The sequence below is a fragment of the Onychostruthus taczanowskii genome, unplaced genomic scaffold (genome assembly GCF_017590055.1).
Source record: "Onychostruthus taczanowskii isolate IOZ18803 unplaced genomic scaffold, ASM1759005v1 scaffold20, whole genome shotgun sequence".
NCBI classification, from domain to species: domain Eukaryota; kingdom Metazoa; phylum Chordata; class Aves; order Passeriformes; family Passeridae; genus Onychostruthus; species Onychostruthus taczanowskii.
Window position 1 is genome coordinate 5231258 of NW_024499240.1, and position 72089 is coordinate 5303346.

At 39.9% G+C, this 72089-nt stretch overlaps 1 protein-coding gene across 2 annotated transcripts; it reads right to left on the bottom strand.

Moving 5' to 3' along the window:
* Positions 1–18561: 18561 nt before the first annotated feature.
* SP3 (Sp3 transcription factor) lies at positions 18562–57887 on the bottom strand. Of its 2 annotated transcripts, XM_041403279.1 has the most exons (8): positions 51929–57887; positions 51531–51655; positions 51238–51354; positions 41224–41314; positions 39949–41118; positions 28302–28494; positions 22497–22693; positions 18562–20331 (listed from the first exon to the last, which is right to left on the bottom strand). In XM_041403279.1, the coding sequence occupies exons 1-8, from the start codon at positions 51933–51935 to the stop codon at positions 20015–20017; spliced, it is 2217 nt and encodes a 738-aa protein (XP_041259213.1). In that variant the 5' UTR covers positions 51936–57887; the 3' UTR covers positions 18562–20014. The 2 variants fall into 2 exon arrangements, with proteins under 2 accessions (XP_041259213.1, XP_041259212.1); XM_041403278.1 differs by having other exon boundaries at positions 39949–41314.
* Between the last annotated feature and the right edge of the window lie 14202 nt (positions 57888–72089).

A 72089-nucleotide genomic window follows, 5' to 3' on the forward strand; every position in this document is an offset into this window, starting at 1 on the left:
TATAGAAGTAGCAGCTTTTGAAGGTTTAAAGAGGCTCTCTTGTATGAATAAAATCCCATGGATTGGCATCAATCTGCAAGTATTTTCTATAATTCTGAAGATTTTTATCTTTTTTTCAAATAAATGAAAAATGTCAAAAAATACCAAACAAATAACCCAAAACCCAAACCAACCAAACAAAAACCAAAGAAAGAAAAAAAGAAGCCTTTTCAAGAAAATAAAATTAAAAAAAAAAAAAAAAAAAAACAAAACCAGAACAAATACTCAATATCAGATGTTCTGAGGTTTTTTTCCTTTTAATTTTCCTTTATTCTTTCACGGACAAAATCCTTTGCCGATGTTGAGCAAAAGTTAGGAAAGGTTTGAATTTTTTAAGGGTTCTTTTTATGATGAGTTCACTATGAACAGTAAAAAACATCATCCTACCCTTAGAGCTATCTTTTCCTCAACATTGTGCAAGATGTAGTAAATATTTACATCCTTATGCTTCACTCTACTCCCCTGTATAATGATATGCTGCCATACCTACACTGTCTTTATCTAACGTCTGATTCATTAATGATTGTAAGGAACACTGAGAAGCTCACTTAAAAGCATAATATCAGAAACAGCTTTTTCAAGGAGCATCATAAATGAAGTGTCATTATAATAAAATCCAACTTTTCTATAAGAAAGGGTACAATTACATTCATATGTATTTCCTACACACTAGAAAGAATTCTATTTAAAGTTTCTAATCAACAAAAAATGCACTGATATCCAGTGCATTTAAGTACAAAAGGGATCATTCAGTAATGATTCTATTTTTAACATCTTATATTTGTGAACTGTAAGCCAAGTACAAGAAAAGGCTTAAGCTGATCCTCACCAGACACCAGGCCACTAAGGGTTACAATCTGCATCTCTGCTTTGTTCCTGCTCTCCTATGCCAAGGTGCAACAGAGAGGCCTAGCTCCAGGTGATTCCATGTGCCATATGTGCTGCATTTCCTGCACACACTAGGAGTTGGGAACAGTACTTCCAGGTTTACAGCTAGTCTGTTTTTCTTGCTTTTTGCCATTTTAAGCCTGCTGTCTCCTGTTATTTATACATTTTATTTAATGTGTGCTTTTTCTTTTTTTTCCCCAAATACCAAGGACAACCAAAAACATACAACAGACAGGCACAGCAGGGAAAATGGAAGTATGCACTCAAAGACACGCAGCCAAATTCAGCCCTTTGGAGAATCTGCTCACAGAAGCATGAAATTTTCACAGATGTCTGAGTAGCGCAAGGATAGCATGACTGACATGTTCTGCTGTCTTTGCTATCCAGAATATTTTTGTGGATGGCTCTAGATGTGGGAGGAGCTTCCTTTTCACAGCATTTGAAAATACAAATCCACATAGCCATTTCCAAAAGAGGAAGACATACTAAAATTGCTGACCCACATGCCAAGCTTTAGCCTCTCTGAGTGCTCCTACTGGCTTTGAAGGAGCCATTCATATGGAAAGTTACATTATTTAGCATGGGCTCAGTCGTATGGCCAGATTTTAGGACACATGCCAGCTTTACTGAGGCACCTCAAATTGATTAACAGCCCTGCCGTGGAGGGGCAACAATGAACACGGGAGGCAGAGACACCGTGGGTCATGCTGCAGCTGTGCTCCAGAGAGCTCCAACAGCAGTGATGCTGGCATGGCAAGAAAGAGAACAGGGAGGCAAGACCATTCAGACAACAGTCTTGAGGCTATTATTGCAGCTGCCATGCAGCACATCTCTACTAGGAGAATACCCTAATGCAAAGGGTAGTTCCTCATGGATCATAGACTCCTCATGGAGCAAGCAAACCTCACCCAGGTTTGCAGAGGCAGTAAGATGGCAATCACTGGCATTTGGAGTGATGATGGTTTAAACACTGCCAGGAACAATAGAACAATAAGATATATACAAAGCTACAGATTAATCAGTTCTCAGATTAATGTGGAAATTAAGAGTCTACAAAAGCAACAAGCAGTAGCAAACTTTTTTTCATTTGTTACAAGCACTATGATCCAGATTTTGCCCTCTCCAAACATTTCTGTCTCTTTAAAAAAAAAAAAAACCTAAACACAATACTTTAAAATAAATTCCATGCATAAGTCTATTTTTAGCAACCGAGTCTACAAAAAGAGGGCTCAAGGTCAACAGTGTTAATCCAAAAAACACTATTTGCAACAAAACAATATACTTAACATCACAATCTTATTTGTATGTTCTGATCAGAAAGACTGTTTTCTGACAACATTCATATGATTAAGTAACAGTGAATATTTCATTAAATACAAGGGCTGAGTCTCATCCCACAAGAATTGATGGGAAATTTGCTAGCTGATATTTGAAAACAATCACACTATTTATATCTAACATATATAACATGCTACATTTGGGATGTGAAGAGGGTTAGTGTGTTTATTATTGTTTTGTATTCTTTTTTTCCCCACAGGAAAAAGATCTGGCAGCATACATCTGTTTCACAGTAAAAATGAGGTATTAATATTATCCAGTAGTTCAGCTGTTTCCCAGCATTTGGGCAAACTTTGGTGAAGAGAGCAGACTCCCTGTTTTCATACTTGTTAATCTGTCAGTTTTCTCTTCAGGAATTTACGTGAGAATATGTTTGTTTTCATGCAAGTTAAAGTCTGGTGGGTTTTTTTAAAACAGTTTACCAAAGTAATAACTGGCTGTAAAGCTACACCCTGCACTATGAGTGCTGAGTGTCTGCTTAGTAAAGAAAATATGGTAAACCAATATCATAATTGCACAAAATGGAATCCAGACACAATTCCAGACGATTGCATTGAATGCTGAACACTGGGGAACTTTCAAATAGTGTAACAAAAACTCACAGCAACACTAGAAAAAATATAAACTTATAAATAAACTAAAAAACAATTGCTTTATGTGCTGAACTTGGTTGCCTCCAAAAGATGAGAAAGAGCGTTCTTGTTATAGAAACCTACACTGAAGTAGAAAATACTCTTTCTGAAATGCCAGATGAAACCCAGAAAATTAATGTTTTCTATTTCTCCTGGGAGACTTTTTAAATTATTAAGGTAGAAACCCAGTAGGAAGCGTTTTAACACGTCAGTTTTATCAATTTTGGAATCTGCCTTTGGAATGAAATTGCTGTCCTTGGCTGCCTTGATTTCAGAGATTCATGACTCTCCTTTTTGCCAGGTACCAGTCATTCTTTCAGTGTACCAGCACAGGTCAAAAGATGAAGACATGCTTACATTCACTACTCCCACACTTGCAGTTCAGAATAGGGTAAGGGAATGCAACATTTGTACTGCCAGGGAGCTGGAAAAGGGCCTTTATATAAATGAAATGCAAGTCTTCAAGTTATGGCCTAGGGGAGACTTAAATAGTGCTGACACCTTTCAGCTGCCCTCCGCGTGTATTCTCAAAGCAAGGACTGAAGTCCCAGCGTGCTGTCCCAGCAGCCAGGCTCAGTGCTGGCCCTGCAGCTCCCTGCCTGAGAACACCGCTGTTTCAAGATCCTAGTCAAGAGCTGGAAGTGACTGACACAGCAACAGATCCTGAAAGCCAAAGGTTCACTCTTTCAGTTGAATGGATGAAAATCTCCTCTTGAAACCAGGACTACAGGTAACCTAAGACATTTCTCTCTCTTAAAGAAAAACTGAAGCTTGTGAAATGTATTCTGGTATATCCAGAGTTAACTGTCCAACAAGAAATTCTAACACTCTTCAGAGATGATCCACATAGTTCAAAATATAATGTAATATGCCCCTCCTAAAAGAAGTTGTCAGTATCTGGTAGATTTTATTACAACTGCTCACGATAAAACACACTATTTAATTACTGGCATGAAAGTGATTCTAGCATAAGGGAAGAAGGTGAAAGGAAATCTCTCTGCCTTTTCAAGAGTTAATGCACTTGTGCACATAAAAATACAATGCTTCCTGATATGCATTTTTAATGATGCACTGCATTTTCTTAGATCTGTAGGATATAATTTCTCTGTTGGTGTCCTTGGATACAATATCTTGTATATGACCACAACATATAATTTAAATAAATCTAGACCTCCTAAGATATTGGTCAAGAAGATATTTGTGATTTTGTGCCCAACTTGACAGTCTATTAAATGGCCCATGCCTAAGTGATCAGTTTCTAAAATTGACTATCTTTCCTAAGACATTTCATGTTGAACTTCTAAGATAAGACAACTATTTCCAAAATGCTGAATTAACATTTCTGCAATGCTGTGTGTAATCTGGGACTTTGCATTTTTTAACCAGACAACCAAACTTCAAAACATTCGTTCTTCAGGTACTGTAATAAAGTAATTGTCAAACTAAGCAAACTTACACAGAACATAAAGACAGAAAACGAAATATTTTTAACAGACAGAGTCAGGTTTTCAATAAAATACAACACAAGTCAGAGTTCATGACAAACACGTATTTTTAGCATGCATCTTAGAATCTACAAACTGTAGAGTTTATATGGCCATTCAATATTTATATGCAATATCAAAGAAGCAACTGAAAAGAATGTGAATTTTCCTTACCCTGACTGAAAACTCTTGTACCAGGACAACCATGTCCACTGGGAAAGCAGCATTATTTGGAAAGGGGCCAGATCAGACAGATGGCAGAGAAAAGGGAATCAGCGAAATGTTCAGTGTTGAAAAGTTTCAGTAGCAATGTAACATGCTAAATGACAAAGAAATTGGTCAGTCTTTTCATCTTCTGATATTACTAAAACCAAACAAATGTATAACATAAGCAAAACACTTTTTGAAATTAAATTAATATAAATTGGATATAAATGTATATTAATTAATATAAATATGCAAACAAATGAATATAATCATCTGTGATTTTGAGAAAATTATCTGAATTATTCAGTGAAATAAGGTATCAAACAGTAAATGTTTCTCTATACATGTAATCCAAAATATATTCCTGTGTTTTCCAAATAGTATGCAGTGTATAAAAAAACCCATGCTACTTAGGTACCTTGATTTTTAACATTAGTTTTTGAAACTAAGGTAATTTGATTCTTATCATTTTTATGAACTGCATGACCACCAGTAAGTTTCAAGTTCATAACTTTGATTAAAAAATGACAATTAGAAAATTTAGTTCAATCTGTTTAGTCTAATCGAGTTCAGGTGAACGATCAATAGGCTATGCCCTTCAAGCCACTGCTCTTTATTGGATGTAGTGCTGCCCACAAAAACCCAAAACAGACAGGATCTGCTTTCATGGTTCATGCTCTGAGCTTAGGGATGCCCAGTGCAACCCCCAAAGTAAAGATTAAGTTATTAAACTAATATTTAAGCAAATCTGCTTCTGTTTCAAAGAGCACACAAAATGTTGATGTGGCACCATCATTCAGCCATTTTTACTTCCCACTTCATTAACTCTGGAAGACTGACAATTTGGGAATGAAGCTCTAACTACTACAACTGCATCCATAGTGGTCATGGAGATAGGTGGCAGTGAAGAATGTAACAAATACCTGCTGAGATACTGTGGGCAATTCTGGTGAACTACAGTGAAATCAGGTATCCTTTGCAGACCCTCTGAGTAGTTCAAGGAAAATATTTTAGATAGCCACACTATTAGGGTTCCTGCAAACACTTTTGCATTAAACACACATAATGTATTTGTACATGCTCTCTGTATCTGCTCCTATCCAGCTCAAAGGCATGGACAATGTGGATCCCACTGTGTCAGTCATCGTGCTATACAACTATTTTCATTTGTGCTGCCACAAATAAAGAATTAAAGTAGTACCTCTGGTATGAAATCTAGCTTTTGTTGTCAAGATTATTTCCTTGCCCAGTGACATGAAAGTGATCAGTTTGCCATTATGTGGATAAAACAATTAAAAAGTTTCTCAGAACTAACTCTGTCATCTTGGACAGCAAAATTACTGCTGCAAGGAGCCACCAGCACATTTGTTTTCATTATAATCAAATGCACCATCCTTATCAAAATGATAATTTGACAGGGATTTTTTTGTTCAACTCATGACAATTTATCCATGTCAGTATTTATTATCTTACTGTCAAGAAAGCTCCTATGCAGACTGTGACTTCATTATCCATACATGAGTTTAAAGCAGTAAACTTGGCACTTCTTATCTTTGCCTGATAAGAAGTGCCAAGCAGTTTATCATTTTCTATTTGCCAAAATTATTTTGTAACAGGTCACTGGGTTTTTCTCTTAGAAAGCAATCTGTATTGAATGTTTTCTTACAATTTTAGATAGCCAATGCCTCTACTGGATTAGTACAGTTCATTGGAGTACAGTTTCAATTAAACACATCCTGGAATAAAAATTATGGGTAGTTGTAATGAAAACAACTATTAATTCTCAACCATACTTTCTATTTAACACCTCTGTAAATTCTCAGATGTAATTGCTTTTGTCCACTTATAAGAATATAAGCTGGGAAAAAGTGGATTTATTATTAGCAAAACAACAAGATTAGTAAGTGCTGAGTCTTGGCAAAAATCTGAACATTTTACATACTACTCTGCAAAAGTAACAAAGGCACAACAAAATTTACCAACAAGGGTATAGCCATGTAACGATATACAGAAGACCACTTTAGAGATGAGTATTTGATTTATGAGAGAATTTGATTTCTGGCTACAGTTTGTTCCTTCAAATGTTAAGATCTGTAAAAAACCTTCTTATATTGTCTGTAGAACATTTTCCTAACCACCACCAACCCTCAATATGCGCACCTTTGTATGATGCTGGTATGTACTTTCTAAATTTGCTTCCATCTCTTCTGTCTGAATTTTTCTGAGGTACACCATCTGAGTTGACTTCAAAAGTCAGGAACACTTTTCATGATGCACTGGTTTTTCTTGACTGGGATTTAACATTATCTTTTGTTTCTAATATCTGCCTGCCTTTGTAGGGACTCCATGGATAAATTCCTGTGATTAAGCCCTCCAGTTTCCAGATTTCTGTCAGGTGTTTTGTTTCCTTGTGCTCCTCTGTCTGCATCTGAAGTCTCTAACCTTACACCTACACTGCAACTTTTTTGGGTCTCTGTCTTTGGTTGTGTTTCCCCCAGCCCCAGATATTATATTATCTTTTGACTTCAAAAATAAATCCCTCTAACGTACACAGGTCAACACAAAGTACTTCAGCTCCCTGACACCTGCATCTTTCAGTACATACATTCTCATCCTTTCTCTGACAGCTCTCTCTGGATCACTAGCTGAATATCATTGCGGCTGAAACAGAGATATTACTATCCTCACCCTTCTCTCTCTCCAAGTCAACCTTGCACAAGGTCCCCTGTCATAATACAGCCATCCTGTTGATTCCTCAAACAAGTAATTCAGATATCTTCAACTCAGACTTCTCTATAGGTCCTCTAATAGCTATATACAATAATTACAGAGCCTTGATGCGTAGTGCATCAAGGTAAAGTTTTTCCCAACCATCCATACAGATAAAAGTCTTCTCCAAGCTCCTACCATCTTGGTCTCTTCTAATTTTGCCAAACGTAATCCTGTTGGATGGTCAAATAGTAACACATATATCTTAGCTACACTGCTCTTCATGCTCAGGAGGAGTTTTTCAGAAATAATTGTGCAGGATCATGTTATCTTCAAATCCTTCCTTCAAACTTTCTTTGTGGGGTTTTTTGGTTAGTTGGTCGGTTTCGTTTTTTGTTTGTCTTTTGTTTTGTTTGGGGTTTTTTTGGTTGTTTTTTTACCACTGTGTCAGTTAAATGCTGAGAAAACTGTTGTGCTATGCTCCCAGATCTGCACTTCCATTGGGTCTTCTGCTTCCTGGTTACACCTACACTGCAAGGTCTTTGGAGCAGAGCCAGCTTCTTGTGTTTGTACAGTGCCACCCACAGCAAAGCCCATTTTATGACTAGGACTTCTGGAGGACATGGACCAGTACTGCAAACCACAGCAAAGCATCACTGTGGTAAGAGCAGCTGTCTCTGTCAGCATAACTTCCCTTGCTGCAGAAGGGAGAGAAACCCCAGCAGACCCTTCTTCCCACACTTGTCTGCTGCAGCTTCTCTTAACAAAACAGCGTCTGCTTGACTTGGAGGCAGTTTCTCCAAGGGACACATGAGTGTCTCACCCTTTGAAGCCTGTGTAGCAATCAACCAGCTTTTTCTTCCTCACCTGAGAAAGAATAAGGTAAAGATTTAAGAGGCAGAGCAAACAAAAACTGTCAAAACAAGCAGGGTGAGATCCAGAACCTGTTATATTTAAATGCAACGCTAAATTTACTGTAATGGGCTTTGACAAAAGTCCCCTGTTACAAAGAACAACAGGCTGAAATTGGCTGAGTCATCTCAGTAAGAGGCAGAGCTCTCTTCCAGTCCCACCACTTCCTTATCCAGCCATTCCCAGCCACCTGCTGGCAGTTCACACTCCCTCTCCAGGCTGACTTCCTGTAAAACTAACATATTCCAGCTGTTCTGCAGTCCCAGGCCTTAACCCTTGCTTCCCTTTACTAAATACTCACTGTCTTCCTCTGCATCTTTGTTTTTCCAAAGGAATTTCATGTCATGGTCTCCATGTAACTCTGTGATGAGACCTAAGAGAAAAGGTGAACTGTTTAGATTGCAGAGCGAAAAAAATTAAAAAGCCCCAAATTGGGATCTTTATCTTTTGAATTCAAGCATGGGAATTCTGGAGGGGTGAATAAGATAAAAATAACAATCTCTTCTGGATCTGAATATTTTGCAATCACTTGGTATTTTAATTCTAATGAGAACATAAAAATAAATTATAAACAGGCCTTAAGAATTTCCATTTCAAATTTATATCTCAGGAACAAAATTATTCCTTGCCACCCAAGTTTTATATATATCTACTTTTTCCATACTTTTCACATATATATGGATATAAGCACCCTTATTCTAGTTCTGTAGGAAAACTGCTGCTTTGGTAAATGTACAAAAAGCAGATACAGCCTTAGTACTGCTGCTATGTGTTACTGGTCATCATGAGAACAAAGTAATGGAAAATACCCTACAGTTTCTTTCTAAAAACAAAAGAAAGCCTTATTTTGATTTCACTGATTTTTCAGTTGAATTCTAAAGGCAAATATGAGAAATCCCCTGCAAACAACAAAAAAAAATTCTGTGGATGAGGACCAATCTTCTCTACTGAGCTTATATCCAGTGGTTTTTCTCTGCCCTTAAGAAAGCTAAACAATGAGATATGGATTATAATTTGTTTGTTTATTTTTAGATCAAATATAAATTACTTATTGGTTCCTTTTGCCTTTTGTAATTTGGGAGGGGTTTAGATCTTGCTTCTTAATTTTTCTAAATTCAGACTCCATCTGAAACTTTTCACTACGACACGAGCACCCTGTGAAAGAAGAGAGCCAGTAGTGTCTATCAACCCAGAACACAGCTGACTTTCAAGACAGCTAAGATGGCAGTTACAAGAGGTTTGGTATATGCTTCATTTATAGATGCTAAAATTATGTCTGAAGAGTGGAAATTTGAGAAGTATTGATTTTAACTCTGAATTACAAATCTCTCCAATTTATTTTTGTATTTGACACTTTAGGGAGACTTATAGGGAAAATGAAAACACAAGTTTCCTACTTAAGCTTCTTTTTATATAAAGTGGTATGCCAGTAAAATAGCCTTCAATTGCCACACCTCTAAATGACTGCCAGAGATCCAAGAGGCGGGGACACAGGGCAAGAGACATAACTTTATCTATTTTTTTGAGTAACTGGTGACCTTACTCTAACCTGTGTCTTTGTCAGTGATTATATCCTTCTGCTGTAATATACAACAATGACATTTAACAGAGATGCTTTAGTCAGCTCTTGCTAAGCAATATATCAACGACCAAAAGCAAAAGCCGACCAGTCTTTACAAGTTGTCAAGAAAGGTGTTTGGAAGTACTTAAAAGACACAAACTCTAGGCTAGCTAGTAATTTTCTGAAGATATTTTCTAAGTTCTTTCTTACTCAGATAGATTCAAATGGTGATCTGGGCAGCTGGAACCTGGGGGGCATATTTGCTTCATTACGTAAAATATTTTGTCAGCTGGAGCTGATTTTTTGTTAGCATACAGATGGACACAGAAAACCTTCAAAGACCTTACAAATGTATTTTGTTTTAAATGTAAATACCACTCTGGTATCATTAATAGCCAAGCTATCTTGTTTCTCTTAGTATTCTACACCTCATATGACAATAATCTCAGGGCTTTATTTTGCCTGATATAAATTTTCATTTAGCTTGTGGAAGGCTCTTTCTGTCTTTCCTGACTGATTCAGGTTTAATTGGCCTCTAAGGAGAGTAAGCTGTTTGAGGGCTCTTTCAGAATCTGTGTTCCTCTGCTTCTTTGCCAAATATTTTTTATTTCATCTAGCAATTTGTTTCTATCAGCTTATTTTCTCCATTTTTGCTGCCAAAGCTGCTACATTTTTTTCTTTTGTAATGTAAGCATTCCCCTCCATCACTGGTCTTGGAAGAAACACATTTTTTAGGAAGCTCCACCTATTCTTTCAAAGTCCATTATGTTATGTCCCAAAAAGGTTTAGTCAGAAGATTTTTTTTCTTTTTGCCTCTACTCCAGTCTAAGTGAATCTCTGTAATAGATGTGTGGGCTGACCATGCCATTTAACTTCCTTCCAGCAAGGCCAAACTGAGTATGAGGAAGTCAGAACATAACTGAATCTAAGATAGAGACAGGACGAAAAAAAATAGAAAACCAAAACACCCTATTGTATAAGAAATTCAAAATTATAGACAAAATTACTCTATTTTTCTTTCTAAATAACCACATAACATTCTTTTGGAAAGGAAACCTTTTTTCCTTCTATCAGGGAAGCCTAGGATTCTTGTACAATTTCCTTCAAACTGAACTAAGAGTTTTGGTATCCTTCTGTATTTTCCTGATTTTTCATTCTCTTCTGTGTGGATATAGAAGCCTCCATTTCACCAATATTTTACTTCCATAAAGAGTACTGAAGCTATTATTTGCTTGCCATACCTTTAATTGTGTTTTTATAGTTTCACAAACAGTCACATTTTCCAACAGTAATTAGCAGATCTCTAAACTGGTAGCTCACAGGTTTTGTGCTGCCTTTGTAGCCAGTACTCCTCTGCTCCTCTATGCAGCTTTATTTATTTAATAGATTTTCCGCCATAAAATTTGTAGCAGTCAAAGCCATCTCTTTTTTTACAGGTGGGCACAACTTTCAAATTAATGGTCATTTGATATAGCTGAATACTCAGAGAGCCAAGCTTGGCCTGAGATGGATTCTGATTTTTCACAGATGACACCAGGTTTTTCAGTAGAGCAAACCCCAAATTCTGAACCATGATATTCTCAAATATGGTCACATGTTCATGTCGTATTCTGATGTTCAAAAGTCTTTTAAAATGGAAGAATAACTGCGCCAGAATTTGAAGTTCTGGATGGTAACAGCAGAAATATTATCAAAGGGAATCTAGCAAAAGTCAATAATGCACTGTACAAAGTTTTTTTTTTTATGTGTAAGAACTAAAAATTGCTCAGAAAGGCTAAAACAATATCCTGTTTGTACTTTCTACAACAGGGAGAGAGAAAAGACAGGGCTCTTGAGAGATAAAAGTTAGGGGAAATAAATAACAGGGAAGAGATAGAGAAATAAAATATTAAGACAGAGAGATGAGTGTCAGGAACAGTGTGCTTGTGATCCAAATGTGGCAGATGCTTCTACTAAAGCAGATGTCTCAAATTAATAAACACCTTGAATGAAATTCTGCATCTCCTAAACTTCCACCAGGATAAGATTCCACCACAATCCTTGAGATCAAATGAAGTAACTGTAGAGATGTTTAAGACTGCCATTAGCATGCTTCTGTAGTCCTTCTTGAAATGAAAAGAATGGGAGAGAATAGAACTAAAAAGTTTAACAGTTTCATCCAAGTATTTATGTTTACCTGGCTGAAGAGAATCAGGAAAGTTTGTACTCCTAGCTCAGGTACTTGTCTGTAGCTTGGACCTTTCAATTTTTCTTCCTTAGCACATACAAAACTTCCATGCTTCAATAAATAGGGATCTAAGTCAACAAGCAATGATAAACAACAAAGCCCCACATTACCTCACAATCCTCAAATACATTTTGAAGTCTTGGGATTGTAAATTCATATTTAATTTGCCTGCTACACACAAATAATCTGCACACACTAAATGGACATATCAAAAAGTGTGCTGTCAAACAGAATCTAAATGAGAAAAGAATAGAAAATTTTTGGCCTCTGTAACATTTTCCAGTTATGCTACTTCAAGTGATCATCAGATTAAGCACAGGATAAAATATACTCAAAGAGAAATGTCAGTTTAAATTGCAGGGATCACTAATACGTACCGAACACTGCACTTGAAAAACAAATCACATTTTGCATGCACACACCGGTCTTTAAGCATTCAGATTGCAAACTGTTTATATTTGACATGCCAAGTCGGGGGGGAGGGTTGGTGTTAATTTTTTAATAACTTAGATAACTATTAATTTTTTTAAAATTGTTGTAATCCTTCACAACTGCTTACATGCTCTGGTTCTGAAATCTACAATCTTCTTACAATTTTTGGTGCTCAATTTTAAAACTAGTCTGTTTCTATAGTATGAAAAAAGTCATGAACATTGAGAGAAAACTTAGAGCCCTTATTCAAAATAAGAGTGTTTCACCTGATTTACTTTTGTGGTGTAATGCTGAACTGAGCTTTAATGTGGCAAACCCTTTATGACGTTTGTCACAAAACTTACCAAAACAAAAAGATATAACTTGTGTTTAAGCAAGAAATTATTCACAAATTTCTCAACTTAATTACATATTTTCATAGAAGTGAGGCCAGTTAATTCTGCCCCCTTTTTACATGTTCAGCATTCAAGAACAGGGTCCTTAGTTTGTTTTTTCACCCACTGTCTCACTCATAAGCAGGACAGAACGAAGTTTTTACCATTTCTACCCGAAAGCTCTCTGCCTTCCAGAAACAGACAGGAAACATCTGCTGCTCTTGCTTGAAAAAGCAGGAGGAACAAAGAGGCTTCTAAGAAATTTGGAGAGCTGCAGAAGAGACAAGTATTAAGGGAGGCTGAAAACGAAGGCAGTGAAGGGATTAACACTGGAAGGTGACAGCTCACCTCCCTTACTCTGCTCCTGAAGTAAGAGTTGACCATGATTATTCCCACTCACTAGTGTTCAGTATTGTACATGTACTGAACAGGAAAACTGTAAAATTTGCCACATCTATCAATCCTCCTGCATTTGAAATATTTTTTATAGCTACTTCTTCCTCTGAAGATTGTTAAGACTTTCAGTGAAGCTGGAAAACACCCCTTATTCCAAATCTCTGATGAGCAAATACTAAATTGGTCATGTAAAAACTAATTAGGACAACTGAAAATGGAACTATTTTAATTCTTCAGGTAAATACTGACTGGGAAGGTCAATTTTTTTTTTTAAGGAAATGTAAGAAAAGACCCAAAATGATATTAAGAATTCATATAGTTTTAAAAGGTGTGTTATTTACAGAAAAAAACTTGAATAGCTCCTTTGGAAGCTATTAAATAATTACATGCTTAGGACACCTTACATGTAGTAAAACCAGCTACAAATGTACATGGAAAAATTATTATTAAATCCCATTACCTCAAATGGCAGCTTTGGCACAAATATCCCCACAAAGAGCTCTGGATGTAAGTCAGGAACAGAGGCTGTGACACCTATGGCTGCCTATGACACTATTCACGTCTCACGGCACGGCAGCATGCTGGCCAAAAACCACTAAAAACAAAGGCCACCGACGCCACACGGTTGCACCCATGCCCATGCCTGCTACCTGCTTGTCATTTTCCTTCTCAGCAGGAGCTGGCAGCCCTTGGCGTGGTCCCCAAAAAGCCATAAAGTTACCCAAGGTGTGCTCCGTGTGCTGTCCGCGTGCACAGGCCTGTGGCAGCCGCACAGCTGTGGGGCCATGGGGACTGCAGGGTCTGTGAGGCCATAGGGCTGTGAGATCTATGGGGCCATAGGGCCGTGGGGTCTGTGGGGTCTTTGGGGTCATAGGGCTGCGGGGTCTGTGGGGCATGGAGCTGTGGGGCTGTGAGGTCTGTGGGGCCTGTGGGCCCCACACCCGCCACCAGCGTCCTGTGGGGCCTGGAGCATCCCAGGGCAGCTGCCAGGACTCTCACCACAGCAGGGAAACAAGGCTATGGGGCTGGGTAACGGAGAAACGGCCTTCTCCTCAGACAATAAATACAACCAACATGCAAAACAGCCACAGAAGTGCAGATGCAAACAAGCCTGATGCTCCTGCAGGCCCAATCCATTCTCCTGTGCTTAGTTCCCAAGATAGACACAATATCCTTGTACCCCAAATGAAAGGATTCATCCAAAATATGGCTCAAGTAGCACAGTTCAAGCTTCAATGTAAATCTGGTTTTCTCCTTCATAAATCACCTATAGTAGTGCACATTTCCAGGTACAAGTTTCATTAGTCCTCCAGAAATAGTGCATGTCATGGCAAATCTCAGTCTAGCATGTGGGCTTCTGCTGGGATTGTGGTATATATGACCTAGCAGGAAAATTACAAGACAGAGAAGTGGTCAGTAAAGAGCCAAAAGGCAGTAAGGACTGCTGTGAAAGTACCATGAATGTCAAAAAGCTTTATGCAGCTCTCAGTTTATTTTTTGAGTCCCCTTTCCTTGCTTTATTGCATCTTGTCTGACTCACCAACAGCCCCCCCAATGGCTGCAGTCACACATGTCTGGAACCCACACTCCAGAAGGTTCCACTGGAACACCAGGCATTAGGATCCGTAAACTGCATTAACTCTTATTACTGTGTGTTTCCACAGCGTTCTGCAACCCTACTCCAAGTCACTTATCCAACCCACCTGTTCCTACCTCTTTCACACCATCCTCACTTTGTCCTCATGTTCGTAAGTCTTCCTACCAGCCCACAAGAGCACTCTTTTCTTTCCTGCTTGTTCAGTGTCTGGTACAAGCTGCTTTCTACCAAGCCACGTACCTCAGGTCTTCTTATGCTGCTCTTGAAAAGTGTGGCACACTGCTGCCCTACAGCCCTGTGTCTGTCTGTTTCAACCACACTTGAACATTACATGTTTCTTTATGCAAGGCTGTAGCTGAGGTCCCAACAGGGAGCCAATGTTTACATACTAAGGGATACTGCTGTGCCAGATTAGCTTGTGCTCAACACCTCTGAAACAGGCAAAGAGTACAGTCAGAAATAGCAGGAGCTCAGAAAAGTTAGAAGGTCTCAGTGCAGGTTGCAGCCAAGCTAACAATATAAGACATGGCAACTACCCTTTCAGAAGCCATCATTTTCACCACTAAACCCTCCAGCAGTACCATTTGTAATACAAGAATCACAGTCTAGTACCTTCTTCTAGAGTGAAGAATGGCTGACAGAATTAAAGTCTCTGAAACCACAATGGCAGAAGGAGTAAGATCTTAAGAATGTGCGTAGGTGGGTTATCCAGTATATGTGAAAGTCAGGGACTTCTTTAGATAATGTAAAATTTCAGTGATATTTTGTCCATGCCTGGTACCCAAATCAACCATCTCTCTGATGGCTCTTTTCTTGTCAGGGGCCACAAGACTTACCTGAAAGACCTTTACAGAGAAAGGTATGTTGGATTATACGATACCACTTATCAACTAATTTTTGCTGTTTGAAAATTATTTGCTATGGTGATCTGTCACCCTATAATTCTTGTAAAGGTATTGTTCTTCAACAAATTCTGTGGAAAATGCAGCTATGTTGCATGATATATGCAGAAGTAAATTTTGTTATACCTGTAGGCAGGCCAGGAGCATGGTCATGATTTGAATTTATGGAGGCTATAAGAGAAGCGGTGCTCAAGCAACAAATAGTTCTAAATCTTGCTTTGGAACCTTTTCCTGGTGGTGTTGTTGAGCTCAAAAATGGTGAGCTCAAAATCTGTGTAACTGAGTCTTCTGACAGAAGAGAATGCATAGCTGGGGAGGGAAGGTTATTTCCTTGCAGGTAATTTCCATAGCATTTTCTGCCAACTCCACAATAGTAAGGCTTGAGAAGGGTACCAACTTGTCCAAATAGAGGCTTGTACAGTGTCAAGATGCCAAAGTGAGCTCTGGAATTACAGATACTCTGTTTTGAGTCAGAAACGGCTCTCTTTTTACTTAGTTCCAAGATGAAAGAAGGAATTATATGTAAAATGGCTTGTAAAAAATGCTTCCTTTTGATACAATCTTTTAGAAACTAGAGCACAGAACGACCTGATGCCAAACACTAGTAGTCCTGTTGTGGAAAATGGCTACTATTCCTGTCTAGTTAAGTCAGCCATGTCATCTTCTGCCCTTTTTTACAGCACATGCTCTACACACCTGGTTTTAATAGTAGTGGTAAAAATCTGGAGAAAAGACAGCCAGCTGCTCATTAGTTCTTCACTTAAAGAAGCCAAGAACCACACTTGACAGGTGACTATTAGCTCCATTCCTTCATTCCCCAACACCCAGAACAACTTTGAGAGAACATATCAGAGCTTTCCTGAAGCCATTGGCAAGGCTTATCTTCCTGATTCCTGCTGCTCAAAATGCCTAAAACTAAGGCCTATTTCTTTCTCAGACAAGCCCAAAAAAGTACTCTGCAGAGTCCCTTGCCAAAACAGAATCTGCATAATCAGACCAGAAATGTGGCTCCTCACAAGCCTTTCTGTGATGATGCTATTGTGCTTAGTCATATTGCTCCTTGACCTGGTAATTAACAATGATTAAAAGCTCTTGTTTTCTGCAAGAATCAGTGTTAGTTTGCAACTTGGAAGGATCAAACCATTAGTTCATTCAGAAATGAACACAATACTGAGATTATAGCAAGTGTATGTACAGGACTGGTACTTACTGAAAGTTGAACCACTGAAATTGGTAACACAGGATGCTCTCAAACTCATGGTCTCTTGCAGACCCAGTTTTAAGGTCTTGTTAATTAGTGATTACAGAAGACTGTAAGAGATAAAAACCAACCAAGGATCTAAAGGCTACCTTACCAAGAAAACATACAAGTGAGAAGCCTGACATGAAAATAAGTATGTAAAATATAAAATGATACAGACTGTACCTGTAAGAAGCAAATCAAGCAACCATTGTCAGGAACCCACGAAGAACTGGAAAGTATTCTACAAAATGCACACTTTTGTCTTGGCATCACATGAATGCCTAGAGGGCCAGAAAACAGGCCATGAGGTAGCAACAATCTTTGATACACCGAAGATCTTGGGCTTGTGAATCTTTGCCCTGGAGGTGAGCAGGGAGCTTTCGGAAAATACTATCCCACAACACAAACACTATGGCTGTGAGCCATTAGGCCCTTTGCCTGCAGGCTTTCCATGAGACTTCCAGAGTTAGTTTCTTAGAAAACATCTACCTTCTGAAGCTTAACAACGGCATATCTTTTTATAAAATGTGCCACCTAAACACTAATTAAAGTAACCACTTGATGTACTGAACATAAAAGCTCTGAGAAATAAAGCAATCTCATCTTCAGCAATGAGACATCAAAACCCTTGACACCAACACTTCCACAGATGAACATCAGTGAAAGTGTCATTCCATGAAACTTGTGAAAAGCATTTGAGTAAGGAAATAGCCCTCTTCCCTCCCACTTAAAATAATGCATTAATACAGTTACTGATGGCTAAGAGATGAGAAACAAAACCTAAGTATTAGAAACATACTAATATGCTCTGTACACTACAGCTTTTGAAAACCAAGCCCATTCACCTACCTAAAGGAAGCAGATTCAGAGCATGTTAATATATTGACAACATCCATGGAACACTGCAAGTCTAAGCAGAACTGTCTTTCCTCAAGCTGCTGCTCTCATCTCAACCAATTTCATCTTTTCATTTTATTAAACAGACAATTAAACTGATGCTGAATTAACTCCCTTTTCTTTGTACCTGTCAATTCCTGTTGCTCTGAATCTCTAGAAGATTTGCATTAATTTTTTTTCCACCTAACTGCAAATTCAGAAAATCTTTCCTACGTGACTTCCAGTTCTCATTTTTCTAGGCTGAACTGTGCCTGGTTTATCCTAAATTATCCTGGTCTGTCCTCTGTCATTTGATACTCCAACACTTTAGACCTCACAAATAAAAGCTTTTCATTTTCATTAGAGCATTATATACAACCATTACTCTCTTTAATCTCATAGTTCTTAGTCACAGCTCCTTATTAATACTCCATGTATTGTGCATGTGCCAGAGGACTTAAACACAGCCTATAGGATGGGGCCTACCCCCATATTCTTCATGCCCTGCTCAACATGAGAGCAAAACATCCCCACAACACCAACACAGCACATTCGTGTCCACGCACATACAGATGGGGGTTTGTGAGCGAGGAGGTGGAAAATTACCATCTCTGTGTCCAGAGGGAAAGAAAACACGTTTCTGCTTCCCACCATCTACTGCAAAAATAATAAAACATCTCAGGCTATCAAGACATATTATGAAATTACACCTTGTTAGTTAACAAGAAGCACAGTAAACTCAAGTCAAAAGAAAAAAAAATAGTGTTTTATTAACTACCACACTGTTATAATACACTTTAAACGTACAATAAGGTAGCCTTTAAATTTGAGGTGGTTTTAAGAATAACAAATGAACAGATTTCCAAATGTTTGTAAATAGGTGAACTGCAGTAATTATTGTTGTACATTTTTTGAAAATGGTATAGCACTTACAGACTGGCTATATAACTTCATTTTGTACATTTTCTATAATTGAAAATATAAACAGTAATTAAAAAATAAAAAGAAAATTCAGCATAATAAAAAACATATATGTTTATCAGTTAAATGTACTGGATACATACAATTTTTAAGGGAAGAAGCAAAAAAGGAAAGATGGCTGATATTTAAATGCAGATTGACTAACCAAAAACTAAACAACAAACAAACAAAAACCTCATAACCCCCCTAGTTCACTATGACTATATCCATATGTTTGGGAGTACTGTCAATATGGAAGTGATTTTTCTTTTGTATTTGCATATGTTATATTTTACTGGTAATTTACATGATGGCTTTTAAGGCCCTGGCATACAGATGGTTTTTTTGGAAAAAGATTAGATAAAAATCACTGCTGAGACGCAATACACCTTATTTTTGGTCCTCCAATGTTCAAAAGAAGGGATATACTTCACTATAACATCTGCCTTACCACCCAAATGCTTCAACCTATACATATTTATTTTTCTTAACATTTTAAGCTTTTTAAACATTGGTTATATTGCCCACCTTGGTTATTGAAAGAATATTAACAAGACATCATTTTGGCAAATTAAATCTTAAACATGGCTTTTCAATAGGATTTAAAAGGTGACTATCCCTAGAGTTCCATGTTAAAATGTAGTTTGCAAAATCTTACAAGAGTAATGCTTAAAATATTGTACATAGTTAACCTAATTAAAATAATTAGCTTCAAAATGACAAGTTGATGAGCTAAGTAAAGCCTACACTATGTAACATTTGCTTGGAAACTTGATTTGTCAGTTATGCATAATAAAAATTCCAGTCATCAAGAAAATTACAAAATTTCTTTTATCATAATGTGATTTCTTTTCACCCATCAACTTCTTTTATCTTACAATAGATAAATACCAACATGTTCTCATTTTTTTTTACACTAAACCACACAGGATTGATGCATTTGGTTAGACTACCATTTCCATCGTTAAATTCTTTTTTTTTGTTTTTTTAATATAACTTGGTAAAATTTCTTCTCTTCTAGATTCCAAAAGTACCTACAAAACCCATGCAATTTTACCATTTTAATATACTATGGAATATCATACAAAGTAAGGCATTTCAGTGTCATGTATAACCAAGTTACTGTCAATCCAAAAATTTTTGCACATCAATAAAAAGATATCTAAGAACTTAGGAACAATATTCTTCTCACTACTGTATAAAAATAACCACAATTAATAGGTATCTTGTGTAATATTTACTCCATTGTCTCGTTTCCCGAAACTGTGACAAGCTGTAAAGGTATTTCAGTGTTGGTAAGAATATCCTGATTGCTGGTGCCAGATGTATTAACAGTTCCTATTCCTGAAACAGAACCTTGTTGAATATTTGCAAGGATAAGTGTCGTTCCTCCTGCAGTAATCAAAGTATCATCAGATGTTGCTTCTACTGATGCCAGCACTGTACTGCTAGAGTGAATACCTTTTTTATTCTGATGCGTTTTAATGTGTTTGGCAAGATGGTCACTTCTCATAAAGCGTTTTGAACATTCTGGACAGACAAATTTCTTCTCACCTGTCAAAGAAGGAAAAAAATATTCAAGAACACTAAAAATTAAACTTAATGCTTTTTAGAGTCAGAATTCTAACAAGAATTATACTGAGGAAGAAAGCGATTGAACGATAAACTTGTGTGTTACATTTCTTGACACCCATACAAATCCCATTCAATTTATGTAAGAACTGATTTAATTTTCTGTGTGTCACAGAGTTTGGGGAGATCTTTCAGGCATGCTAGAGAATATAGCCATCTCATATTCTCAGGCTGCTAAGTTTCACTGCAATTATTACTAACAAATAACTTCTAGAAGGAGAACAAAACCTACCAAATGATGGACAGAGAAGACTGTATGACCTATAGCAGAATCACACTTGAGACCGACACACAAGCTCATAGGGTAATTCAGGTTTGAAAGGACCTCTGAATGTCTGTGTTCTGATCTCTTTCTAAGCAGTCACCTATGAGATCGGATCTGGTTGCTGAGGAATTTATCCAGTTTTCTTGACAACCTTTAAGGATGGAGACTGCAGGAACTCTATAGGCATCCTCTTCCAGTGCCTGGCTTATCCCCACAATTAAAAAGCTTTTATTTATAGCTGTTCTGAACCCTTCTTATTTCAACATACATCTGCTGTCTATTATTCTTCAACCAATGCACCATCATCAGGGAAAGTAACCGCCTTCTTAAGGATGGCCTTTGCAGGTAACTAGAGAATTACTACGAAGCTCCCCCCTGCCATTACTGTTCTCTTTGTGCATCTGAATCCTACAGTCTTTCCTCATAAGGCAAATGTTCCAGCTTCCTCATCATCCTGGTCACTCGTTAGTGAACTCAATCCTGTCATCAATGGCTGAAAACTAGATGCCATATTCTAGATGCAGTCTAACCAGAAGTAGGGAATAATCCCTGTGATCAGGGCTCTTGCTTCTGTTAATACAGCTCTGGGGATCGTTGCTGCTGGTCTTTGACCATGTTCCACTTGTCTATCAAGACACCTGGGTACTTTTCAGAAGAGCTGTTTCCAACCTCTACATGCTTAGCCTGTGTTATCCTAAGTGTTCATTCCACCCCAGGTGCAGTACTTTGTAACGATTCTTGCTGAATTTCCTAGGATTCCTGTTAACCCATTCCTCCAGCCTCCATCCCTCTCAATAGTCTTGCCATCAAGTGCATTGACTGGTCACCCCCGTTTGGGGTCATCCACAAACCTAAGAAGGTTAACAGAGGAATTCTGTTGATTCCTCCAGGTCAATGATAAAAATCTTACAAGAGGCCAAAGGATAGATCCCTGCAGTTCTCTACTTTTTACTGGTAGGCAGGTACACTAGGAGCTATTAGCCACACCCTCTGAACTGGATCATTCAACATGCCTTTTTTTTTAAAAAACCATCAGCCTGTCCATCCAGACAAACTGTAACGGCCCAGCTTGGATTTAACATCCAAAATGCCTACACAAAAGCACACCATTAACAACATGGAATATTTTTCACAGACATCCAAAGACACTTTTCTAAGCAATGTAAATGCTGATAAACACAAAAAATATTTATCTATGGATTTTTCAAATACTATGATTTTAAAAGGTAAACATCCTGTTGAATGCAAATATGAATGCAGTTTGTCAGAAAACAGATAAAACAGACAACAGATTTTAAACTAACTGCTCCTTAATAAGGTGGAATATCTACATTAATTTCTTTTCTTTGTATTAGATAGAAGGGGAAATGTGAACCTGAAGTTCCTAATTGGTGGTCTAACCATGAAACTAAAAGGTGTAGAATGATGCACCATCACATGCTCTTCTTTGATTTTAGGAGTGATATCTAATCCCCAGGCCACCTAGCCCTTTTTTTCTTACTGAAGTTTTAAGATAGAAAAAGAGTTATAATCTGGTTCAAACAAATGAAATGCATTGCTGAGCCTGAATCAAAGTATTCTGATTAAGCTATGTTAAACATTAGCTTAAATGTCAGTTCTGAATCAAGAGGTGTGTGTTTTATCTCCTCAGACCTACCAAAGATTCCGAAGTGTATAGATAAGATTTAGCTGATTTTAGAAAAATCACATTGCCTTAAAATCAATCCAATTCAAAGATCTGTTCTCCTCTTAAAAGTTATTTATCCTAGCCCAGTCCATAGCACTCCTTTAGTTAAATACACCAGAATCAAAGACTGGAAACCTGTGTGCGTTCTTCGGTGTCGCTGGAGCTCATCGCTGCGAGTGAACCTTTTGCCACAGAACATCCAATTACAAACAAATGGACGCTCTCCAGAATGCCAGCGGAGATGAGCTCTCAAATGTGACGTCTTCCCATATACTTTGCCACATCCTGGTATGTGACAAATGTGTTGCTTCTTTTTTCCCAAGTTGGAGCCTCTGTTTAAAACAGAAAAAAAACAGAGAGAGGTTATTAATTCTAATACATTCCTCCTAAATACTGGTCATATACATACATGAGGCTACACATACCACAACAAATCTGCAAACCAACCTGAGCAACTTCATGTTCTTGTTTCAAATACAAACTGGATTCCAGAACACTCCATAAGGAGCTGGAAATAAATTCTGTAATGCTATCCCAGATCCACAGAAAACTATAAATTCAGTTGTGTGTGAAATGTATGTGACAGCAGCATAATCTCTAAGAAGCATACATGTATGTGAAGATGGAAACAGTAGTTTGTACCACTTTGATGTTGAAGTGTCCATATTTTACATTTCTCAGAGTTTCAGGCTTTTACCATATCAAAGATAGTTTTGGCAAAGAAAAACACAAATTACTGCAACTGCCAAAACGGACACTGGAGATTTTGGCAGCTGGGTAGAGAACAGATGGGACTTTTGGCATCTTGGGGAAACCTGAGAATCAGTCTGAGATTTGAAGACAAGCATACTAACCTGAATGCTTTCACTAAAAGAAATGGAAGCTGATCTTGCTGACATTTAAATGAATTCCTTGGTTTTTCAGTTAAAAAAAAGAAATCCATCACAACGTACACAGAATTCACAGATCATATAATCCAGAGTAAACTTGATGCTTATTTTAAGATGCTGCCTCACCGAAATGGCAGGTGATCAGGGGAAGCACCTGATACCTAGACTATTTTTTTTTTAATCAAATCACAAGAGATAGACCCAGAGAAAGAGATCAGTCTGGCCGGTGCAGGGTATCATGATTGATTTTCGCCAATTTAAGTGCTACTGCAGAAAGGGGCACTTGAGGGAATAGGTCTGGCTGACAACACAGCTATATGAATGGAAAATGCTGGTACAAGGGAGGAGATTGGAAAATGCAGCCAGGCATCATGCCACCTTTTTCATGAGCAACATTAACTTAGAACACCTTAAGTAGATTCTGAAATCAGTCTTGGGTGCTCCATTGTCCATGACTGATTATACAATTTTCAGCTGTCACCCCATGGCAAGCTTTTTCTTTAAACTGGGTGTTTTAGCTTCTGGTTTACATCTAACAAAGGTTCAGGTTAAAGTGCATACACGCTTCAAGGAGCTAGCAATTGCCACAGGCATTTCTGAACATGCACAAAAATGAACTCACTCTAAAACCTCACAGTGTCTAAAGGGGGATTTCAACCTAATCACATATGTACCTAAAACATTACAGACAGTCCAGAAAAGTAAGGAGAAAAAAATCCCTTTAAGTCCTTGGAAACATTTCTATGAATTCTCAATATAGAGCAATCTTCATAGTGCTTCATTAGTCATTTTGTCTCAGAAGATAAAAACATCACCTGCACCTACTAATTATTTGTCATGACAAATACAAGTTTTGATTTCAGAACTAATTCAATGGAAGCAGAAGCAGAGTCCAGAAGGCTTTTGATCCTGTTGCAGCAGGAGAATCATCTAAGGACTTTACCCTCACATGTTCTCCAAATAAACTCCAATGTCTTCCCTTCCACAGTAATTAGTACAAGTATTTTATAACTTGGCATGATATAGTACACGAATTGGATGAAGTCACATCAAAATTCCCTCAGAATAATGTTAATATTCCTATGTCAATCGTTTGAAATTTCTTCATTGCACCTCTAGTCTAGACTGAAGGAAACCAAGGTTTAACTCGCAGTCATTACTGTGCACAGGTGATACAGAACACGCAGTTCCAAGCACCTCATCTAACTGCTGACAGAATTCCTTAGCACGCGCCCAACTTCCAAGTGAGGGGGAAGTTAAGGATCCACAAAATGAAACTCACAAGATTACTGTGAATTAGCAACTAAGTGTGTTTACTCTATACAACTTCATATGGGCACCAGCATGTTTGTTTCATGTGTGCTCTAAACTAACAGGATACAAGCCAAATTCTATCTGGACACTCTGCAGCTGTGACAGTCTGGCACTATGCCCTAACACATGATGCTAAGAGCCCATCTTGCTGCACTGGCCAATAGCCATCATCACTGAATAGATGTATATGACTCCAGCCTACTCCTTGAGTGGAGTCTAAATATTAATATTTATATTGAAGTATTTCCACAGTACATTTTAGCTTTGCGAAGATTGGATATGACGTTTCTCAATAACCAGGCAGACTGCCACAGTTTCAGCAGGAAACACCTTCATCCACTGGAAACTGGACTTTATATTCAGCAGTATTTCCAGCAATAACATTAAGTATTTCAAGGACAATCCACACACTTCTTAATTATTTGAAGAATGTGGTTTTTAGGGTTACGCACCTGCAGTGGTACTCAGAAGCACAGCTCCCCTATATACCAGACAGTACTAGTTATATCTCAATGTAGTTCCAGATGTAATTGTTAGGAGGGTGAAATCTCTAGGTGTAACTGAGAGGAGACTAAACTTTCTACTTAACTTCAGACACCTTAACTATAAGCCTAATACATTCTGTTTGGAAACAGAGTCATCCTTTGAGGCATGTGTATCTCTCTGTCCACTTGCTTATTCCCCATTTATTATATAAGCTTCGGGCTAAAAGGTGTTAATTAACAAATCTAATACATCATCTTCCTTTCCTACTTTCCCTCCCACCAAGTAAGGCAAAGATAATAGCGGCTTCCCACTTCACAAAACTGGTACAAATCTGAAGATTGCAATGTAGTTCAATTCCAAAAGCCAACAACAAAAACCAGAAAGAACTTCTCAACTCGCCTCTGAATCCAGAAAACAGAAAATGCAGCAAGAAATACTAAAAGCAACACTATATGATAGATGAAATTATGAAGAAGTCTGCATATGTGAAGCCATTTTCCTTCTCCATTCAGAGCACAGGAGCTCAGTTTTAATTGAGTGAAACATTATTCAGTTTTTCACACTGATTTAAAGTACTTTCCTTGTTTTAGTAGTTACTTGTTATTTCTGTACTACGTTAAGTACAAAATTATTCATTTCTCCAGGGCTTTTTTTGCCTCATCATAGGTATTGACAACATTCACTCACAGTCTCTAAGCAGCTCACAAATATTAATGGTTTTATCATCTTAATGTTTTGGTATGGTGAACCTGAACTGGTACAATCACTTTGTATCTCCAGGTAGGAGGGAGAAAGAGATTAAGGCCAAAATTGTCAAACACCCACCAGCCTGAAGTGTCAAGGTTAATGTACTAGAAGCATATTTTCCCTGAGTACTCTAGATGTTCACAGTCTGCTCAATCAAGTTCCTCACGGGAATGAACTCAGTACTTCTGCAGAGGTAAAGATGGGGTATATAGACCTACACCTCCAAAGTTTCAGGGCACTGTTGCTGCAGTCCTGTGTCTCGTTCCCTAAACACCTCCCAATTGCTGCAATAAGTGAAGCAGGTGACAATCATCACACAGCCCTGATTAATTCCCTGTGTATCAGCCATCCCATCCATCAAATGGCACTGATGCCATATAAAAAAAATAGTATGCAGTCAAGTAATTAGAAACCAAGTGATGATGTATATGCACAAGGAATTACGTTAAAGTTGCCCAGAATATATTAACTAAGCATTTGCCCGATTTTAAATTTTGCAACTTTAACATCATTTTAAGAATTATGAATGCTATCTGAAAGAATTTACAAAAGCAAATGTCTTATCATCTGAAACTCTGCAAATCATCAGCAGAGTTAAAAGACTAATCAAAACTCAGAATTCCAGCACTAGGGATAAAAAGGTAACTCTAGCAGCTATGGAACATTAACACTCAAATATTCTTTCAAGTGGGCTTATTCCTTTCTCCTAAACTCTAAAGGAATTCTGCATTCTGGTGGGAAAGTTGCTTTAGCAACTGTAAGCACTTGCACTCTTTTCTGTTTCCCCATCATTGTCTCCTTCATTATCCCGTTTCTCTTCCAGTTCTAATTCTTCTCACATCCTGACTTCTTGTCCTACTTTTTCCTAGTTACTTTGTATGTTTGATGTGTCCAGGCCCTTCTTTACAGGGAATTTCAGATTCTCATCTATCTTAACTCTGTTGTAGCTCTTATCTCAACTCTTTCCCAAAAATCGCATATCTGAGTTTTCAGCCAGACTACACCCTTCTCCAGACTTCCCAAACCATCTCTCAAAAAGATTCTCTCTTGGGCTGAAACATGAAAATTTCATTTCATAGCAACTCCACTCAGAAGGACAAGGATTTTACATTACAGATTTCTAAATTAAACCATTGTAGTTTGGAATAGAGCACAAGGAAGATTTAACACCTTGAATCTCTGTTTTCTAAGAGTACATGCAGTGCCAATCACATTTTCAGAGTTTTCTCCTGAAATGAAACAAATCTCAATCCAGGATATACTTTGGGCAGATTTTCATAGCAGAGCCAGAGTTCACCAAGAACTTAGAAATGTCTGTGCCATGTTGCAGTGAACTAGACATAGAAATTTAACAAGAGGAATCTGATGGACAAAGATGCTGGATAACATGCAGATATCATCACCACCTTTGCTAGTGATGTAAATGTATCAGAGTCTTTTTCTCTTCAACACACTTAATACTTACTTGGCATGGCTGCCTGAGATATTACCTCCCTGTGCTTGCAAGGCAGGCATCTAGAATATGCACCAAGAACTGACAAGAGACTTGGTAAGAGAAATAAGTCAGCCAGTGCTATTAGAACTCTTAGTGCCACTGGACACTGATGGGTTCTTTAAAGACATTTTAGTGATTTACACTATAGTTCCCAAATAAATAAAGATCTCCATTTTAGAAACTGTTATCAAAATGGACAAATTTTAGCATATTGAAAAGAAGCCCCTGCACAATTCTCTCAAGAACAAACACAACTAAATATTTTCACTTGTAAAAGGCAGCTTATTACCCTTCCCCTTTCATATCCATTAACAAGGCATTCAAAATTAAGTGTTTGGAAGTAGAATACAATCTTCAGAACAAAAAAAAATAGTAATATTTTAATGAGATGCACAATAATAAAGTGTAGGTTCCAATGCAACACTGAAGTTTAATGAATTGGAGCTTAGTACCTCTTTGTTAGTCAAATTTCACTAGTTTTGACTGAAAACAGTTCAAAATTTGTTATTTAGAAATATTATACAAATCTTATATTGTTTTCCTAGGAAACCAGTGAATAAGAAGACTAGGAAAACCGTATTTTTGTAACACTCTAAGCAATTAAACTGTGGAAAACTGCTCAATCACCGAGGAAATGCAGGAACACAGGATTTAATCAAGTTCTTGACATATGATAGGAAGCCAATCACAGATATGCATATTCCAAAATATTTCATTTTCATATTTTTAGGGCAACATTCTATCCTCCTCACTTGTACTAGGCGACATCTAACTCCACATTTTTTAAAATAATCTCAAAGGAATAACTCAGAAAGGGTGGAATAATCTGCTTTTTCATCTTCAAATCCCAAAATGGAAGTGGTAGTCCTTTATTGCATAAACTCCTTTGCATAAGCCTGTAGTTTCCTCTCACTGCAGACAACTGCTGTTAACAAAAGTTCATTTTTTCCTTGCCCATTATCCATTTTTCATCATTACATGTGTGATATGACAGTGAACTTTACATACCTCCCACCACCTTCTTTGCAGTTGGGACATGTACATGCTACTCGTCGCAGTCTTTTTCCCTCCTGATGTGGTTGGTCCCCTTCCTCATCTACAACCTGCACTCTCAAATGTGTTAGATCATTAGTATTCAGTGTAGAATCACCACTGAGCTGCCACTCTTCTGGATCAGGATCCTCTTCTTTAATCCTAATATCTGGGGAAAAGAACAAAGACAGATCTGTAAGTAGCCCATTAAACAGACAGAAAGGAAACCATAATGATCAAATCTTTTTATTCTTGAGAGCACTACGCCAGTCAAAAGTCAACATCCTTAAGTGCATTCTGACATTGCTTCTGTGCCCTTGTAACCTGTATTTAAAAGTTTATCTTACTATACATTCAAAAGTTGAAGATAAACTATAATCCTTTGTTATAGCTTAAGTTTGAACTGTTTTTGGTGAGGAATGCTGTCACCAGGAGAATATTGCTTGCTTAAAACTTGGGAAAAACTGAGGAACAAGAAGTTGGACAGAGGTTGAAGAAAATGTAAACACACGTTTCAAGTGATCCTGAGTAGCCATTTCTGTTTCCACAGCATTTCTGAATTAGTGTCACATGTAGTAGCAACAGCCTTCCTCAGTGGTCTTCAGAAGGTTTTAGTATGCACAGAGATACGTAATGTGAGAAATCAATCTAATAAAAGGTGTGCACCTGAGAAAGACCAAGATATCTAAGGAAAACAAATAAATTAATGGTTTTGTTCCATTCCCTCTTTTCACCTGAAATTTATGTCTTCTACACAATACATAGAAAACATTTAGGGAAGAATGTTATTCAGCATTAGACAGAGATAAGCAACAGATTAGCCACATCAGTGTTTCGATATACCAGTAGTCAAAATAGGTCTTAGCAGTTTTCTGTATGCAAAAAGGCCTCCTAATTATTCCTTACAGGATGGACATTTGCAAGTATGTGCAACCTCTTCCTGCAGAGCATTCATTCAATCTAATCCAAGAATTAATTACAGTGTCATAACAACAACTGTTTTAACAAATTTACATTTTAATAGGAACATCTTCCCCTCAAACACTATTGTGCATTCCCAGTGGACTCCAAGTCTGGATTCCAAAAAAAGACAGTTTGTATGTATCATTTTAGAATGCTGAACCCAGCCCCTTCTTTGGTTCAGCAGAATAGTTTACTTTGCATTTTTTTCTGTGAAAATCATTAGCCACTAGCACAAATTAATAAGCAAACAAACATAATGTAGGGTTTGGATTGTTTGTTTGTTTTAAGCTTCAAACTAACATCTGTCTATCTTTCTGGACACATTCAAGAGACTGCTTTTCCAGCAAAACTAACCCAATTATCATGTAGACTTTTATCCTTGAACACTGAAAGTTTAACTGAGCATTGTGGCCACTCTTAAGTTCTTTCTGGGAGTCAGTGCATCAGCCATCATATCTTTGTAATGAAGAGAAAGCTGCAGATTACCTGATAAAACATAAGAAAAACTGTGCTGGGTCATATGATGAAGAGTATCCTGTCCCAGTAGAGATCAGGAAAGAAACCAATAACAAAATATGTAAAGAGTAATAGTTACCTGGTCTACCTTCAAAATCATCTCTAGTATTCATCTGTTTAAAGGATATTGCTACACAAAAATTTGCTTGATGCTAACAGAGTCTCAGCCCAGTCATCCCCAGCAGCAGTTTGCCTTTCTTTTGCACACATATAACCATATGCAGGACTGTCCTGAACTCTACATCACTGATGTAACCACAGTTAAAGTAATTCTCTAGGAAATCACTGCATTGGGAAGAGAACTCCAGGTCAAAACCAGGGACGTCTAGAATATTTATCTGGTTTGGCTGCAAAAGTCAGAGTCAGAAATTAAGTTTGCATGAATGGGATAGGCTCTGAGCTGTGGGAATCCAGAAGCAAGCACAGTCATATCTGATGATTTTTTACACACGTGGCACTACTGTGATAAGCTTGCCCAAAGTCACCTGCACACCTTTGCTGTTACCATCACAAGTTCACAACTTCAGACAGCACCATAATAAATATCTTTCATGTGAAGACCTAGAAAACCTGTGGCAATTTCTGGTCTTTTGCATGAGCCACCAAACTACCTTTGCTACCAAATTAAGCTCTTTTCTGAGACTTGGCTAAAAAACAACTTTATTATCTGTATGTTATATATAAAATTGATTTTATATAAGCAAATATTAAACCACTATAAAACAAAATTTATAGAATTATCTGTCAAATAACTGCTAAGTATACTAATACATTTTGGAGCAACTTTAGAAAAAAGCAGAAGCCTGATTCACTCTTGCACAAAAGGGCACATAATAGGAATTTAAATACAGCAAGGCTGCCAGCACAGACCAATGCAAATCTCCAACCAGCTCTTTAGAACTGTGTGTTACACATTATACTCAAAATTCTTTTACCAATCAAATGTAGCACAAAATGTACACTGTCTAAATTCTTGCTTTATTTAAAATAACAATTAAAGTAGTGTTAATAAAATAACACAACATTTTAAGAAGGTAATTTCATTATGATCTCCCTAACATTAGACAGTGGCATATGGTGTAGCTGCAAAGCCAGTAGCTGAATAGAGTTAAGACTGCATACATATACTTCAAAAGATATATGCAAAGATGAATGGAACAAATTAGGGTATGGATCTGTGCTTCCCAGACCCAACTCCACTACTGAAGTCAAACATTCCATATGATTTCTCTTATTACACTGACCTCCCAAAGTCACACTCTAATAATAGAGATACACGTAAGAGTAGAAGCATGTCCAAAAGTCTATCACTGCATGCCAGTATCCATGACTTTCTACCTTCTATGCAGTATCTGTTCCACTTTACAAACTTTTGTCATGAGTTCCTTCCACTTTTTCATTAGTATCTCTCTATTCCCAGTTTCTCCCAATCACCACCATTACTGCAGCAGCACAGAGACTTATAATAGTTCTATAAAGATAGATGCATAACTGGGAAACTTACTTGGTGATAAAAAAAAGCAGGGCAGACAAAACATACCTAACAGTTGAGGATACTGGAGAAGACAACAATTTGCATAGATACACAATAGTTTATAACATTATTCTAAAAAATGCAAAACTGAAATGAAGACAAAGTAGTACTATGGCTTTTATTTTGTGCTGTGCTTTCTGGTTATTTGGTAAGACACAAAATGTAGCTATTGCTTTAGTTATTCATCAGGAGGACTATCTTCTACTCCTGGCACACAGGAAAGTACAACATAAACTGGCAATTTATAGACAGGACTTTTAAATACTTATCCATGTAGACTATACTTTAAACAAAACACAATTACAAGAAATATCAATAGATAAAGTGCTTAAATAGCCTCACCAGGAGTAGTATAGCAGAGAGTGAACTGCATCAAAACCCACAATGAATGTGACTGCCTTAAATGAGGTCCTCAGAACCAATGAGTCTGTTGCTCTCCAAGTAGGTTTTTACATTATTTCAAGAGATAGGGTTAAAATTCCTCCAGTATTTTTTGGAAGGAGGAGGGGGGCCACTCATGAAGCTGTTGTAAGGGCAAACCATGGAGAAGAGCTAGAGATTAAGTGTTCTCCAATGCAATGGTATTTGAGATTATGAAAATTCACATAGATACCAGAGACTACATTTCTCCACAGTGTTCTTCTAGATGTGCTCTATTCTAATTCAGCCTCTGAACTGAGAGAATTTACATAAACTCTGTGAAAAAAGAGGCCTAAAAGAATTTATATAATCCCTGAAGTCATGACAAGCTGATGCAAACACTAGCAAATTTGAGGCAACTTTTGTCTTCTACCAATTAAACACAGGCTAAATAAAGGTTACGTGTTCTTCATTAGTCTTTTATTTCCACACTTTCAAATTTCTATATGCCCTTACTTTTAAATTCAATACTTAGTTCTAGCTAGGTAAGTATCAAGGGGAATTTTAGACAAAGATATTGTTTCAAACTGCCAACAGATTCTGAAAAACATATATTGTGTTCAAGCTCTGCTTCCTGTCTAGTGTGCTCAATTTGGTTTAGGTTTGGCTTTTCCAAGATCGAAATTGGGATCTTGGTGAATAATTCTGATCCAATGGTAGTATTTCATAGTCATAGAAAGCCCAGAGCTGGCTACAACATGGAACAAGATTGAGTGTATTTGGCAAACAAAACCAATAAGCAAGAGATTTGTTTAAATTGTTTCAGAGAAGAGTAACTAAACTGACAGGATGAAACAATGCAGATGGAAATGCAGTTTAAAGTATTCTTGAGTACATGTGAACTATAATCTAGTGTGGAGAGAAATACTGTTGCCCACTGATATACCCAGGTCATTTACCCACTTCTCCAGGTATCAGATGAATGCATCAATTAATCTTCACATTATGTCTTGGTCTGTTTCCACCAGGACTTAAGAAGATGCTATTTTCTTCATCTATGGAAAAAGTTTTTAGTTTGTCCAAGAGCCACAGAAACAGGGGTCAACCGAGAAGGGAAGAGGATGCAGATTTTTTTAATGTATCTGCCTTTGCAGAATGTCACAAAGCTACACTTGGTATTACATTGTAACAGTCTGCAAAATGCGAGCTTCTAGTTCAGCTGCTTTTCCTAGATGCTGAAAGCCACCCTGCCCTTTCAATCAGCCAAGCTTTACAAGCTCCTGATCTCAAACATGGTCTTTGAACCAAAAACGGATTCACAGCAGCACTGCACATACCGTCCCACCAATTTCCTCACAAAATCACAATTTGACTGCCATTTCAATTGTTTCTGATTGTTTATTTTTCCAAATAGGGGCTTCCCTTCCTACCTTTCCCAAGAAAAGAGATGTTAAAGAGATGTTAATTCCCACTTCCTTTCCATCTTCTCCTGTTTTCTCTACAGTTCAACCCACATTCCCTTGGAATTCAAATTTCTTAAGACACTGTTCTTGTTCCATCCCATCTAAACTGAACTGTCTAATTTAAACTCCCTCTATTAGCTGACCAGCTGTTCAAGTCTTTCAGACAGGAAACTCAACAGAAATAATGATTTTTACTCTGATTTGCCCCCCAATCTGCAGCATGAATTTAGACATTTTTATTACACAATAAATTACAAGGCAACGTGAGGTACACTGCAAAGCATCATCTTGAAATACTGGTGAACCTCAACTCAGAAAAAAGACTGTTATCTAGATTCAATAGCTCTAAATCAGATTTTAAGTTTCTGAGGAAAAACAAGTGTTGTGTGCAAGCCTAAGAGCAGGACCTTAGAGTACTCAAGCAGTACCCTCAAAATGATTATTAAAAACCACAGTAACAGATTTGTTTCCTTGCAAGAAATGCCACACAGTGTATCTCCAACTGATCCTATACATTACTCTAAAGCAAATATTTAAGTATTTAAATGATTAAAGTTCTTCAGCCAGTGCTACCTCAAGGAATACACTATGCATCAAGGAACAGTTACTTGCCCTAGGTGTATTCACTTGAGATGTCTATAGACAGTGATGCCTGCTGCAGAACGCACTTACTTTTGTCTATTCTTCTCACAGCTGAAAATCTAAGAAGGTCTAATTAAACAGGGGAAGAAGAGTTGATCATGCTTAATACTGAAGAAGCCACTAACTCCAGAAATATGTAAGGAAAGCAAGAGGACACAGAATTCTCTGACCAGCAGGACTAAGTATCTCTTCACAGAAGAATATCAGACTGCTACTAGGGTCAAACGACAGAATTGTCAGCAGTAATTCAGGAAGACAGAACTGTTCAGTAAGTGTTTCTGTCCTGTATTTAGGTAAAAGCCAAATAATTGTCCTACTAGTAGATGACAATGAAAAGCTTCCCACTGACAGTAAGTCAGGAACATGTAAAAACAGCTACGGAAGCAAACACTTAATAAATCAACAGATTAGGATAATTTTCATTTGACACTTTTTAAGAGAAGGCTGAAGAGCTCTCTGCAGTTTTAATGCTGTGAGCCTTTGGCCATGTGAATGCTCCAGTGGGTTAGAAAAAAGCTAACACTGTGATAACACTGAAAAAGAGTAAACAAAGACTCAAAGAAGTAGGGACAGAATTAGTGCACTCAAAATGCAATTATATGAACAATTAGATTAAAATCTAATTTTTTTATTTAAATCAATGATGACACCGTTGTTGATATAATATACTTGAGAGTTCTGCACAGCAAGTGTCTTACTAGGATACAGGAAAACACTTTGATTAAATGAAGTACAAGACATACTTGGAATACATGAATTAAATATTGGCATGAATTTTAGATGCAGGTTGGGAACTATCATTTCTCCATGATAAATTATGACAATGTCATTGACACTATGTATTTTTATCACCTTTTGCTCTTGAAATTACTGACTTTTGAATAAATTTGAGTCTTCTACAAGCAGTAAAAGACAACCCACCTACAGCCCAGCCTGATCTTCAAGAGGGCAATCAGAACTAGGGTCCTGGTGAGTATTCCTAGCATTATAGAAAGACTGTCGTTGTCCTTGGTAGAAACTTCAGATACTTTCTGTGAGCCAAGAAAGTTTGGGACTGATCTCAGAGATCAGAACAAAGTATGTGATACTGCCAGGAGGTTCGAAAGGCAAGAAAACTGCACAGAACCTAAAGCAATGGCCCTAAAGTGCTGAGACTGAAAAAAGACAGAAGACAAGTTTCCAGCCCTCTTCTTAAGTTGTAGCAGTACTGGAAAAAAATCCCTTCCTTCTTTCACTCCATGGATACTTGCCATAGATCCCCACAGGTGTATGAGAGTTTCCATTTTGTGTCAGGAGTATCTTGTAAAAAGAGTATTTGAAAAATGCAAAAGAAACTGGGTAATATATTCTTTTGTGACCATCCTGAGGATATCTGAGACTAAGGTAACTCAAGCTAACCTCCTTAGCTCTGAGAATCTATATTGCATCCCCAGACACTTGGCATACAACATATATTTACTTAGGAGTAACATGCATGCAAAAAACTTTCACCTCACCACCACCAGCTGTGAAGAAAATTCATTAATAAGCAGTTTTGGAACAAAGAGGAGAAAAGCCCATGAAGTACTATTGCAGAGGAAGGATGCAACAATTCAGTATTTTCAAGAATGTGAAGAAAAAATATCATTCTATTGCAGAATAGATATTGCTCTAAAAAATTAACCAGACTAACTGAAGTTCTGCAAACTTTAAGTGAGATAATTTACTACGTGCTGTTATAAGCACAACTGTGAAACACAGACAAGCATGATCATCTAATTCTTCCACAATTTATTAATTTCCTTTGGAAATGATGCTAAAATAAGGAATGTAATTTAAGCATGCTGACAGCAAACTATTTACACAAGATTGGAACATAAATAGCTCTAATTCCCGCACTAACTTAAATTCACCCGTTTCCAATTTAATTTTCATATTAAGAAAATAGTGGGGAGAATTGTTTCAACTGTCTTGATTTTGTAACATAAAAACTAAATGCCTCAAATGAAAATTGGATAGCCAGAGTCAGACACTGTCAGATGAAAATATTTACTTATCATTGCTTCAGTTTACTTCCTGCATTTCATAACACTTTTTTCTTTTTTAAATCAGATTCTATTTCAAAATTATACCATGCCCTTGTCTCACAGTCTTGTTATAAAGAATGCCTTAGAAGGAAAAACTGCATAATTGAAATTTAAATTAATAAGGTTAAAAACTGAAACTTAAAAAACAACTAAGCTGAGAAACACTGAAAACCAGCCAAAAACAGTTATAAAAGTTCTAGATGGTGGAAGAAAGCTCTGCTTTAATTGGCACTCTGCACTACTTCATCCAAAGCACTATAAAACATGGAAACAACCATCCCAGCAAGTAAAACTGTGAATACTTAATTTTTAATTTTGTTTGTTTCAGCATTTAGACTGTTTCAGGAAACAGATATTAGACCAAAGCCTCACAAGATATCAGCAGATGAAAGATAAATTGACACTTGGGCAACTATTTACCTTGAAAATTGTCAGCCAATTTTTGGGTCAAATTTAGAGTAGCTGAATTACTGCGGCATGACAAAGCCGTCAGATTGTGGCAGGAATGGAATGAAGCTGCCACCACAAGAGCCAGCCACTCCCATTCACTGCCAGCTGTGTAAGTCAGCTACAGGCCTGGCTCTAAGGACAATGGCAGCAGGAGATGAGTCCTTAAGCAGCTGGGTACACTCCCGCAGAAGAGGAGCTGGGAAGAAAGATGTAGAAATGAAGACCTCAGTTCTGGAGTGACACTTCAGTCAACTCTTGAAAGGAATCCCTTTGACTTGATTCCAGCTGTAGACCACCTGGAAAACTGTTTGTAGGATAGGGTTTTTTCTATTGAAATAAATGAATCTTCCAGGTGAGTGTGTCTGAGTTGATAAGCAGTAAAGTCCATTCTCAAGCCAATGCTACTTTCTTTCAGGTCATTTGCTAGTGTCTTCAGGTGCTACTGCAATGGTCAAAAGAAGTATATTAAAAAAAAAAAATTATCCAGCATCCTGTAACAAGTTATGCAACCTATATAAGACCTGGTAAAATTGCCAATTTTTTTCCAGGAAACAACCAATCCCAAAGTGATTCAGTACATTAATAAATTAGCTGAGACACTATTACAATTAGAATTTGATTAACATCATTAAGTGTCCTTCAGCTGGACAATGGCTTGGGGGCAGGAGGAAAATCCAGTAACTTAAAAATTCTTCCAAGCTCACAAAACTTACAGGATCAGAAACATGAAGGCCAAGTTGGTACATTTCAGCTCCTGATAGTTTTCCAAAATAAACACTACTTACATGAACTGTTTGAAGAAGAAATCTATAGAAACATGCTAATAAAAAACTCCACCTTTCTTGACCAGGCAAATCACTAAAGAGCAATGCGAACTGTGCATGTAATGACTATTTGTCATACACAACGCAGTATTTTATTACAAACTGCCAACAAAAGAAGTACATTTCTAGAGAGCTTTCTCAGGTTAATTTCCTCTCAAGACCAGAAGAGTGAAGCCAAAACACAGGTGAGAAAGGCATCTCCCTGCAGTGCTTAATATACAGATACCATTCGAGAGAGCTTTTTGGAAGAAAAGCAATGCTGAAGAGTCCCGGCTGTGACTAACCAATACCCTTCCCCTGGTCACCACAACACTAAGCACCATGAGGAATATGAGCTCTAATCAACATCCTAAGAAAAACAAGCTTGGCCAAGACTTTCCAGAATAAATTCACTGCAATGTGGGTCTATGCATAGAATGGACATTTTGGTAGAAACGTAATTACTGGACATCTTTTGAAGACAACTGTATATTTACTAGACAAAACTATTAGTTTCAATGGTTTTCCATTATGTAAACTCAATGTAATACCTAGGTAAAGACATTTTTCTCCCTCACACACAAGCACAGGAAAGATGTCCTCTGCTGCCTACCTGGGGAGTGAGCCTTGGAAGAACACCTTTCACACAATGGGCCGTAACAATGAAAATCTAAAACCTAACTGCTTTCACAGCCACACTGCTAACAGAACAAAGTACATTATTTGGACTTCAGATAACTACCAGCCATCTCTGACACAAAACTAGGAATATGCTCTTTTTATTTTTACCTCAGGTAGACAAATTTTCTTAAATGAAAACAGAAAATACAGCCTGACTCTACTTGGTATGAAAGGAGTGCATTATCCACCTTGAGGAAGAAAATACAGGGAAACCCTTCTTATCTTGCTTCAAAGCTCATTGGCAGTGGACAAAAAAAAGGAATCAAGTAGCTTCACACCCTTTAACTTCTCTTATTCTGCTGTCTCTTCCACTTACCTTCTTCTTTTGGTTTAAAATTAAACTGCTTTTCCTTATTTGCAACACAACAATATATTTTTGACTGAAAAAAGCCCCCTATGATTTCATAATCTGCTTCTAATTGCATATTTATTCTCCAAATTCAAGAAAGGCTGTGAGGAGTTATAAAAAAGAAGGGGAGGAACACCTCTGAAAAAGATTCTCTCAGGCAAAATACCAGATGCATATGGAAAAGACACTGAAAGTCAATCAAGATAATTCAGTTTGATTCTGTCAGAAGCAGTGTCACACTAATCATTACGGTGGAAAAGGGAGCTTCTTCTAACATAAAGGAAGGGCCAATTACATTCTCCCCAAATCTAGGGAATGGCAGTTTTAATACATTCCAATCCATTTATTATTCCTAGACAAGAAAAATGTTACTATAAATCTCCATCTTATCTTTAATATAACCAGGTGTTTATAGCTATGCACTTCAGGCAAGAGTTTCTGCTATTCATCCAGTACTTCTGCCTATTTAATCACATTTCATATATCCCATTTAGTCTCTTTACTTGATGTTAAGTTCATAATACAGAAGTAAATTCCAAAACAAAATTAACTAAAAACATCCCAGCACAGTCAGTATTTTCAGTTCAAATTTTAGATTTCAAATGGGAAAGCAAGCTTCTTGACATAGAATACAGCAGTATCAGTAACTTATAGGTATTATAACCAGTAGCCTTTTGAAACAAAATTCTGCAGGTCTTCTAAGCATGTTTCACTTAACATTGCATTCTTCTCAGAAGCTAAAACAGACATACAAAACCATGCATGCTTCACTTAAATATTTATGCTTCAGTATCTTGATGAACCAGAGAGCTGAATCACATGATTATACTAAAACAGTGATTCCCAAGCTACTTTGTGCAATGGTTTCCCCCCCAAATGACCTCTACTGCTCACCCTGCCTCTCATATCTAGCCTGGGCACAACTCAATAATGTGTTTAAATGGCTTCTGGTATAGCAAAACCTCCTGGTCCACAAGCATCTCTTATTGTTTTTGTTTAGCTAGTTATGCCCCAAAATTTGGAATGGACTGTATCAAATTTATCAAAAATAAACAGGCACGTTTTTCGTCTCACATTAAGAAACACCTATTTTAAGAAAGCAATATTTCTTCTCCACCATGATAAAACACTGTGACACTCATAAGGATTGTACTATAAAACATAATACAAGTAAGCAGTACTGAAAATTCACACATATTCTTAAGCACAGCCTCTATTTTGATATATGCATGCTTGTTTCACTGACCCTTACACAAGTTTCCTACATCATAGTAGCACTGATAGTAAATCAGTAGGAAATTAATTTAACGAAAGAGCAGATGAATAACAGCACTTCAGGAGGTCTGAAAATTTTAAGAGGAAAAGAAATTGCATAAACAGAAATATTTGGATTTTCCACAGAAATGTCATCTATTCAGGACTAGAAAGAATGGGTATGTTAATGATACTGATGCCTTAGAAGAATGGCAGCTGGCAGACAGATTTCCCCCTTTTCAATTTAGTATACAGATCTTCTCCAGGGTAAGACCTTTAAGTACAAACACTGAAGTGCTGTTAACTAATGTAACTATTTGGGAGTTACATGAGCTCATACTAAAGGGAGTGAGGTAGGACTATGTTCTACAATTACAGTTTCTAATTGAACAGCAGTTTCAAATAAAATCCATCGTCACCATGTTGAACCCACTGTATTTGTAGGCTTCAATAGCAAGACAATGATGTTGTGATTATTGCAATTTAAACCAACAACATGCAGTAATAAAAACCAATCTTTTGTAAAAGAGTAAAATAAATACCTGCAGGACTGCCAGCATTTTCTCCTTGATGCAGCTGAATACCAGTAGAATCTATAGAGTTTACTGTAACTGTCTGTAGATTTGGCAATTGAGCAGTGCTTAGACTAACTGGAGTTGATGTCAACGCACCACCTGCTGCAACTTGACCAAGAGTGAGAGTCTGCACAGGGGTCAGAGTTATTTGTTGACCAGGTGCATTCTGAATTTGCAAGTTCTGCAAGTTCTGAACTCCTTGCACTTGAAATGTCTGCCAGGTTATCTGCCCAGAAGGGGTCACTGTTTGTGCCTGAATTAAGAAAGTTCCAGGATTCAGCTGCAGTTGAAGATTTTGAAGAGCTTGTTGAGATATACTTTGACTTGCTTGAACACCGTGGATTGTCTGTTGCGCAATACCTTGTACGATCTGGGCTTGACTGGTTGGCTGCTGCGACTCTTGTAGCTGTATGTGTTGTACAATTGGCTGTGCTGTGGAGACCTGAATATTCTGAGCCTGCGTGTCATCAGAGACTGATGTCTGGATGTAATTTCCCTGAAGATCAGAACCATGAACTTGGCCACTAGTTGTGGTCAAGTCGTTTGCATTTTGTTCCAATATACTTGAACTGTCTATGGTAACGGGCAATTGTGATGAAGATGACGTTGGCACAAATAAGTCATTATCAGTGGCAGTTTCTGTAATTTCAGGAGAAACCTGCTCACCAGTCCTCTCAGAAGTATCTGAACTATCCATGGCCTGTCCGGTATTTATCAAGTGCCCATCTGCATTAATGCCTGCTGTCATGGTTTGAGAACCACTGCCAAGTCCCAGAGAATCTAGATCAACACTATTAATGGGTACAAAAGTAATATTCCCTGGCAGTCCAAGAGGGACGTTAGCAACCACTTGTGCTTGGCCAGGGTAAGACGAACCACCAATTGCAACTCCCTGAACCTGGACTTGACCAGACTGACCAGATAAGATATTCTGAATATTAGCTGAAGATGTTCCAGAGGCAATGATGGTTTGATTCGAGCCAGGAATGATCTGAATTTGACCAGTTTCTTGATTTATACTGCTATTATCAGAAGAGGCTGCAAAGCCAAGTTGAACCTGCTGACCATCCGCTGTCTGGATCTGGGGTATTACTTGGTATTGTACGTTAGACACTGTACCATTCGACGAATCTGATCCTGGTGCAACAGAAAAGATTTGTTGATTTTGCAAACTCTGAATAGGAAGGACATACTGCCCACTTGAAGTTACTGTGGCAGCACCTGGAATCTGTACTATATTACCAGCTTCATCCTTTATAGTGGTAGGAGCTGCAGACAAGACCTCCCATCTGTTTGGAGCTCCAGCTAATTGCACAGAAGCCAAATCCCCTGTCTGAATAAAAAGAAAAAAGAAAACAAAAAATTAAAACAAATGTTGTACAGACTATGTGTTAGACCAGTCATGCAATTCAGCATCAGATATTGATAGACTACTGGAAAACATGCAGTACAGCTCATATGACCATCAGCAATTGGATCAAAACTATGAAACACAGATTTTATAAGGATCTCTTGCCTAAGTCAGGGTAGCCAGCCTGCGGGTCATGAGCCGCACGCTGCTCGCGAACATGTCAAATGCAGCTCCTATGTCACGGCTATGTCAGGTGACAGCAGCAGGGTTATTCTGGTGGCAGGGCTGCTGGGTAATCCAAACCCCTGGCTGCGGGAAGGAGAGAGCTGGCAGGGGCTGCTGGAGTTCTCATCACCAACTTACCCTGAGACCCAGAAACACTCTGTGCCCAGCCAGGCACCTATTGCACACAGGTGGAGGAACCGCCATGAAACCAGTGTTGCCTCTACCTCCTGGAGCTCTACTGCCTTTCAGCTCTGTTTGCTGGTTGTGCATGTTGTGACTTCCAGCAGTACAGAGAATGTTAAGAAGTGATGTAGTCACACAGTTGGAAAGATAGGACAACCTCAGTTTGCTACACATAACAAACACAAAGCTCTAGTATTTATAAGCTTGTAGGAGTTTTGCTAAGGAAGAAGACTTCTAGACTAAGAACTTTTACACTGAAATCATATTTTTATTAGTCATATGCATCAGTTAGGAGGGAAAAAAATCTACCTTCATTAAGTTGAACAATTAAGAGCATTAATAACAATAGAAAAGGCAGTGTTTCTGTGTAGACTCCAGATGCTTAAAGAACCTATTATGCATTTGACCTTTTTTTTCAGTACAGGAAAGGTAAATTGCACTTACCTTTCTTTACCAAAGCAAGCTTTTTCAGAACACAGTATTAAGAATTACATTTAACATCCTGCAATGCCTAGCACAGATTTGCATAGTCAACCAGCTTGGTATTTTAAGTAACCATCAATCTAAAAAATATGAAGTAAAGTGTCTCCTTATCTGTTTAACCATACTACAGTAAACCAATGGAATAACTTAATATTAGCAACATGTAACTAACTTGTCCTACAATCAATTCAGCTCTGTGAAACAAATCTAGTCTCTCTGGCAGAGTCCAGAGGACACAGAAAGAACAGCTCTGGTTTGTCCTTCTGCACTCATCCTGTGATCTCTCCTGGTAGGGAAGTTACCAGAATAAATCACAACTTGTTTGTGATGCTGCATTCTGACTTCCTTTAGAACAAAACCAGGACATGCAAAACACAGCACACATTTAATTCTTTCCTAACATAGCACTGAGACCCAGCCAGTCTGAAAGAATCCTACAGAATGCACCTGAGTGAATTTAGTCCACAGCATTAGATGGGACTTGTCTAGTTTCACATTCTTATCCTATTCCAGCCCATAACACTACACTGTTTACATGTAAAGGAAAAATAGTGTATTTAAGTCTGAGTACTTACTAGAAGTTTTACTGTGCTTACCAAGCTTCATTTTCAATAAGGAAACACATATTGTGGTTCTAAATTCTTCTCAAGAACTGTAAAAATAATTATTGTGCAAAAAAACAAAAGAATGCTAGCCTTCTTCAGCCCTCAACAGCACAGACCATTGACTCTTACTAAGAGTTGGTCTCAGTGATCCATGGGGATCCTTTGCAGCTCAAAATATTCCGTGGTTCATAAGTGATTCATTTTCAGGTAGTGTATTAGTAAATAGATTCAGCATCACCAGAACAAAACTAATTTTATGGCCTTAATGCTTCAAGGAAAAGAAACACAATAAGGAGGATAATAATTCTCTTTTATTATTTTCTTTTCCTCTTATATTGATCCATCTTTCCTTTAAACATAACGTGACTGTTATATGTTTAAAGTGTGTCATTATAAAATAAATGTATAATATAATGTGCTGATAGCTGTTGGAATAAAAGAGCCAATACAAACCATTACAAGTCTGATATCATTTCTCACTGATTGAAAACTATGCACAAGCAAATGTTGAAAGCTTAGGTTAAACTGGACTGATCTAATATGCAGTAACATGTCTATGTCTACTCATACGTAACATCATCCACAGAAATACTTCAAAGGGAACCTGTCTCCTTAGTGATACGGAAATGACCTACTTTATTCTTCTCCCAAAACATATGTTGATTTCCATATCATATTGGCATTTTCATGTTGGGCACACATCTCACGTTTTCATGATGTAGTGAAATCTTCCCTCAAAATCTGCTCTGCAGTGATTTAGCACAACAGAGCCAATCTTTCAGTAGATGCACTTGTCAGTCCATGGAGAAGTTCAGGGCAGCCACACATGAGGATATGAAGCTATGCTACACATGCAACATGAAACACCCGTTACTCATATTGCTCTTGCAGCTGGCTGTATCAGACACCACCAGCTGAATCATGTGGAGGGAGGAGCAAAAAGAGGGTGAGGCCTTCAAGAAGCTATCTGGCAGCTATCAAAATTGCTAGCATTAAAGCATGAAAAAAACCCTATGGTGAAGAGTATTTGGGGATGATCTCTAATTGCAAATGGTCATCATCAGCCTGTCATAACAAGGTTGACTGTTATGTTCTTTCACAAAGTCTGTTGAGACAAGAAGACATTTCTTGGACTTCTTTTCCTACTAACTAAAGAGTAATAACCTTTCTTTACATCCTCAGGCAATTAAGCACTTTTGTAGTAACTCAAAAGTTCTGCCACTGATACATGAGCAGCAATATCTGCAGCCCAGTCACTTACCGAGCTTTACATTTAAAATACACCAGTTTGTTTGCTGTCTCAGCCATCCGTGAAAATTATTTAGAGGGTAGAGATAAAGCAACAGTTTCCTTATCAACTGATACTCAGGCAGCAGTTATTTGGCAGCTGTTCCTTTAAGAGAAGGCTGGACTGTTTCAATCCAAAGGCTGTTTCAAGAGGAAGGGACAAAGATCTGAGGAAAGTTCAGCACTACTCAGCCAAGGAGGAGAGAACAGGAAGCAACAGGGAATTCACTGGAAGCAGCATCAGGAAACAAGAAAAAGAGACAGGAACAGAGTAAAGAGAGTAGCTGACACATGGCATAGGATGAATTAAAATCAAATGATATGTCCACCTGAAGAAAGGTCAAGTACCAACAAAGAGTGAAAGCTACAACGACTGTTCAGCCTGTCTTTTGATTCTTTAACAGGCCTTGTATAATTTCCAGTGGCTAAAATAGAGATGTCTCTGAGAGAAAAGTCTCATTCCTGAAGAATCATGAGCCATGATAAATAAAAATCTAGTAACTGTCGTGTTCAATATATTTAAATAAAATTACAGGAACATTAAGTCAAATGTGAAAGGAGATAAGAGAAAGACAGAAGATAAAATACCTTTCAGAAGTGATCTAAACCATACTGAGTAATAGGACTTAATAAAGAAATAAAATATGCTTTACCAAAGTAAAACTGAGAGGAGGAAAGCAGAGAAACACCCCCGTAAGAACTGGTAGTTTTTGTAGACACCTGCATCTCAACATGTCAAATGAGCACATGTCATTAGCCATCAGTATTTTACTACAGAAGTCTACTAAACATTCATCTGTGCTGGTGGACAACTTTTTACTGCACTTTTCAGAAAGTCACTTTTGCCCCATTTAGCCCTGGAGCAAAAGCATCAGCCAAACAACCAGAGGTGGGAAGATAATGAGTCAGGAGCGCCCAAACATTCAAAAATCACACACCTAATGAAGAAGATTGGACACTGCCTCATCCAAATTGTTGTTTTATGAAAGAGCTAGGGTTCTGATGCATGGGTTTAATAATACCATGTGTTTACCAAGCTACAGTAAACTATCTGTGCATTCTTAGATCATTACAAATGCAAGATAAAATGCACTTGCTTCAACTCTTTCATTAAAGTATGAGCCAATACATTCTATCTTGTATTTGCCATAGGTTAAAAACGTGTTCAACATCAGTCACTGTGGTTCAGCTGACACAAAGCTGTTTGTTAAGACAAATTAATTCTGTTGCATATTTCAGCCCTCTGCCAATGAAGCCACTCAATTTAGAGAAATACTTCTGCCCAAATCAAATGTCTGGAGAAACAAAGAGCATTTTATGGAAAAAACATTATCTGGGGCTGCTTAAAAATCTTATTTTAAAAGAAACTCCAATCTGGTGAAATATATCTAACTGTATTTCAGTTAAAGAATATCTACAACTTTTTGCTTGACATGGACAACTGGAGCCAAAACTTCAACAGTTTGTTATCAATCAGCAGAAGTTCAGAACTTTTCCAAATTAAGACAATACAATATCCTTGACCTTAGTAGAAACAAGGAAGCTGAAGTACTAAGAAACGAGGCATGGCAAGGAGGAGACATTTTTAACTAGATGACAGGTAACCTCTTTTGTTTATTAATTATTAAATCTATATATGTATATGAATCTCAATGTAACTACATGCAAAACTAGCACTCTATGGAATGGTTTGTTTGGTTTCAACTCAGCTGCTGAATGGTCTATCTAATCATCAAGAGAAGAAGAAAGAGGACCTGGGATCAGTCAGCCTCACATCTTGATCTTTGGGAAGACACTGGAGCAAATAACCTTGAAAATAACCTTGAAAAAATTAACTTTCAAATAATCTTGAGGGGTAAAAAAAAAAAGTAGTGTTCAGAAGTAGTCAGCCTACACTTAGGAAGGGGAAATAATGCTGAAATAACTAACCTCACCATGCCCTATGATGAGAAGACTAGCTTGGTAGATAGGCTTAGGCAAGACATACTCTTTATCACTACATTAGTCAGGCGTTTGACTCTGTCCCCCATAATAGAAGAAAAAGCCTCTTTTTTATATCATATGGGTTATCAAACTCTGGAACATGCTGCCCAGAGAGACAGTGGAGTCTCTAACCTCGGAGGTATTCAAACCCACTGGACACAGCTCTGAACAACTTCCTCTCACTGACTCTACTTTAAGCAAGGAGGGGCAGACCAGACATTCTCCAGACATCCATACCAGCCTCAACTTTCTATGAAATCTTAGACTTCTTGCTAATGTTTAATATTAGAAAACTTTTTTGTCTATGCTGTTTTTAAATATGGAAATGTTTTAAACCATACATTTTCTTGCTTTCTCCAAAACTATAGGAGAAATAAAACAAAAATTTTAAGAACATCCCTAAGCACCTTCTAAAAGAACTTCAACACTTAGTTCTGACCCAGTATTAGAAAGACATAATTGGAATACAAAAACCAAAGAACATTAAAAGGTGAGCTTCTGGACAGCAGCAGGACAAATATACTGTTAGCCATCACATTCTAGTGAAACTTCTTTGTTTTGCAGAAGTAGAGAACAGAGAGAAGTAAGACATTCCAGGCAGACTTTTCTATAGTGGCTGAACACATTCTGGCGCATCTGTTCACATCCAGAAACCTAGCATCAGGAAGCTATCCTATCACCCACAAAAGCAAAAATGGATGTCAGAATAATTCTGAACTTCCTCAAAATGACCATATAGGCCAGAAACCCATGTAGTATGGGTAAGTGACACACGTGGCATTCAGGCATATTTTTGCCTAGTGGATGGAAAACATGAAATTGAAAACGCCTTCCTCTTTCTCCATCCTGTCAGCACTACTCCTATTTCCTCCTAAACTGAGTTTCAACTAGGTGCATCTCAGATAGTTAATCTTCTGAGGCATAAACCTACTATAATTCCAGACTTTCATTAAATTCTGTGAAGCACTGGTACTCAATTCTAAGGCTCAAGATATGCCAAAAGCAGTCTTAAAACACTCAACAACCTATACTTGTACAGGATACACAGAAATGCTTTGTCTACAGCAGACAAATTATACTCATCTTCCCCACATATGCTAATTATTAACCTGTCCAAATGTTTTCCACATCTTGTTGGTAAGCAACAACACAAATAAATCATATAAATAATTCCTCCCAACCTTGTTTTTTTTAAAGGCTAGCGAATCAGTGCAGCCCACTGCACACAAGGTGCATCTCCACACCTCGGCTGGGGCAGTCACCTCTGACAGCGCTCCCATTCTCTGGTGGCTATCAGAGCCAGCACTTTTCTCAGCCAGCCTGCCACTCCTCCCAATTCACCCGCCCTCCAGCCTCCCATCAGTCTTGCACCCTATCCTCACCTATCCAGTCCCACGCAGCACAACCATAAGAATGGCCCTTGGGAGCATGAGAGCTCCAAGACAGCCTTTAGCTGTGCATTACAATGAAGTAAGAGAACATAAACAACTGGTTATCATCTCAGCTTTGTAGCTTCTTAAGCAATCATCTGATCATGCTACAACCATACAGCTGACCATCAAGGCTCTTGCTTGACCTAAATATGTCTGCTTTTTTGTTTCCTCCCTTATGTATAGCTTTACCATCTTCTGCTTTGCTTCTCATTTTCACCTAATGCTAAAATCTTTGCAGATGTTTAGAATGAAACTAGAGTATTTATAACTAAATGAAAAGAATCCTAAATATGAAAGTTTAAAGTGGAATTATTAGTCAAAGATAAATAGTGAAAAAGCAAGACTCAAACTAAAACTTCTCAGATTTTGAACTCCCAAGACAGACAAAGATACCCTTAGAGGCCAAAACATGAGTTGTCATTCTAGGTCAGGCACACACCATCCAGCAAGGCTCTCACAAAGCCAGCAGGTAGCAATATTCAAGGCAAAGTTCCCATGGCAAGTGTTTGAACCAACCATGGATGTAGCAGTATGGCAACCAAGGAAAAGATGCTCAGGTAAGTCAGCCACAAACTCGAGGCCATCTACATTAATATCAAACACCATCAGGCAACTGGTGTTGGTTGATCATTAGGCAGAGTAAATCACCATGTCAAGGCTGAAAGACTGCGATCTTCATCAGTGCACAAAGACAAGATCAGCAGTAATGCCTGCTAGTGCCTCTCATCCAAAAAGAAATACAGTTCCAACCAGAATCATTGGTCAAGCTGAAAACCTTACTAACTAAAGACAACCTGCCAGGTCATTGACAGGATGGAAAGGAGAAGAGGGTTGAGTTTAGTTCTGTCAATTGCCTTCATTTGCTTTCTATGACAAGCAGCTGCCATTTTCATTAGTCTTTTTACTTCCTCACTAATCCTTTCAGTGGTGTTACAGCAATGTCCATTCAAACAGTAGGCCTGGACTCCAATACCAATACAGAATCATAGGATAATTTCAGCTGGAAAGGACCTCTGAAGGTCACCCAGTCCAAGCCCTGGGCTCAAAGCAGGGCCAGCTAGATCATTACAAACACAATCACATTTGCTCCAGCTCTTCCCCAAATCCCAGACACGCAATATTCCCTGTGTTCCTATGGGAGTTTTGCTGTTGCTTTTAAATCATACTGCTGGTCTCTTGGGGAGCAGCTGCAGCATACTATTTCAGCCAGGGAAGCAGTATGCTAGCCCAGCATGCTGGCTCCAGCTCTGCCAGTTTCTACCAAGCAAATGTCAGTAAAACAGTAACAAATCAACCCTGAAACAGCAGCATGGCTATCCATTGATGTGCAGGCTCTTCAACCACTTCTAAGAGGGAAATACCTAGTTTGACTTCTACTATCCATTTGCGCAGACTGAGAGTTCTACCAGATGTTCAGCAGTCAGAACTGCAGTCCAAGTACAGAATATAAGAGGAAAGAGCTGCCCTCCCACTGCTACATTAGGCACCATCACCCATGCACAGGTCTCAAACAGATTGAGCTACACCCCTGGGAAAGGGATGAGCATCACAAACTACAGGAAGAGAATGATGTCTGTCTGTGCATATAGATTTCATTTTCCAGATTACTTATGAGGTACCTACAATATAAGACTTTTTACCTTCCTCCTTCTTCCACCCTCCAATATGATAAAAATGGAGGACCAGAAAATAAAAGAGACTCTTTATTGCACTAACTCTCTTTCATTCTTCTGTTTTTCACAAGAAATATATTTCAGGGCCTTTAGTCCCTCCCCTCTCTTTATGAAGGTCATATTAATTAACTGCAGTGTCTAGTTCAGCTACTGTTAGGTATCTCCTTCAATTTATATTTAGTTTCCACCCAAAATATTCTGAATCATTCAAGAGTTAGGTTGTAGGAGTGTAAAAATTACCAGAATGCTATAACCTAACTCACAGAAGATATGTAGGAAGGGCCTATCTGCACGTATGGAAAGTAGTGAGTGAGCTTATATTCAATTAAGTTTTAAACTAAGATTTTGACTTCTCTTGAATTGCATTTGCTTTCCCCTGAAAAGCCTCTTAAACATTAACACAACAACATATTAACAGGAGTAAGGAAGTATCAGAACAAATCTCTTTTGCCCATTTTGAACTGCCAGGAACCATTTGTCCTGCACCAGCATTCCAGTATCCTGTCAGACCTACTGCTCATCCTAATCAATCAATCCATCCCCAAGACACACAATTCCAGCTGTACAGCGAGAACAACCTTAGAGGTCAATATAGGAAAGCAAGCAATCATTTAAACATCAGCTGTTTTTCAGTATGTTTATGCTCTTCAGCACTGTATGCATCCAGTACTATGAAACAAATCTTAAAGCTATCAGGCACTTTAAAACATTAGAAAGATTTTTTAAAACACACTGCCTGAGCAAATAAATAGGTTTGGCAGAAAGGATGCTTGAAAGGGGTTGGAATCCTAATATATTTTCGAGCTCTGTCATTAGTCTACAACCTGTATGACCTCAGACAGCTATTTTGCTTCAACCTCCCTTTATGTAAAGTAAGCTGTAAGGTACAGATGAAAAGTATTTTAAAGTTTAACAAGTATTTAGAAGCTTCCATCAGTAACACTTTGACATTTGTTAAAAGCTCGACAAAGCCACTTCATTTACCAGTACAATGCTTTGCAGTTTTTCTTCCTATTTGCAAAATCCTAACACCATACAAGGCTGTTGCACAGCAAGTTTAAAAAACAAGACATGATTTAAAAGAAGAAAAAGAAAAAGGCACATTTTTTTCCAATTTTAAAGATGGTTTTGTAAAAAAAAAAATTAGAGGTAATATGTGCAATTTTCCAAGGGCCAAGGCCAGAAAATCACATCACGTCATTTTAGAAGGTATTTTTGAACTCTCTTTTAATATACCAATATTTTTAGGTATCAGTTATTTAGAAATGCATTATAGCTTTGAATTTTATGACCATATGTCAACACGAGATTTAGCTAGACCAATTAAGGAACCTGAGTTTTCATTAGGCTTTTGTTACAGGGATTGTTAAACTAGCTTCAGCAAGAATACGTTTCTAGTCTGCAAGATCCATCTCATCACACCAGGTCCCGAGGTCATCAAGGCTCCTTTCAGAGGCAACGGCGCATGAGAGATAAGGACAGAAAATGCTACAAGGACCCGCACGATAACTCTCCTTAGAACAACAGCGCGATACAGGAAGCAGCTTTCCACCACCGCGTTCGCTTCTAAACAGCCATTTTACTTCACTACATCCTTCCCTACAGCCAGCCTTCATTTTGTGTTCCTGCCTGGCTGCGCGGTTCCAGGCTGACAGCCTAGCGAGGATACCGGGGGCGCGCTCAGGTGGAGGTGAGATGCCTCCCAGCCTCTCCGGGTTCCGAGCGAGCCGTTCCGGTGCCAGGGTCGGGGGAGGGAGGCTTCCCGCCTCCCCCCGTTTTTGAAAGTAAATGAAGGCGCCGCTCCCAATGGCGGGGGAGGGGGGAGCTTGGCTCCCTCCTCCTCCCGGGAGCCCGGCTCCTCCTGGAGAGGCAGGGGAGCCCGGGGACCCCTCTCCTGGCAGGTCGGCCCTGCTATCGTCCCTCCCCCCGGGCGGGCAGTGCCGTGTGTCCCGTCCCTCCCCCCGGGCGGGCGGGCTGGCTGTGCTGTCTCTCCCCCCGGCAGGCCGTGCGAGAGCGGCGGGGCGGGCACTCACCGCTCCGGCAGAGTGAGAGGCAGCGGCGGCGGCGGCGGCCTCATCCTCCTCCGGCGACGGCGGGCCGATCTTGCTGCAGGTGGCCGCCAGCAGAGCGAGCGGTGACGGCTGCGCGTCCTACCCACAATGGGCGGGTTCAGGGAGAGAAGGGGGGTGGCGGTTAGTGCGGGACAGCGACCGGGCTCCTCGCAGACGCGCACACAGGAAGCGGCGGCGGCGGCACCGGCTCCGCACCCGCTCACAACGTGTCACCCGGGGGAGGGGGGAAGGGGCCCAGCCGGGCCTGCGCTCACCTGGGGGGCGGCCGCCCCGGCGGAGGCCGAGGCGGCGCCGTTGCCGTGCTGGAGATATTCGCTGTGGCTGCTGCTGTCCACGTCTAAGGCAGCCATTTCCTCTTGTTTCACGGGCTTCTCGGGAGCTGCGGGCACAGCGGGGAGGGGGAGGGGAGAGTCACTGACGGGAGCGATCACCCCCCTCCCTCTCTCTCCCTCCCTCCCTTCCTCCCTCCCTCCCAGCCATTCCTTTGCTGCCCCTGCCCCTCTTCTCCCTCCTCCCCCTGCTCCTCCTGCTGCTGCTCTCAGTGCCGCTCTCGCCTCGCTCGCACACGGACGCTCCGGGGCCGGAGCGGGGACGCGCAGGGCCGGAGCAGGAGCGGGGAGCCCCCGGGGCGGCTCGGTCGGTGCGTACGTACCGGTCATGGTGTGAGTGCGAGCGGCCGGCTGGCTGGCTGGCTGGGCGGGAGGCAGGCAGGCAGGCTGGCTGGCTCGCACACAGGCCCTGCTGGCTGGGGCTAGGCGGCTGCCGCCGGGGACATGCTTATTGTGCTCACGGCGGGCTGAAGCGGCGGCGGCGGCCCGAGCCTACTCCGGGTTTTTTTTCCTATTTTGATTGACGGTGCGGGAAAGCCGAAAGGTGGGGCTTGCCGCGGGAGAGGGGGCCCGGCCGACACCGCCGCCCGCCCGCCCGCCTGCCAGCCCGGAACTCCCGCCTACGCCCGCGCGCGCGCGCTCTCATTGGCTGCGCCGCGCCGCCGCCGCCGCTCGCACGGGCCGCCCGGGCTGCCAGTCAGCCGCCGGGGGCGGGGGGGGCGCCCCATGCCGGGGCGGCTTCCTGTTTGCCAGGGCTAGTGCGGGGAACAATGAGCGGGACCCGCCGGGAGGCCGCGGCCCGCGCCGGCCGGGGACCCGCCGTCCTGGGAGGCGGCACGCCGCCGCGCTCCCCTGGCACCGCGGGGCCCGACCGCCCGCAGGGGTCAGCGCATAGGCACGGCTGCGCGGCGGTGGCGCTATGCCTCCAGCCCCCCTCCCCCGCGCCCCCGCCGCTGTTGTGCCCGGGGGGCGCCGGGCCAGGGCTGCGATCTTTCGAAGTCTCCCCGCCGGGGCTGTCACTCACGGCCGGCGACAGCCGCGGCTCCGGGGTGGCGGCCGAGCAGCGCCCGGCCGACGGACAGCGCCGCCGCGCTTTGTCCCTCCGGCGCTAAGATGTCGGCGCGGCGGCCCCAGGGGAGCCGGTCCGCCCGGGCGGGCGCTGCCCGGAGCCTGCCGCTGGCCGCCCCCCTGCGGGACCGGGCGCCCGGGTCAGCGCCGGGGACAGCGGGGCGACCCCGCCGTGCCGCCGTTGCATAAGCGCTGTGTTGGGCTCGCACCTGCCTGAGCCGGGCGGCGGAACCGAAAACCTGCACTGCCTCCAAGGCAGAACAAAACCCGTCCCGGATAAGGCCGCGAGTTCGATTTGAACGCGCCACGTTCTCCCAGCGGGGGTTCCTGCCGTGAGCTGGGCACCCGAGCCTTGGCACGGATCGAACATTTGTACCAGCAGGCTTTATTTTTATCGTGTTAAGGAGAATTAATAAGATTCCCCTCCATGTCAGTTTGCTGGTCTGTGTCTCGTGTTATGCAACACAAAGGAAACTGGGAGCTCTCGGATTGTTAAACTAAGACAGGAAATATGTTTAAAACGTTACATAAGTATATGATGATACAGGAATGATTATTAGTGGGGCCTGTTTCTGTGTAACACCACTTAGCTTGTGAAGGGTTCCTGTAAAGGGGAACAGTTTGGGCTTGGCCCTCCCTCACATCTGAGTGCGTCCGCAGGGTCATAGGACAGTGTGCAGGTTGAGGCGCTGCTTTGACCTTTAGTTCGCAAATTCTCCCGAAAAATGATGTTTTCATGGTTACAGTTAGTGTGGTATTCCAGGGAGTCTGAATGAGGCCAAAAAACCTCAAACCTACTTTCCTGTTACAGTCATTAATGTAATTAGAACTGAGGATTAACTGGGAGATACAGTGAGCACAGTCTCGTATGTCCACAGTTGGGCTGAATGTGTGGAGTCCCAGGCTCCTGAGATAAACTCATGGCCAAGTTAGTAACTAGGAAACCCAGAAGTGTGGTCAGGATTTTCAACTGCCTCTCTGAGCAGAGAATAAACAGTGCTTTTTAATCAGTCCCAGCACTATGACCTTGCAGTAAGTGCTCAAGCTTAACAGAAACTATTACAGAACAGGAAAAAATGCACTCAGAAAATGTGAATTTAATAACAGGAAGTTATGATGGATAAAGATTGTTCATACTGTGTGATGTACAGTCTTATTTCTAACCCATTTACTTTTGCTGGTATGTTGAGAGTATCTTCAGGTGACTTACTATTAAGTTGTAAATTAATCCCTAATCTTTTTGTCACATTTAATTTTTGCCAAGGTAGTTTAAAAAAACAACCAAACCCTTCTGTTTGTTAAATGTCTGTATTTATTTACATAGTCTTGTAATTCTACTTTAGAGTTAGTTTTTGACAAGGTAGATAACACAGCCATAAAGAAGAAGGTTTTTTTGCAATTTGTATTTTCTGTTTTAATAAACAAAAGTTGTAACTAGGAGCAGAAGTCTCAGGTTTTTTTAAAAATGTCAGAAATCATTTTTAGCCAGTGAAAGCTAATATACACAACCTGTAAAAATCCATCAGTATGCATACATAAGGACATTTCAGGAAGAAAATGAAAATGCAAAATTGCCTGACGATTGCAGTATTAAAAAAAAGACTTCTACAGCTAGAAGAACTAAGTGTTTGTTTGGCAATGTCAGAAGTTGCTAGTGAAACAGGAGAGTCTGTTATCCTGGAACCAGAACTATTACTGGTGACTTCAGACTTTCAGTAACTGAGATGTTCATTTAAAGACTGAGATATAAGAGAAATAATTTCTGTTAAGATGCTGTGACGGGGAAAATTATATTGAAAAACTAGCCTTTGCTATTTAGCAGGGTATTGCCAAATACTATCAGTGGCATTTTGCTTTAGGAAGAATGTCTGGGGCTTAATCTAAATATGAAAGGTGTTCTTTCTCCTGCAGCTGGATGGGTACATGTTGAGAGCTGTCTGACTTAAGGGGGATGTTGTCAATAGAGTAGTTTACCTACATGGATCTGATTGCAGGCTTGGGACGTAACTGCAGTGCTTTAAGACAGAAAGATTTGAAATACCAATAGTGGGATTGGATTTATATATGAAGTAGTTTTCCAGTGCAATGAAACTTAGATGTAATCAGGCTTAACACTAGCAGAGGACCATTTTTTTCCAGTCAAATATCTAAAACTGTGGGGACACTGTTATGATATATTAAATTCAGATAAAGAACTAAACCAGAATATGAATAGACCGTTTAAAAAGTAGACAAAAAATCAAGATAAATTACAAGAAAGTTGCAAAAAAATATATGCTCATATGAAAAAGAGATGTAAAGATACTCAGAATTGTTAAATACAAACTGCTTGGTCATAGAAATCACATGTTTGTTTAGTGCTTCCCAGCAGCCATTAAGAACACATGAGAAGAAAAAAAAATGTAAAAAGAAAATGAGAAAAAACATTATTTGTAGGGTTTTTTTGCTTACCAACATACTAGCATTAAGACATTAATCATTAGAAAAATCCTGGATGCATGAGGGAGATGCTGTGTCAGAACTGGACGTCTGAGTTCCCCTTGGTGCTGGTTTTTCCTGCAGCCTTAGCACTGGGGCAGTAGCCCCAGAGACTGAGCTCCATGCCCAACTAGAGGAGCCGTTGTTTCCTCTTTCTTGAGCTTGCCCAGCAGATGTACCATATCCATATGAATAAACTAACCATGACCAGTTTATTCTTAAAGAGCCTTGCCTCTCTAAGACCTTGCCACCTGCTTCTAGGCAGTTCCAGGTTAACTGCAGGTCCTGGGATGAATTCTTGATCCGTTTGCTGAAAATGTTGTGTTGTAATTTGAGCTGTGTAGATACTGAGAAGGTAATACTGCTCTATAAATAAGAATACTTCTACTAGATACTAAAATGCAGCAGTTTCAGAACTGAGATGCAGCCTTTGGGGTAAGTAGCAAAATAATATGGAAGAGGAAACAATGTCTACCAGCTTCTGATGAAACTTGAGAGAAGCTTTTGACAGATGAAACAAGATGCAACTTGGAAAGAATACTAAAACTTGATACCTACCCTGTATTTCAGTTGTAAGCTCAATGCTGTATTTGTCCACTGTTACTTATATCTCATATCTCATTGGTTTAAGTCTTGGAGCTCAGTCTCAGTGTCAGTTCAGTGCAAATTCAGAAGGAAGTGCACTGTCTTAACACAACTTCCATCCAGCACAGTGTCTGCTATACTTGGAAACAGCTTTTCTATTTCTATAGTTGTTCAAAATTTCTGAGTTATGACATGTTATTTTTGTCTTTAGTGGTCCCTGCTATGGGTAGCCCTGCATTTCTTTAAAGGATTATATTATTGAAGGTTTGTGGGTATGTAGTCCAGTTCAGTTTTCACAGCTGTGATACTCCATTCTCCTGTTAAGTGGTGGTTTTGCCATGCTGAAGCCTAGAATGCAACTGGACAAGATGGACAGGAATGCATTCTGCTGTGACAGAATGTAACACCAGGAAAACTCAGGCTCAGGTCAACCTTAGTTTGAAAGGCTGGGTCTGAAATGCCTGTGAAGAATCAGTAGGGATTCCATTCAACAATCTACCTTAAAATGTGTCCTTTACTTGAGGGACAAGCAGGATTATCTGTAAATCTCATACCTCAGAAAATAACTAGAACATAAAAAAAACTTAACTATTCAGGAGAGGTATCTTTTTGAATTTGAGATACATTCTTCTGTTTTAGTAATCTGTTCAAAATTTCAGTAGAATCTGGAAAATGGGTCCATTTGCTTAGGAATATTGAGTCATCTTTACATAGGGCCACAGGCAGGACTGACAGGAAGTTGACCTGTGAGGTTTTGTGAGTCAGCACGTAGTAGTTGAGATAGTTGCATGACTCGAGTTCATCAAATAGAGAAATGAGCCCTTGCCAGTATAAAATCAGCAGTGGTTAGAGAAGAGTCTTGGCTGGCATTGTGTCATCATCCCCAGAAAGCACCTCCCTGTTCTTCTGGCTACAAAAACAAAAATTTTGCTGGGGGGAAGTAGGCTTTAGCAGTGGGTGTGGTCTACCCAGAAGCTGAACCAACCTAACAGCTCATGGACATTGCCATAAGAAAATCCTGCAAAAATGTGCTTCTGATATTGCAAGCAAAATTGAGTCAAACTAGACACGAGGAGCAACAGAGCTCCATGGATGGGAGTGGACAAAGAGAAGTGAGACTCCCTTCAGCAGCTGTGAGTAGATTAATCCAGGGTGTCAGACTTGCTGAGCAACACGGGAACTTGCTTTTGGCTATGTTTTGTGTAAAGTGTCTTGTCAGTAGCCCAGGATTTCAAGCCTTTAGCGGAGCACAAATGTTACGTGAGAGCATGTGAAATATGAAGGCATTGGTTTAGTCTGCTGCATAAGTGTGATGGTATTCAAGTGTAAACATATGAAAGACAAGTAATACTTTGTGAAATTGGATTTTAGGAGAGCATTTTTTCTGTTTTAAATGGGGAAGCAATTCTAAGAGTACTGGTCTCTGCTTGAAACAACTCCATTAAAGAAAGGTCAAAGGGAAATGTGTGCTACCTGGATCCAGCTGTTAGCAGGGGAGACATTGGCTTCCACTGGTCTGCTCACATCCAGTAGAAGCTATGGATGGGGTAGAGGCAGGCCTAGCAAACTCATGGGCAGCCACAGCAGGAATGTGCCCGCTCCAGGCTCTTCGTGCACTTCCCTGGAGGTCTGAAACATGCTGCCTGGTAAGAGGAAGAACCTGTGAATAAGTAGCCTAACAACCCAGTGCACAAATCTGAAGGCTGTGACTCTTCACCAACACAGATGACTGATCTTCAAGGAATGGGGCCAACAGAAAGTCTGTCCAAGCTCTGTATGCACCAATATGTGAGGACAGACCTCTGGAACATTGTTTTCAACCTAGTCATTGTATTTATGAATTTTTTCTGAGCAATTGGGACAAAATAAGTCATGTTCCTTTTTAATCAGAAATTCTTCCTTGTTTGTTACAGCTGTAACTTTCCCCAGGTGATACGTTTTTGTATGTTTTGCAAATTTTCAAGTTCACTAGAGACATCTAGTATTTTTGACCGGTAAACAGGTTCTGTTCTTAATAATGTTAGAGAAAACTTTCCTGTGTTAAAGTGTGTCATTACAATAGACACAAAGTTCGGTATAATCGCCCAAGGTTTTTGGGGTTTTTTTCCCCTTGATTTCATTATCTTGGTTTTAGTTGTGTAAATAAATAAATAAAGAGTATATTAGTTAAATCTTGCAAAATATGTGTGGTTTTTATTCAACTGGCAGCACAGTCCATCTAAGTAAGAATATTTTTTATTAACAAAATTTCTTTCTACTGAAGATGAGACAAAGTCATTTAATCTCCCTCATGTTTGGGAAGAGGCAACAGGAAAAAGCAGATCAGTTATCAGTTTCAGATACCTGAAAACTTGCCATTTAGCAAGTTAATCATTCTTCATTTCACCTCTCTTAAATGAGAAATAGATGTCTTTTCAAACTTCCTAGAAGTTACTGTCTTTGGGCCCCATCATTATCCTGTTTGTTTATCCTTAATTCCTGCCCTTCAAGGCCATCACAACAGATAAAACCTAATCATAGAAATAATTGGGGGAAAAATTGTAGATCCATTAGGTAAGGTTAGAAAAATTGTTCATAGGAAGAGGCCACATAACTGTGACTTGTAGAATCAGTAATATAGCATCTAAGGATTTTCCTCCATTACCCATCACAAAATTGGAACGGAAGTAATTAAATAGATACATAGATAAAATATGAAGTCACGTGAATGGGAAAAACTTGTCTATTTCTTGTCTGGTGTAATTCTTTCTCACAATTTGTTATTTTTAATAGTACTGATAGGAAAGCAGGCCAGTGAAATGAAAGAGACTAGCAAATTATGTGTGCACAAATTCTGAAAGGAAGTCTTTCTGGAGGGATTAAGTGCCTTCTAAGAATCTCAGTCTGAATTGCCATTCCCAAAACAAAAGCAACTAAGACTCTGTGGCTCCCTCTAGGAGAAGGAAGTCTGGGGCTGTAGTCCAAACCACATCCCGTGCTTTCTCTGGCAAGACTCAGTCCAGCAGCCAGAAGGCCACAGTGTGGTCTGAACAGTGAGAGATGAAATGAGTGTCCCTGTAAGGTCATTTGGAAACCTGTATGTAAGTTCTGAATTCTTACATATCTTTGGGTGAGGAAGGTTTTTTGTTTCTTAAGGAAAAAAAATCCCTGAGGATCTTTGAAAAGGGTAGCAACCTATAGAAGAGGGCTAGACAGGAAACAGTGACATGAGAGCCTTCCCTGAGAGGTAGGTATCTGATGCAAAGAACAACCAGACCTCAGAGAGGTTCTCAGCATTTTGTTTTAATTAGTGCTAGGGGATTACACACAGCCCTGTGTCATCTCAATTTGGGGGCTTAAATGCCCCCATTGTTCCTGGTCCAGTCTCCCTATGGGGAACCCCAGTTTTTTGAGAGTTCTGGCATGTTCACAGTGGCATATAAAACTCCTATGGTCTTTCCTAGAAGCATCATTTTATTAGAGTAGACAAAAGCATTAGGATGAACAGAACAAATTAGGTTTGTGCCTAACTTTGAAAAAGGAGATGGAAAGTTCTAGGGTTTATTTCACATTTTCCTGTGTCTACATGTCTGCGATGTCCGAATCTATAATTTGGACAAGACTTGGTAACAGATGCACTCCCCTTATCTCTTACCTTCCTGCTTTGCCACAGATACTGGAACTGCATCACAAACACCAAGGAAGGGAAAGCTGAGTGAGATGAAATTCCACTTCTGGTCATAGAAGAAAACTGTTTGGAGGGAGGGGGGAAGGTTACTAATTAAAATTTATCTAAGAAATGCCTCAGTAAAAGAATCATCGATCTGTTTCAGCTTAAGTCTGAAAGAGGTATATTCAAGGCTGGAATGATAATTAACACACTCATGATGTTCACATAAAACACCAGTGGATGCTTTTTAACTGCTAATTAACCTCTGGCTTCTATAAACATCCTTAAAAAAGGCACATCTTCATCACCGTTATTGCAGCTCAAAAGCAATCATATACTTCTCAAACTGCTGCAGATCATTCCTGGCCCTTTTGACCTGTTTCTGTTTCCAAACTACTGCACAACCTTCCCAGTCGAATGACACTTGCAAACATCTGCACATGCTGCAGGTGTCCTTCTTATTCCTAAAAATTAATTAACAAAAGTTAATTATTTTTAATGTATTGTTTCTCTCTCTTGTGTCAATTAGTATCTGAGTTATTGAAGTGGATCATTGCTATTAGTTTGTTTTCACAAAGTTGGAAAATTCAAACTCCGCTATCATCTTAATTACTTACAAATGAAGGATAAAATTCCTTCTTTTCTGTGGCAGAGGTCCAAAAGACAGAATGGAGACAGGATGTTGTGGCAAGCCTCTGTTCCCCATGCATTCCTCCAGTCTCAGCAGAACTACTCTGGCACTGGAGGCAAAGTGTGCATGCCGTGCACAAGCACAACCCTGCACTTCCAGAACACAGAGCCCACCACATCTTTTACTTTTTAATAGTAGTGCCAGATTTTCAGCAACACATATTATGTTTAAGCAAAATGGTAATTGAATAATCTGTGTACTGCACAGAAAAAAAATTAGTTCATTCTCCTTTTCCTCTCTCAAAGAAGTAACATTGCAATACTTTTTTTCCTAGCCTGGATTCCTGCAGAAATTAAAATGGGGTTGAGATCATTATCTCTTCCTATGTAAAATAAATCGCTGTGTGCGCGCGCATGTGTGCACACAGATGTGCATGTACATACTTGCATGTTGTGCAAGAGAGAAGGAACAAGAACAAACAGTAGCCAATTTTAACCACATCTGACAGAGCAAAAAAAGTCTGAAAAATTCCTGTATGTTTCATAACAACAAGCTGCTGAGTAAAAGGAGACCCACCGACATTTGAATTAAGCCCTTATTGAACAACAAGAAAGCTGCGAAGATGAAAGATGTTACCAATCCCTACCCCACAGGAAAAGCTGCAGTCAGAGCTTCCAGCTATGTAGACCTAGGAGAATCGAAATAAGATTTGCCCAAGGGGAACCAAGCCCTATCAGATCTGCAGCTCAGAGGACTACTGGTCTGTGCTGGATTTCTAATCCATCACTGTCCAGCTTTGATGGTGACATACTCCATTTTTTGCCCTTTGACTTTGGGGGAAAAAAGATTTTTTTTAAATGCAGATTTCTCAAACCTGATGAGCTGAAACCCTACCTGAAAGGAAGGACCAGATTTTGTTCTTAAAGACCCCGTAGGATAGCTTTACAAGAATCTACATGTGCAGCATGCTAGACAAAGAGAAAACAGCATCTTCCAGTTCATGGCAAACTAGAGATAAAGTTCATGCCCTGACAGCCTGGAGTTTGATCTTAAGGTAGCAGGAGCCAGTGCTGTTAAAAAGCCTCTCATCCCACTTTCTGATCTGTCACATCACTGATGTCCCTCGGTCTAACCATTCTTAAGAGTTTGGTGAGGGGCACACCTCTTGGGCCTCTAAATGTTCCTGTTTTTTCTGCTATACAGGTGTGGTATCCTTCAGAAGACAGCTGAAGGAAGCTAAGTCAGAGTTCTTGGCACTGCTCACCCTTCTCAGTGCAATGGAGAGCCCCCAGCTCTGCTGGTCTGCCAGAGACACTCCTGCCAGTGTCACACGTTTCTGGCACCTCACTGGATGCTAAAGGAAACAAACAGTGAGAGGAGTCCAAACCCAGTGCTGCTCCATGTATCAATGGACACAATCTTCCAGAAACCACTTACCCACTATTATGCTTTTCTCAGTCATGTTTCTCCCTCTTCATAGCTTGGGAGTGTTGGACAAGCTTTCTTTACTTCACCCCAGGGTTGTGTGTTCATCACCTGCCAGTAACACTTCCAGGGACAAACTCTTGACACTCCAACATTCACAATCCCTTCTGGATGACTCCCTAACTTCTTATGTTCTAGTCACAGTAATTCAGCTTTCATCTGTCCCTCTCTTCTTGCACTGTATACATCAGACCCTCCTTTGCTAAGCACACTTACATCTCTAAAAATACAATCCAGGAACCTTTTATTCTTCATATTGTGTAACATGGAAACTTGTCTCTCAAGCTCAGCAATCTTGCTTGCAGGTGCTGAAGCAATCAATGCACCTTGGATGCCTGTGGCCATATCTAGCCGTGCTCTGGTTCACTGTCCTTCATATCCCACACAAAGGAAAGATAATAAAAGGATTCAACATCCAAATCCTATTCCCCTCTTCCCAAAAAGATTAACTCCTGTAAAACAGATGTGCCCATTCTTGTCACTGGGCAACAAAGGGATGTATGTAGCATTGTTATTCTTGCTGCTACATGTTTGTGATCTTATCCTGAGATTTTTTTAATGAACTTTTTTTTTTAATCTTTTGTTGCTAAGAGAACAACAATGATCTAGCAAGACATAAATAATCTCCAAGGCTTGGAGCAGTAAAGTCTTCTAAACTCTTAACTATTCTAAACTCTTAGAGTTTACTCTTAGTCTTCTAAACTAGCTACATTTTGCTATTTTTTTAAGTATAAATACCCATTCTATTCAGTTTGTTATTCCAGTCCCTGTTTTTACCTACCTAAAATAAACTAGGTGAGTAGCCTTCTTTTTGCACTTTGTCATTCATTACTGAAGGGTATAAGGAGGAGGTTAAAACAGCATGTTTGTTAAATAAGTAAATATTTAACAAGTTGACTCCAGTTCTAACAGTCTAAGGGAACAGTATTATAAAACCTTAGAAAGCTGGCAGTACTCACGGATTTTTTTTTTTATGTGACTCTCAAGTTAGTCGTTGGAGCCATTTTATTTCCTGGATGAATTATACAATTTCTGTAGTAGGACAATTGGGCATAAATATCTACAGTAAAACAAGTCAATTAAATCTGCAAGTTATTTCTAGTCCAGAGGGAGAGAGCTGCCTTTTTCTTATTTACTGCTCACTAAATAGTCAATGCCCTAGAGCAGTAGGACCCTGCAGACGCTCAAAGCTAAACAGACCCTTGATTTCTGTGGTTCTGGGACTCAGACCCTCACACAGACCCTGTGTTGTAATTCACATTTGGAAGTCAGCAAGCATTTCTTTATTCCCATGATTTTCAGGCAATGCGGGAGGCAGGCTGGGAAGCAGATTTCTAAAGGCCACAGGAAAACAAAACAAAACCAAAAATTCACAACAATTTTAAGGGTTTACAAATTATCTGTGAAACTTTGTAATCTGCCCCCAGGCTTTCCATGAGGAGAAGAAACTTATTGGTCAAAGTCAGAATAAAAGACCTCAAATTTTGACTTCTGTAAACTGTGAGTTAGATACCACTTTTGTCAAATAAAAATCAATTAAAGTGCATTAAGGATTTCCTATGGGGGCAGAGAGGCAGACACTCTCTCATCAAAATTCAGCAGCAACCAACATGGCAGTGAACTGATGGTCCTTTCTCCCATTCCTCACTGGTTTGTCCATATTTGCTGTGTGGTCATCAGCATGAGGGTTGTAAGCACAGGCTTCACAGAGAACAGAATTGGCTTTATCCTAAGTGAAAAAGCCTCACCCTGCCCAGTATCTTGTGTTTAATTTAACTCCCCATTCCAGCCTGTACCAGACCACTGAGGATGTATTAAGCAAGTCTGAGAACTCCCAACTAGTGAACACGCAAAGTATTTTCGTTGCTGTAGCTAATCTACAAAAAACAATATTTTTGAGTTGACACTGTGAGAAACAAAATATCCTTATCTCTCAATAAAAACATTTGCTCTTTGTTGGATACCAACACTGTTCAACTCCAAAACTATTTGAAATGCTGGATTGCTTCTTATCTAACTCAGCAGTGCCCATAATTGAAGGAAATCAGAGAACTCCCTCTGATACAACTCTACCTCCCCAGTTGAGGACTCCAGCCATTGAGGATGTTCTCATAAAATCTTTTTTGTTCGTGGAAGACATTATCCCCGTTTCAGAGACATGAGTGAGATGTGCAAGAGCATCAAGAGCCGTGTCAGAGGTTACCTGTGAAGTCTCATGGTAGAACCAAGAAATAAATTCCCATTTTTTAATCCCAGTCCATCCTCCATTTCACCATCTATCTTGAAGAATGGATCAACAGTTTTCCTTTTCCTCTCTTCTAACTAAGTAACTAGTGTTCCATTCTGTTCTTTGGAAAACAATTTTCCTTTCCTTGTAGATGTTCCACATACCTTCACAATTTGCAAAGTGCTGCCACACAGCATTGGCTGGTGTTCCTGGAAGCAGCAGACCAGCTGCAGGCACAGCTCCCAAGCTCAACCAGCCCAGGTTCTGCCTCCACCATGCACCTGTAGTTATGCAGAAGGAGAACAACTTGAGGCATTAATGGTGAGAGAGGCTCTGAATTTAGCGGCATCTTAGTCCTCTCAAGTGCTTCAAAGCCTGAGCCTGAAATCCTACAAAACCCCCACAAGTCCTGCTGCTGCCTGGTCCATGCTCTCTGGACCATTTTGCACAGGCTTGTGTGTAAGAAGTGTCTCTTTACAGCCCCATGGCATTACAGCCAACTTCAGATTTTCAGCATGGATGTTAATAGAAGCTATTCCCAACATTTTGTCCATTAATTCTATTGCCAATATACTGGCTGAAGACAAATTAGATCTGGTTTTCCACCTTTTTATTTAAGGTTGTGCTGTAGTTAATAAAACCCCAAAACTAATTTTTCCAAGCCCACTGCCAGTGCAATATTAGTAGCTGTTTCCTTGTGGGACAGTGCTCCTGTCTCAATCATCTCTGCTTTTCAAGCCTTGCCACCTGCCTGTCTAAGTTGTTAATTCTCTCTGACATTTTTCTTTCTGAGTAGAAAGAGACCATTGAAGAATATCATGCAGAGTCTCAAGCAGTTCCAGAATTGATTCCTCAAGGCTCAAGCTGTTGAGAGGGCAGCACGACTCAAGAGGCAGGGCCCAGCAGAATTTGTGGGATCCTTTGAGCCAGCAGCATGCTGCTTGAAAAGGCTTTCTCCTTCAGACACATTCATGCCTCAAATCACTCACTACCGAATATAGAATGTATTCTTTAAAAGATACTACTTTCCTCACATGAGGTATCTAAAACTGTTGGAAAAAGCAAAGCTGAAAAATACAATGATACCCCTGGCCATATATGAGACATGATTAAATCAAGATGCCCCCACAGGCTGACCTGGTGGCCATACAGACCTTTCCTTCACTTGCCCTGGTTGGCATTTGAGATTCAGCCAGGCTCCCAGGGGTGCCAAGGCATTCCCTCTCCGCAGGCTGTGGGAGGGATCACGCAGGCACGCCTAGCTCCAGCAGCCTGCCTGCATCTGGGAAGGGGCATTCAGCAGGGTCCTTGTTAATAACACAAAGTTATTAAAAGTAACCAAAACAAAGATGTAACATTCTCTTGCCCAGAGGCACCGGCTGTTCCACAGTTCTGCTCCTGCTACCATCTTATCTGGCCATTACAAAAATTGTTTGTCTCAATGTCTGGTCTCTGTCAAACTCCTCTCCCACCAGGGCTCCAGTCCCCGGCACCGAGTGCTCCCTTGGCCCCTGGCTGTTCTGCCCTGTTGCCCTCTGGCTGCTCCTGCAGTGCCAGCCCTGCAGAGTCCTGGGTAAGGCAGTAGCATGTGCCTTAGGTACACACTCACTCATGGAGAAGCCCAGGAAGAGCCCAGAGCAACACGTGTTGTTTTTACATTTGAAGTGTAATCATGATATTTAAAAAAAAAAAAAAAAAAAAAAAAAAAAAAAGTTTGCATGGTTTACCTAACATATCCTTTAATGAGGAAGTGTAGTTCATAGGAAAAGATAAAGGATGAGTAGGAGAAGGATAAGCCCCTTCTGCTACTTTTTAACACCTTTCATGCTGAATAAGCTTCCTTTTTCCACCCCGGGAGACAGACTCATTTTATCAGAAGTTTTTGCTCTAAAATACATTCTAGATTCCTTCACAAAAAGAAAATGTTTCTGATTCAGTACTTATGCTGGATAGTTGTTTTAGTCCCAAAAACTGTGCCCAGGAGGACCAGGGTAGTGATTGTCCCTCTGTACTTTGCACTGGTGAGGCCACATCGCAAATTTTGTCTTCAGTCCTGGGCCCCTCACTACAAGAAAGACCCTGAGGTGCTGGAGCCTGTCCAGAAAAATGCAATGAAGATGCTAAAGGGTCTAGAGAATAAGTCCTATGAGGAGCAGCTGAGGCAGCTGGGGGTGTTTAGCCTGGAAAAAAGGAGGCTCAAGGGGGACCTCGTGACTCCACACCACCTGAGAGTGTAGCCAGTTGGGACTCGGCCTCTCCTCCCAAGTAACGAGCAATAGAACAGAGCAAACAGCCTCAAGTTATGCCGGGGGAGGTTTAAATTGGCTATTAGGAAAAATCACTTCACTGAAAGGGTTATCAAACGTCAAAATAGGCTGCCCAGAGAGATGTGATGCTAAGAGACATGGTTTAGTGATGTTCTTGGCAGTGCTGGGTCAATGGCTGGACTTGATCTTAAAGAACTTTTTCAACCTAAATAACTCTATGGTTCTAAAGAAGGTGGAATCACTCTCACCCCCCCAACCCCCTTTGTTTCTTTGTCATTGTTATCCAGCCTCTGGTCTATTTCCTCTGTGGCTGATCTCATCTCTGTATTTTTCTCACATATCTTCTGAGATTACTCACTCCATCCATCACCTGTGCATTTGACACATTTGCTTCCATGCTGAAGTCCCAAATGAGCTCTGTTAGGCAGCACAAACCAACCCAAAGCTGCAGTCACCTACCTTGTGGCTCAGCGCTGCTTAGACTTCTCTCTCTTCAGGTGTGTCATTGATGGGTATTTTGGGCTGATCCAGGCCTTGCTAAGGGGGCCCAACCCCTCAAAGCTGGTGATCCAAGCTGAGCTCATCTGCTTCTTCCCAACAACGCTGCCCTGAATGCCATTAAGGCACAGCATCCACCAGGAAACAAAGACCTTGAGAGAATTCCCTCTGTTGCTGCAACACAAAGTGTGAAAAGCAAGACTACAAATACCACTCTAATAAGGTATTCTGGATTTTGATACACATTTTCTTGAACATTCAGAGATCCCAGCTCATCTCCAACGGCTTTCAGACTTTCAGTCAACATTTGTCTTTGTGTTCTTTACCTTGTGCATAAAGACTAACCCTGTATAAGACAGTATTCAGGCCAAAACTGAAGGCTACACAAGCAAATGTCCCCTTCCTTTGTTGTGGAGTGTTTAACCATGGTATGAATTGAGCCATAAGAAAATTACAGCCATTTACTGGAATTAGCACTTGTAGAAATAGATTAGGATAGGCATAACAAGAAGATGCAATTTATGTACTAGAAAGGCCATGCTTTGGGTTGTGTGCATCTGATGCAAAATAGCAATGAAACGCTGCAGCACTGGGTGGTCAGGCTGCTTGGTTGAATGAAGGGAAAAACACACAAGGGAGGAGGGAAAGCAAACTCTCCCCACTCCTCAGGTCAGAGCACAAAGAATTTGCCCACTCCGTTGCTCTACCTGAGCACCTGAACTTGCTCACACTTGAACTTCTGGGACATGAGTACAAATACATCCCTTAGATGCTGGCCAGCTGATTGTTTCTCTTGCAACATTTTGCACAATAATTTTGCTATCTTTTTATTTTGAGGCTGATAAAAACAGTCCAAACACTGAGGAAACCAGAAGACCCAGAATTCTTGTACATTGACTTTGCATTCCTAGAAGGTAAATCTAGTTAAGGCAAGCCTTACCCCCCTGCAGGAACTGAAAGAAAACCCCACATACTCCTAGTTTATATCTTTGATCCACCAGCTTTACACACGGAGCACAGCATATCTCCCACAGAATTTTGCTGAGGGCTATTTTCTCCTTTTGCCAGTGAGACATTGGGAGGTACAGTGTGCATCTGTTTCAGCTGCAGGACAACAGCTGGGGGCCAGGAAAATCAGAGGCGGAAGGGGCATCAAAACTATTTTCTGACTCATCACTAAAAAGCAATAGGAAAAAAAAATTATTTAAAATCCTCTCAAGATGTTTTAATATTACACATTAAAAATTATACCGATTGATACAAGTCTCTCCTAAATAAACAGGAGCTTTACAAGCAGCTATTAGAATATTACACAGTTAGTAGTAACACTATTAAAACCTCAAAAACATTTATGGTCTACCCTTCTAACCCAGGGTATGCCAAAATGCAAAAAATAATTCTAGTGACAAGAAGACATACAGACAAAAATGGTCTTGCAACACTTTCTAAGCTGTAGAAATAGAAATGCAGAATTGCTGTAGAATAGTAGAAATGCATTGGAATCCTGCTTGCTCACAGGCATCACTTGAGCAACAAACATCAGGTTTAACTATCAGATCTTATCATAGGAGAGACACTCCATAGCTCTTGTTGGCCATATGGCAGTGGGCATCTCCCACCTCTCTCTCAAAGAACTTAAAAGAAGCAAAGGAAACAACATACCACACTTCATTAATGAACTCTTTCTAGCTGCTCTGAGTGGGAAGTTTCTGATCATAAATCTTCCCATTACAGTGGAGCAAAAAAAAAGTAGCTGCTCCAAGCTGGACAGGATTTAATGCTGACAGATGGGCAGAAGGTATAATCAATCTATTTCATAGATTCTGTTCTATTTCATGTTAGAATCAGCCCAAGTGTGGGATTCTGGGGGAAGCCTACACAGGTCTTTCCTTTGCTGCTATACTGGATTAACCACAAGGGACTGCAAAAGAAATTGTCCCATTCTGCTGGAGTCTAGTCAAGCAGGAAGCAGCAGGACTAGCAGTCACATCCAAGTGGTGTGGCAGGGACAGGCACCTCAGCGGGGCTGTGCCATGGTCAGTGTCTCGGTGACCAGTGGTGATCATCCTGTCGTGTCTTGTGGTTTCTTTTATCCCACACCAAAGTTCTTGCTTCCTTTTCCTGACCCTGTATCTTTTTTGTGTTCTCTTCATCCCTAGCCATTCTGGGTATTCATAGAAGTTTTAAATATCTTCCTTCAGCTTTGTTTTGTTTTCTTATTTTTCTCAGTATTTCCACCCAAAGATACATGCTTTCTCCTGTACTTTCTCCTTGCACACTTGGAACAAACAGCCACTCTGTGAACTCTATACTTATCCCTGCACAACCAAGGAGAAGAGAGGCATCGAGTAGAAATGAGAAACGGGGAATGAGGCTGACTTCACTGCAGCTGCAGTGCTGCCTCTGAGCAAGGCGAGTCCTCCTACGTGAGCCCAGAGCCACCTACCTGCTTCATACCAACAGCAGTGACTTCAGCAACCCAAGTGTCTCATGGCTGCGCTTCCCCCTGCCTGACATTCAGATAGTGGAAGGCATGTGGAAAGAACTCACCATCTAAAATAACACCTTTAGCAGATCTTTCCTGAGCCCCTAAAGTGCCAAGTGACTGCAGTGTTTGCAGCAGTTCAGTGCACAAAGCACACAGCTCCCTGGCATAGCTCACCATTGCTCCCAGCTCTTCTTTTCCTCACCTCCAGTGAGTCCTGGTGACTCCAGCATCACACCCAGCCCAAGGGCAGTTCCAGCTGGCACTCTGCTGCTGTGACACTGGATCCTGCCAAGAAAGCTCCTGTCTAAGGTCCCAGCTCCTCCAGCATGCTGGTGTGGAGGAAGTGGATTGCTGCCTTTGGCTAGTGGCCTCCAAGTGCCCCTCAAAAACCCCAGGGAGATGAATGGGCCTTGTGAACTCTTGCATACACCTTCCTTGATGTGACTGGAGGGTCACAGACTTCAGAGAAAAGCAGACCAGTTCCTCCTGTCTACCCTTCAGTCAAAGTAGTCTTAGAAATTCTTTTAAGTAACAGCAAGCTATTTTTAAGTGGCTGATGTCTTTCAAATACTGAGTGGTATCACATATTCAGAGAGTCACAGCAAGGTTTTTTGTCTTGAAAAAGCTTAATTTCCTGAAGCACATATCAAAATCCTGCCCTACGAATCCCTTCAGTGCAATAGAACTCTCCTAGTTAAAATTCTACACAGGCATATTTCTTTCCTCCCTGATCCCTGAGGTACTATTCTCTCTATGTATGCTACAATAACAACTGTGCCTTTACTAAAATTGAACAAAATAACCAGATCTTTGTAGAGGATAATTAACAGCCAGCAGTGAATCTTTGTGCTGATTCAATGGGATATGAATGAGTGATGAAAATTCTCCTTTGCTGGAGAGTTAATGGGATATTGTTACGTTTACATATGCTTTGCCTCTTGTATGATAGCATGTTTATGGTGTTCATCGTTTAAAGTCAGAAATACGTACACAGATATTTTGTGGTTGTGCTCAGGCAGTTATGCCTCAACATGTTTGCCTCTCTTTCTGTCATTAACAAAATCCCCACTCCATCTGCATCTAATCCAAATTCCTCGTGTCCATTCTGAGCAGGATGAGTAGACCTGAGCCTCTCCAGCTGTTCCTAGAGATACGAAGGTTCATTTCTGGAATTGAATTTCTGCAGTCTTACGTAAACTATCTAGGTTAGTGCTCTCACACAGGATACTTCACAGAGTATTTGGAGGTAAATCCAGTGACACTACACAGGTCTGAAATACTTGGAGCTCCCAGATTTCTGTGTGCTTTTCATTCCATGACAGAAAATTCTCATGTTGTTCTTTCCTTTTGGATTACTAAGTATGTGGGAAAAGTAGCAACTCTCATTTGAAATACTGCATGAATATCCATTGAGCATACTCATACTTTAGATATTTTAATATAGGAATACCTCTCAACTCTAGAAAACAATTGTAGAATAATTGAAATGAGAACATGGGCTTTCTAATGTACAAATAGTAGCGACCATTCTTAAAAAGGCAAGAGGAAGAAAATAGGTCCATATATGTTTAAAAAATAATTGGTAAATAAAAATTTATAATAATTAGTAAAACAAAACTGCTCTCACCTGGCTGCACATTTCAAGTGAACTCCTGCATCACCAGAACATAGAGATGCAACTGCTTGAGTGCAATGGCCAGACAGGGATGTGTAGTTTTGTCACTGCTGTTACCTGGGTGCTCATTGCTAAGCACATAAAAAACTTGGGAATGCTGCCAGAAGAGGAGCTTTTTCATCTGGCCTTAGGCCTGTGAAATGGTTGGAAAAGCAATAACGTGATTTCTGGCACATCAACAAGCATGCCAGGCAACCGGGTTGGTGTAGGAGTCCTGGTGGGCAAAGAGCCTCAGCAGGGAATTGACCATTGCAGGTCAGGGTTTGCCCAAACTGGAGAGATGGTCACACTTCACAGCAGACTCCTCGCGACAGGCCTCACACCATTTCTGTAACTGCTGCTCAGTAGGTGGGGCTTTTCTTCTCCCATGAAACCTCAAAATCCCCTTCAGTCCAGCGAGTTATTCACACTGAAGGAGTGTTTCCAAAGTGGAGGATTTAAAAAGAGGATGGGGAGTAAATAAAAACATTGCAGCCATCAGCTGCCGACAGCAGCCCTCTGATATGACCTCCAAAGGTGCCCTCGGAGCCTCTGACCTCCTCTGCCCTTGTATCATATTTTAAAAGTCTTGAATTATATTTTTCTTTGAAAACTAACAGGGATGAGAAGTTTTACTGTACTGTGTATTTGTTTGTTTTCTTTTTGACATGTAGGGCCTGTCTCTCCCAGAAGGGATTCTGGCTAACTGGGCAACTAATGAAACAACAATATTGTCACAGACAGGGGAGCCAAAATCTGGAGAGGCAACTTTTTTTATTTTTCTTTTTTTCTTTTTTTTTTAATCTAACTGCTTAACATTCCTTCTTCCTGATATCTATGGAGTTTGGTCATCAACTGACAATTTGCAGGAAAAAAAATATATTTGGGAAATATTCAAGAGCTCCATTCCTTCTAGCAAAACATCCACACTAACACACAGCTGCCAGCCCACAGAACCGTGTTTCAGGAAAAACCAGCATTTATCACTGTGCGCATTTAAGGGGTTAAACAGAGCAGAAAAAGGGATTTGTCTTTAAAGTATCTGTCCACTGCCTTTTTAACCATCATACAAAAGAAAACAATAAAAAGAAAATAGGAATTGCTCTGTACATCACCTGTGGACAGGAGACACGATGAGTAGGAAAGATATTTAGTTCATTTAGAGAGATTTCTTCCACGCATCGAAAAATATGTGCTCTGTAGTCCTTAGCAAATGTATCCTGCACCGTGGTATAAATGAATGTGAACAGTTTGAACTGCTGGCCAGAAGGGCAAACTCGACAAGTGCTGCACTTGAAGTTATTCATTGCATAAACAGTTGAAAACGAGTCTGATTCTGCACAGGTGCAAAAAAGTCACTCTTTGTAGAGGAGGGTTTTTTGACATGAAATTAGTTTCAATAGATGATGATGGAGATGCACATAATGAATTTGTAGCTATGGGGAAGCAGAGCA

Excerpts from the sequence above, each read along its gene's own strand:
- SP3 (XM_041403278.1), bottom strand. Across the intron at positions 51,355-51,530 it reads CCGGGGCGGCCGCCCCCCAG|GACGCGCAGCCGTCACCGCT; the intron begins GTGAGCGCAGGC and ends CATTGTGGGTAG. Across the intron at positions 28,495-39,948 it reads AAATGCTGGCAGTCCTGCAG|ATATTAGGATTAAAGAAGAG; the intron begins GTATTTATTTTA and ends TCTTTTCCCCAG.